Here is a 72,089-nt window from a genome sequence, read left to right on the forward strand (position 1 = left end):
AGTCGGATGACCATTTTATAATTGTTAATAGTTGGGGGACTCAAAAAATATTAATTTATATTCAAAGGACCGTTTTATAACTTTTAATAGTCGATGAAATAAACAAAATATCATCCTATACTCAAGGACAATTTATATACTTTACCCAAATATTTAATAATAAAATATACAATTTAATTAGAAAAGCACATATAAATAACTAGTGCTTTTTTTTGGTAGAAATAACTAGTGCTTTTTAAAGATGTGGAACTTAATGTGTGTGTTAAATGATCAACTTTAATTAGAAAAGCACATATAAATTACATATGGGTGGTTTGAGTTTGGGCTTCTTGAAGATCAGGAGCTCCCTTCGACGATTGGAGTTAAAAAAATTTTGAATATTTTAGAGTGATTTTATTACTTTTGAGAGATTTTTTCGAGACAATTGTATGACGAATTAAATAAAAAATGAATCTTATAATAAAATCCATAAAATTTAGGATTTATCAGTACTGTTGGTGATTTGATTTTATATTATACATAACTTTATTTATTATAATTGATTAATTAAAAGATTGAAAGGCAAAACTACAACAGGGAGATATGGGGTGTTTTGTCTTTTTACCCATTCAATAGCGTGAGAGTAAAAATATAGATACTATTAAAATTATATCTATATTGTAATGAGAGACAACGTTATAAATATATATAATAATTAATTATTTAATCAGTTAAATAAATGAGTTATGATCTACCAGAAATATGTTAAGTAATATAATAAATGAGTTATGATCTACAAGAAATATATTAATTTGTATTACTCTTATTTTATTAGAGAGTTTTCATGGTGGGAGCAAATATAATTTCTTGAAAGATTACAACCAAGAAAGATCAATATATTTCAATTTATCAATTAATTTAAATACGCTTTCATATCTAGTGTTTTATTATTAATGATTTAAACTTAATTTAAATTTTTTTATTTATTATAATTTGGTTCTTGATGATTTGATTTTATATTACACATGACATTATTACAATCTATTAATTAAAGGGAGGTTAGGGGTGTCTGGTCCTTCTGACCCTTCTTATCAGCCATATATATAGTTTTAAATTGATCCTCATATTTTTTTAAAAAAAGAAATTGATCCTCATAAACTTGTTTTGAATTATTACAGTATATCATAAAAATTTCTCTCCAGTACTGCGTATTCTGATTTGTCTATCTGACCAATCCTGTCGTTTTCCTTTTATATAGGCATCTTTATCATTAATTTCTATTATTAACAAAACTCATTGTTTTGGAGAAAAAAGATCTCACCATGTTGGTAAGTCCAACATGTTTAAGACATCATCATGTGCTATTTTTCCCCTTATATTTATGGGATTTTTTAAATGAAATAATAAAGTGATTTTGTTTAATCTTTTCCTTTAATAAAAATTATATTTTGCTGAGGAGAAAAAGAGATGGGATACTTAGAGGCTTGGATGTCTTTGCAAGTAGTTTAACGGATTTGGATCGAGCAAGTATGATAACATATTTAAAAACTCATTTAATATAGTTCAAATCTCCAGAAAAATTATAATCTCATCTTGTCTTCTCTTAGTAGTTAAATGGATTTGGGATCGGTCAAGTATGATAACATACTGGCTTATTATATGAATGGATCGGATCTGCATAAAAAATAAATTAATCATTGAAATTTATTTAGTAATTTTAATAGTTAAAGAGAATGTTATTTTTTTTAGAGAATTTGAGTAGTTATGTATATATAATGTGTGTATTATCAATAATTTAAAAATAATATAAATAACAATCGTATTGTTATTAATTATTGGGCTCAAATTTTAAAAATCGTAAGAAAGTAATTCTGAAGGAAGCAAATCGAGCATGAAAATTTACGAAGAAACTTGATTTTATTATTAATGGAGACGAACAAGAAGAAGTAGTACTCGAATTTGCTAGATTGGAATATATATAATTTATTTAATAAATTTCAAATCTCGAGAAAAAAATATGACATCGTTCATGTCTCCTCTTTGTAGTTTAATGGATTTGGGATCGGTCATGTATGATAACATATCGACTATTATATTAATGGATCAGATCTGCATAAAAAATAATTAATTGAGTAATATTTTACATGCAATTTTCCATTTGGATTTATCTTCCTCCCAAATTTCAATCTCTAGTCCCGGCATGTAGTCCCATAGTCATGCACAATCACATGTCTGACATTAAGAAACTTTACATTATTGCAGTTTAAACGAAATTATTTTATTTATTAAAAAACTAACATTTAGTAGATATAAAATATTTTTTTACGAGATTCATATAGTACCTATATAAAAATAATAAATAATAAATCCAACTAACACCCTAATAAAAATTATTTTACTAGAGTAACTATTATCTACTTATTTTTCCACTAATCATCGCTCAAACCGAGACTGAAAACAAATCATTCAGTCAAGTCAATTTTTAGGAAGACTTAAATATAAATATATAAAAGGTGTCCAACCTATGTCTCTTATCTCAGTTTAGTACCTAACATTTATTTCATTCTATATTGGTGTCTAATGTTTTATTTTGTTATTTAAAATGGGTTAAACCGTGACGGACCGTTAAATTTGGCCATTATGTGACACGTTTCACATCCTGGTAATTTTAAAAAAATTATTTGAAATTTAAAAATTAAAATTATATGTTTATTTTTTAAAAAGAAAACATAAATTTTGAAATAAACCCAAAACTTTGAAAACTTTCATTTCAACCCCTAAACCCATACCGGCCGGTCGGATCCTTTTTGCCGCATTGACAAAGCTCCACCCAACTTCCCCTCCCCCCGACGACCAAAAACACCTATGAAATCTTGACCGATCGATGGTCGATCGACCATCAGAATTGTGTGAGATCGTGATTTTCATCCTAGGGTCTGCGGGGTCTAAAATGTTGATTCGTCAACAATCGATCACAATTTCATAGGGCTTTTTTCATCGAGTGGAGGGGAGGTCAAGTAGAGTTTCGGCGACAACAAAAGGAGACAATCGACGTGAGTTTAGGTGTTGAAATGAATGTTTTTAAAGTTCAAAATTGGTGTTTTCTTATATATATATATATATATATATATATAATTTTAATATTTTAATTTTAAATAAAACTTTTAAAATTACTAGGTTGTGACACATTTCACTTAACGGGAGAAATTTAGCGTCGTTAATGGCCCCGAACACCTAAATGGATAACATTTATAAAATTAACATCAAACTAGAATAAAATAAATATTAAGCACTAAACTGCAAAAACGGGCAAAGGTTGAACACCTGTATATTAGTCTTTTAGGAATAATAATAAAGAAATAGGTAAATTATGCCAATGGTCACTAATGTTTGGGTAAGTTTTCGTTTTCACCACTGATGTTTGAAAAGTCACAAATCAATCACTAACGTTATCATTTGTTATAAAATTGTCACTCTTCGTTAACAATCGTAGGTGACGAAAAGCTAATGTGGCACGATAATTGTTGATTTGGCACGTTTAACCATTATTTTGACTTGCCCTTCTCTTTCATCTCCATTCTCTCATCTCCATACTTCTTTTAACTCAAAACTTACCATTTTTGTTCGAATTAAGCTTTCATTCCAACCTAAAAAAACTCAATACAAAGGTCCTCTTAAACTTCATTCGACCAATCCTAAGAACAGCCTTACCCATATTAGCAATGTGGAAGTATTTGAACCATGCGACATAGTAAGGCGTATGATGAGATGGAAAGTAAAATCGTAAACCTTTTTTTCTTACCTTGGAAAATCTGTATTTTTTGTTTAAAAGGGCTCTGGGTTGGCGAGAGATGGGCATTTTTGGATAAGATAATATTTTTTTCGGTGGTTAAATTTTCACAGAAAAAAAAAGAAGAGTTTAAGCTATGGCTTACTCTTCAATCCCAGAGCTTCCATTTTTCACTTTAAAACCTTCTCCATCATCTCACTGTAAGTCCTTTCTTTCTTTGTCTTTATATATGTAGTTGTGTATATGTGTATGTGTATATGTGTAAATAATAGTTTGGAAAATGAGAGCTCTACTACCGAGTTTCATATGATTCATTAGAACCTACTAGGAAGAAGGTTTCACTTATTTCTTTGCCGACATATATTTTGTTCGCACTTTTCAAAGTCACGACTCACAATAACATCTTTCATTTCATCATTTGCAGAAGAGCAAAATCAGCCAAAGATGGATCAACTGAAGAAGAAGAAGAATGGGTTGAGTTGAAGAAGAAGAGCCAATTAAAATGTCTAATATGATCAAATAATATTAAAAAATAGCAATTAACGTGTCACATCAATTTTTCATCACCTATAGATTGTTAATGTTAAGTTACCATTTTGTAACCAACGATAATATTAGTAACTAATTTATGACTTTTTAAACAATAGTAATTAAAACGAAGACTTATCCAAAAACAGTATTGAAAAGATAAAACACTAAATCATACCCGAACCACACCAAAACTGTTAAGAGTATACAACCACAACAATCGAATCTTGTCTCCATACATATTTGTGGGAGTTCTAGAGGGGCAGTAATTTAATATAAGACTAAAAAAATGTACGACTTAAAATATTATAAATTAATATAATATTTATAATATTTTAGATTACACGTAATTTAAAATATTAATTTTTTACTTTCTTTTGGATTTAATTTTCTTTTGTAATATTTTAGGTTACAACAAAAAATATTATTTTTTTTATAATATTTTCGGTTGAATTAAAATGTTAAAATTTAATATTTTAAGTTACACGCAACTTAAAATATTATATTATTTATAACATTTTAAGTCACGTCTATCTTTAGCTTTATATTAAGTTGTTAATCATCCATATACTTGAGATATAAAGAACCATATATCTCCGGAAAACCTTTAAATTTACATATAAATTTAAAACGAAACTCCTCAGAGCTTTCAATACCGATAGCAATCTGCATCAAAACTTCTTAGAACTTTTAGAAACTCCTCAAGATAATATTAATGTATTTTTATTTTAAAAATATTTAAATATTAATAAAGGTATAAAATGATAAAAAAAATTCCTACAACATGTATTGTATTTTAAAATGTAAGTATATTAATTTTCTTAATTAAATTAATGTCAAAAGAAAGACGAATTGTAAAAAAAACTCCAAGAATAAAGAATGCTCATGTTGCGTTTACATATTCTTAAACAAGTTTCTCACATACATCTAAACTCAATTTCTATACTATAATAGGAATAAAATTATTCAAAAAATATGTAATCTAAAACTTAACTTTATCCCTTCTCCTATTTGATATGAATTATTATTTTTATTTAAACGATGTCTTTTATTTTAAGGTATGAGATCTAAGTTTAAATTAGGATAAACTACATAATTGGTCACTAATGTTTGAGCTAATTTTCATTTTGCCCACTGAAGTTTCAAAAGTTACAAATGAATCCTAACATTATCGATTGGTTACAAACTAGTCACTCAATGTTAACAGATGTTAATAGACGTGACGGAAAACATAATTGGTGTGTTAACAGTTTTCATGGACTGAGTTGATTAGTAGGACCGTTGCATTGGAGAACTATTGGAATCCATTAATGGGGCAAATTATTATAAATACACTTTAAGCTATTATATTTATTATTTTTTTATAACAATTAAAATATCTAAAATACCTAAAACCATATCCCAACCCCCAATTCCCTCTCAGCCCCTTTTACTTTCTTGACTCAACTGTGCAACTCAATTTCCCGATAATATGCAAACCGAAAACCTTCCCTTGCCTCGATCGTTCGTATGCCGGTGAGAGCAACCGAAAAGCATAACTTGGAAGCTCGTCGTCGTTAACGAAAGGCTGCTTCTTGTAAACAAAACTGGACCACTCGATATCGGTGAATTTTTCATCTATGGTGTAGTGGGTGGGAGCCATGGAACCGGAAATTAAAGAACTAATTCTCTGATCATTTTTTTTTTAGTGTGAATCAATTGAACTCAAAGCATATTCTGATTTTTTATCAATGCCAAATGGGATTCTTAGTTGTTGAGTTACGTACAATTAATTGTTATTTGCTTTACATCATGGAGAACTCGTCTCCATTTCCCTTGAATTCTCCTCTCCTCTCTGGGTTTCTCTTTTATATGCTGTTTTGGTATTTCACAACTTGATAGTGTTGTTGAAAGTGTTTTGGTATTTCTAACTTTTGAAACTTCGATAGGAAAAACAAAAATTAGCTCAAACATTAGTAACCGATTGTGTAGTTTACCCTTTAAATTATTTGTACGGTTAAACTTCTTTAATTTATAAAGATGTTAAATAGATTGAATCATATAAGTATATCTCTAAGGAATTATCTAACAAACAAAGAGAAATAATCATTGGAGGTTTTCTTTAATTATCGATAAACTAAGAAGAGATTAAGTTATTAAGACATCCTAGATAACTATGACAATCTATTAAAAAAGGGTTTAAATATTCATATGTTCAAACATTGATCAAATCATAAATTAAACTTCACGATTTACATTACTTAGATATTTATTCATCATCGAATTTCTTCTTACTAACAATTATAGATTCGAACTTACTTATTATTATTATAAAATTTATTTTTAAGTAGAAATTATTTTAATGACTTTTTTAATGACTTTTAACAACTTATCATTGATGATTTTCTGAAACTATATTATTTCAGATTGAGACATTAAATATTTCACCTTTTTCTTAGCTTTCACATTGCATTTCTTTATTATATCTCGAACACTGCATACTCATGGATAGTTGTCGTTTTTCTTTGCATATTTATGAAAGATCAAAAGATGTTTATATAATAAGAACATGAAGTCAATACGTGTAAAGAAATTTTAGAAAGGAAATTTCTCACAACCGGATTGGTTTTTATTTGCATCTCACATAATTTTATTAGGGAACGAGTACAACAGCCAGATCGTACGCAGGGAAGAAGTGGCAAGCTTCGGTGGTTCCTCGCTCAACCCCAAGTTGACGAAACGCGAAATAATTACGATTCCATTTAGTGGTATCCATGTGGCAAACCAAAACCGCATCCACCAAATCCCCATTTTCTCCTCTCAGCCTCACCTTGAACATCCTGTTCGTAGTGTCTATCAGTATATGGCAGTAGAACACCGGATAAGGATACGGCAAATTATGGCACGGCAGTGATTTTGCTGACGTTTTCTCTTTCAGTTCAACAACCGTGTAGTTTTGGATGAGTGGCCTTGAAGTTGGACCTGCTGATGTTCTGAGGATTTCAAACCGGACGTCTGGTCCGAAATAGTCGGCGACGAAGTCTACGAGGGAATCAACGGAAGTGATACATGATTTGTACTCTCCCGGTCGTTCGGTCTCGCAGCCGGTGAGTGTTTTCTCCATTCCTAAGGCTTGTGGGGAACCGGGGGGGATGGAGAAGAACCGGAGGAGGAAAGGAAGTGCCCTCAATGAGAATGGAAGGGAAGTGGGAGTTTTTCTGGGCAATGTGCGGGAAGGGTCTGCTTCTTTTAAGTGGGGAAAATGGACTGGGATCGTTCTCCCAACTTGAACATCTTTCATCAAGAAGAAGGCCTTAAAGCCAGGGTCCTTCCCCACATCCTCCCTACTCATGCCCATGCCCATCCCCATCATCCCCATGCCCATTCCCATACTCATGCCGGAGTTTGACGGTGCGGGTTCGCTGGCATCTTCTCTTTGTCCATCCATGGTGGGGAGTCGCAGGACATTGCCATGACTCCCTGCTACATTTCCCGGAGCAAGCTGCCAAAAAGTCAAATTAATTCAGTAACTATAAGTAAAATTGACCAAAGATTAGAAAGTTGTTAACCGATACTTCAATGAAGCATGAACAGAAAATTAAGCACCGAATTACACATCAAAATGAAGATAAACATATCAAAGTAAAACATCATGAATGTACGATCTTAGTATACTTACTTAAAAACATTTCTAACACAAACAAATCAGTTCAATTCAAACGCAGTCAATCAATAATGAATGCACAACCAAATGGATCTGGTTGCAAGAATCTGGGTTATCTTTCATGTTTCTTAATATTTTGTTAAAGGAGACAGCGAAAATGAATCAAAGATAAAGAGTTTATTTGGCGATTAATTACCTTGATCAAAAGCACGAGGACAAGGCTGCAAGAAACGAAATCGTTCCCCATTCTTTTTTCTACTCTATCCTAGCTTCACTTCTGTTATTCGTTTATAAAGACTAAAAAGAATGATGTCTTCGGGTCGTCCCAATATTGAAAACCAATAGGGTAAATTTTCCAAATAGTCATTAAACTATGGAGTCTGTTCTATTTTGACCATTACACCAAAACTTTTTTCAATTAGACCACTAAACTATTTTTTTAATAGTATGGGATGATTACAAGACTAGTATCTGTTCAAAATCTTTCTTAATCATTGACCACGCACACACCCTGCAGACGCAACTGTTCGAACCCAAGATATCAAGGGAGAATAATACTTCCTTTAATCACTAAGACCGCTTAATGGGTTCAGACCACTGAACTGTTAAAATGATATCAATCAAGCTATTAACCATTAACAATTAAGGAAAATTATGACATGACGGTTAAATAAATTTGTACAATTACACTTTTGATCTTCACTACTTACACATTCTATTAATATAGTTTAATTTTAGTTTAATTTAATAAATTTAATTCTTCAACCTGTAGCACACTTCAGCATTTGAATGAAAGAATTTTCTCTTAATTTTCATTTATTTAATTGAAAAATTTAAATTCAACTAGATGATAAAATGAGTCTTTTCTGGTTGGTAAAAATAAATGAAATAAGAAATGAGAGAAGTAGGAGAGGGGAGTCAAACTTAGATACTAGGGTGACGGGCTGAAGTATTAACCGCCAAAACAAAACCATCAATTGTCAGTTTTGAGAACATGTTTCACCTTATTCATGAAAATTAAAGAAAGTTAAAATAAAATGTAAAGATCAGATCTAAGTTTAACCAAAAAGTCAACTCTAATACTTTGTTTAAAATAACAACATATTATATGTATAGATAAATTATAATTAATAACTATTAATATTAAGGTTCAAAAAATTAACTATTATATTATATTAATTATACATAATAAACTATTAATATAACTAATAACTTTTATCTTTTAAAAAATATTATTTAATATTTAAAACATATTTATTAATAATGTTTAATAATGATTGTAAAGTTAGCTAAGCAAGGATGATTGGAGCTTCAATCATGGTATTCATACATTTTATACTTGTTTTGATGCTTTTCTTATGTCAGTATTTGATTGTGTATTTCATTTGGTGATGTGTGATTAGTAAAAGGAGGAGAGTCCTCTAATGCTAGAAGTAAAGAGAATATTAGTGGAAGCTAAACAATGAGTTTTGATTAGTGTTTTGTGCTTAAGTATGATACTTTGAACTATGAAATACTTATTAAATTTAAAAAATATGATGTCTTGTTTGTTAGTATCATACATGTTGTGTGTGTTTCAGTGCTAAGCAAAATTATTGATTAATTTGTTGAATGTGTTGTAAAACATGCTCAAAGATTATGCTAAATGACTCAATATTACCCCATAAGCTTTAGGAAATTTGAAGTTTAAGTTATGGTGGTGGTGGAAGTACATGGTGGGTAATATGAAATTAGAGGTTGTGTTGGTGTTGTGGAGATTGGTTTTTCAGATAAATCATCTATAAAGAAGAAGGTTGAAATGGAAGAGGAGTCTAACAAAAAGATAACTGTAGATATGTCCTTGATCAAAGCGCAAAAAAAAGTGTTGTGAAGAATCGTTGTGTAAGCACCAATTTTTTACCATATTAAAATAAATAAAAAATAATAAGAAAAAAGGGACATAAATCCCACAAAATCCGGGCATCTCATGCCTGGTTACTGTTCCTCACACCCATCCCTCTGCTTCAACACTCCACCTCACTTCTGCCAACACGCAACCTGCAGGAAACAAAGGAAAAAATTATCATCATTAGATTTTCTCTGTAAAAACGAGTATAAAACTTGAATGAAAGAACAATGTAATCTCTCGGGTTTTTTTTAGAGACCCATCAGCAATAAACACTCAATTTCAAGGTTAACCTCCCTTTTAGTTCGAATAAGTAGTTTTAATTAATTGATTAATTAATTTTCTTGCTGACATCGAATATCAACGAAAAAACCCTTTTAGTTTTTGAAAAAAACAAAGAAAACGTTTTTAGAATTTTGAAAAACAAATCGAAGATAAACCCCCAGTTGCTAAGTACGAACCAAAAAAGGGAATCTTTCTCAGTTTTCAGACAACATCAACCAGCAACCCAACATTTTTACAGTAAAATAAAAAAAAAAGGAATAGATCGAGGTTACCTGGGTCATCAGAAACGACGCTGGAGCCTGGGTAGCCGAAGGGTTTTTGGCCGATCTCGAGGATGTTTTTCGCCGATTTTAATCCTAAACATGGACCTAAGGGGTTCGATCTACGTTTGGCGGGTTTTTTGGACTATTTTGGGAATTTTGGCCACCGTGTACAGTGGCCGGAGCAGTGGCAAGACGACGGCCAAATACGGAGAAGGTGGCTGACAGTGGGCCGACCGGGAAGAGAGGGGAGAGCTTCTCCATGTTTTTTTATGTTTTGCGTAAAAGTGAAAAAAAAGGGAATTGTGGTATATATAGAGAAAGGTTGGGGGGAATTCACACTGAGGTCCCCTAACGTTCGACGCATTTTTGCAAAGTAATCCTGTGTAGGACCTTTTTCATAATTTTTTCACTTCTATTTGCTGTGTATTTTTTGGGTATATTTATGTTTTAATCCCCTATATTTTAGCATGTTTTTGTAGTTTTGTCCCTTCACAGACCAAAATTGATATTTTCCCTTTTATTTACCTATTTTTATTTATTTTGGTGCAATTTCTTTTTAGTCCTTGTAAGTTAGCTATGTTTTTGCATTTTAGTCATGTGTAGTAACCTTTTAATTTTTTAAATTTTTTGTGGACCGGTTTTATAATTTTTCCTTTTTTATTTTAACAACTTTTTAGGCTTAAATAAATGGTTTAATTTCTTTTTAGTCCCTTTAATTTCATGCGTGTTTTACATTTTAATCCTTAAATCTATTTTTTTTATTTTATTTTGAATTAGCATTTAAATTTTAATTTATTTTAATTTAACTACTTTTTATTTTTTATTTAGCTACTAACTTCTATTTTCTTGTATTTTAGTCATTGTTATTTTATATTTATGCAATTGGGTACTTATTTTATATTTAGTTTATTTTATATTTTACTATTTTTTTACTATTTTTTTAAATTATTTTAATTAAGTTTATTTTTAATTGTTTTGTTTCATAATTTAAATTCTAGATTTAGTTTTAAATTATATTAATATTCGAATCAAACTTAGAAACTAGGATTTCACACTAGTTTTAATTAGGGAGAAATTCGACTCACATTTTCGCAATAGATGCCCAATTACTCGAATAGATTGCTCGACTTTTAAAATTTATTAATAATTAATATTTTCTAAAAAACTTTAAGTTTAATAATTTAGGAAAATTAGGGAGTTAATTAGCCCCAAACTTTAGAAATTATCAATTTAGGTCCTTAAGCTTTTAAATCTTTTAGAACTCCAAATCTAGATCTTTGACATTTAGTCCCCGAACTTCGATTAGACCTTTAATATTGACATAATTAAATAGGTTAAATAGAGCCTCCACTTAATCTTTTAATTTAGGGAATAATTCGAGTTGGCCATCGCCTAAATGCTAGAGAGATCATCTCGATTATTCGATTTGATAATCGGTTTAAAAATAAAATAGTATTAGAACCAACATATTTAGGTTTGATCCTTTAGGTCCTTTAACTTTCATAATTTGATACTTTAAGTTCGAAATAACCTTAATTTACTTTTAGTTTAATTAGGAAGAATAAAATTTTGTTTGATCGCATTTTATTTTTAACTCTAAGGCACTGTTCACTTATTAAGGAAATTAATAGTATATCTCCCGCAATCATGTTCTAGGGGTGAATACTGGCAATTCCCGAAATAAGTCGACATCCTTTCAAAAAACCGCATAATGATTTTAAAATTAAGGCAATGTGCGATTATTAGGCACAATAGTTGATCTCTCGCATTTACGTTTGGGAGCGAATGCTATTGATCTCAATAAACGAATACCCTTTTCAACTTTGCATCCGTAATGATTTTCAAATTAAATAAAGATTGAACTCAAAATTTCTGATTTTAAATATAGGGTAATCAACTAGGTACCAATTTTTGGCCGCTTGTGGGGGTGCTAATCCTTCCCCCACTAACTCCTGAACCTGATTTCTGGATTTTCGTAGACCTCAAAACTTGGTATTTTGATAAAAATAAAATGTTTTATTAAAATCACCCAGTTTTTATGGTGTCTAAATCGCACATTCAATGATTGGTGGCGACTCCTCACATTTCAAAACCTTTTCAAAAGAAAAAACCCCTGAGTCGGTATCAGTCTTTCTTGAATTGGGCGAAAAATGGTGTCAACAGCTTGACGACTCTGCCGGGGACGTTTTGTTTTTAAAACAACTTGAGAGTCGAGCCACGAGTTGGTTACCCTATATTTAGGATTTTGAGAAATTATGAGTTCGATCTTGTTTTAATTTATAGTTCATTATGTTATTTCAAAAGAAAAAAGATTTTCTCTCTGATTAATGCTTACACTTCTATGAATTTTTAGGACTGTTGTATATCATAGCTCTAAACCCGAACTCCAACCCAGTTTACCTAAGTAGAGAGAAACATCACACCTCATGAGGAGCATTGGGCTTCCTTGAGTGAGTCTGATAAAGTATATCTGGAAAGCACCCTAAGTTGCTAATTCATATATTAGATCCAAGGTACGCTTTTAATGGTGTCATCCCCTGAGCTGAACCCGATTCGCAAGTCTGTAATGGGCCAGAATCGGTGTCAACCTTACTAGGTTGTAAAATTGCTCGGGAACCTTTGCTAGAACCAACCACATGTAAGGAATATAGTAAACCTACCCTGTTAGAGCCATGTGGATAGCCTAAGAGAATTAGAACGCAGGCGGTTAAGACTATTAATTTCCTTTGTATGCTTTATTTTTCATTCTCAACTTTGAGTCATATTTAATTATTTTTGCTAAGATTGCATTTCTTTGACTAAACATTTCAACTGACTTGATTCTTTTGTTTCTAAAATATTGATTTCATTTTGTCTGGTCTTGTTGAATTTTTGCATAAACATGACATATCATTCAAAGGTATTGATCCCTTAAATAACTGATCATTTAGAAGGTTCTTGAAAACCAATGCCACAACAATGTCTTTTGCTGAGATCGGTAGAATTTTGAAGATGCTCTACGTAGATTGAGTAGCGTCAAGGGAGAGTCTACCTACTGAGAGGTCAGACGTATGCATGTTGAGGTAACAAGTTAGACTCAAGACGGTTCGACGCTGAAACCAACAATTGTATATCACGAACCACCTCGAAAGATTTTTGAAAGTAGGAGACGAAGTAGAAACTTTGAAGATGGTGAAGTACCCAGATGCTCGCAGGAACTAGACAACTTACAGATGGACCAGATCTTCATTTCCCTAGTGTACCAAGACATTGTCAAATTTTTCAAGAATTGTTCAAAGAATTGTTATTTTGGGATCAATGTCTTTTGCATACATTCATTTTGCATGACATTTGAATTCCTTAATGCATTTCCAAATCATTTGGCCAAGCATTGTCACTCTTCGTTCTAGCCAAACCAACACCTCTATTTATATCCTTTTGTAAGAAAATAATTATGATTTTGTGAAATGAAACAAGGCATGTCGAATCACCATGTATCTATTCGGCCAAACCCCTTAATTTCCTATAAACATCCTAAGGCATTTGCTTTGTTAACAACAATCCTTGTTTAATATAATTCTTTTGTGAGTTTTACTCCTTTATCTTAGTCCTTTGTGACTCTATCGACTTATCAAGTAGTCCTTACTTGTGGCGTCAACCCCTATTCTTTTCATTGATACTTATGGTTCGTAGATTGCTATCTAGTGGGTCCAAGTCCTTGTTTACCACCCATTTTGAAAGCATATAAATTCTGGTATATACTCTTTAGTATAGGTTCTTCTTTGAGCATTTCTTCAAGATACTATTACCAAAGTCCATCATCATTCCATTTCTTTCTCAAGCCATAAACACGCCCATCTCATTCAAACCCAACCTTCACTTTGATCTAATCAGACATCCATTCTTCCCTACATCAACCTACCAAGCCTGTATCTTTGTGTCCATTCACTTAATGCGCAAGTTATTTGCTTCCTTCCTATATCGACAATCAGGTAGCCACGTTATTATTGCATTAGAATTAGCCTTTAAAAATCTTTGGTGTGGAAGCAATAAAAGATGAGAATTAGTCACAAGATTTATAGTGGTTCAAATTTCTCAACCAAAGTCTAGATTCACTACCTTAGCTCCACACTAAGTATTTCAATAAATTCATTAATTTGTTATTTCTTTTTCTAGGACAAAGAGTGACCTTTACAACTCTAGTTTTCTTAGGCTCAACTAAAACTTCTCCCTTTTTACAAAGGATATTTTTATGAACAATAATACCTTACAAGATAGGTATTTAGAAAGATTTAAGCTCACAATAATAAAAACAAAAGATTTCAATTAAGATCTATACACTTAATAACAAGAGAAAAATGAAGAAAATAGGAATGAAAACTCTTTTCTCTTGATCTCTAAGCTTGGATAGATGTAGTCACCTTCTTCAAGTGTTCTTGGGGTGTTTTTATATGTTGGAATAAGCTTGTGGTCGTTTTTAAACGTTGGAGATATTTTGGAGCCATTGGAAGCCTTTAATCCCTCCAAATTTACCATTTCTGCACAATAGTTTCGAAATCATTAGAGGGGGTTTTCGAAACCCTCTGAAAAATATGACCGTTGAAACAGGGGGTTTAGAAACTAGGCATGAGGTTTAAAAACCAAGGGTTTAGAAACTAGTCAGGAGGTTCGAAACCATATACATAGGAGTTTCGAAACCAGTCAAGGGGGTTTTGAAACCATGCTAAAATTTTTAAAACTTTAAGCATTCTACGTCAGAAGTTTTGAAACCTTAGTGGGAGGTTTTGAAACCTTAGTGGGAGGTTTCGAAACCATGCTCCAAATTTTATAAAATTTGTCATGTTTTGAGTTTCAAAATATTTTTAAGCATAAAAATGGATTAAGTATTTGAAAAAGTTTGGCAAAGTTAGAAAACATTTCAAATATATTTTTAAAATAAATTTAGAATTTGAATTATTTTTGAATCATTTGAACAAATTCAATTAAGTCCAAAAACATTTTCCCCTTATTTGTTATATCAAACTATAGGTTCAACAATGTTCTCTTTCAGTAGATGCTTTGTTAGCTGAAAACTATTTTTCTATGCTATTGTTTGTTGACGTTTTTGGTTCTGGCAGCCTCTAAATCATCAGGAGAAGCAAGAATCAAGTGGTTTGAATGTTTCATGGAAGAAGTGAGGCAAGTTATTTAGTATCTGAAGATGCAAAAATCATGATCATTGTGACTGAAGTCATCTTGTGCGGGGTTTTTAATTTCAAATGGGTGTATAAATAATTAAGTTTGTTAGCCTCTGGATGTTGCTTGAAAGTAATGCAATCTTTGAAATCAATGGGTGTTCATACTCTTAAGATGGAATTCACCTTGCTTTCAAGTCTTCGGCTCTGATTTCACCTCTGTTATAGTAGAAAAACATGAATTCTGGGCAGATTTTGGATCTATAAAGGCCTTTTATAATCTGAGTTTTTGTTGCTTGAATTGGATTTAGTCAAGTGACATTCGTTCTCGAAGGTGGTGGTTTTTTATGATTCGCTCGTTTGATTTACAAGATCATGAGGGTTGGTTTTGTTTATATTCCATGTGAAGTTAATGTCTTGGGGGATCACCTTGACCAAGCCGATTCATAAAGCTTTTATTTTAAAGCCGTGGTGTTTATTGTTCAATGGGGTTGGAAAGAAGTAGGAGCTTCTTTGGTGGTGGATCATCATGTTGGAAAGGTGAATATGCATAAGTTTATTGTCGAAACGATTTTTAAAGAGCGGGGGCGAGATTTTGAAAACCACGTTATTTTTAATTATTATTAATTTTAGTTAAAAACAATACGATTTTAGAAAATCTCTCGTTTCAAAAAATTGGAAATTCCTTTACGTAAAAATATAATGTTCGAGGAGTCGCCACAATCTTTGATTAGGGTGTGATTGGGCACCAAAAACATTTTGTCATTTTAAATAAAAATTAATTTTAATTAAAACGACAAGTAGAGGTATGCGTTATCAAAATCTGAGTTCAGGAGTCGGTTACGCGTGGGGAAGGATTAGCACCCCCACAGCGCCCTAAATCGGTACCTAGTCGATTAATTAATGTCTTTGCAACGAATTTCACAAGTTCGAGTGTAATTTGATTAATGATCCCTTTAAACAACAAAAATGCAAATTTGTAACATTGAAAAGCAACAAAATATGTTAATTTAAAATTATCAAGTCATAGGAAAGATAAGGATATTCGATTATTTAACAATATCGAGACCAGATATTTAGGTGAGTTCTAACGATCTTTTCTCAAATAATTTAAATAGTCGAATATTTCTTTTTCTTTCATTCCTAAATTTTAAAGTGATAGATCCAAATTTAATTAGGCGTTACTGACGGGATACAATTTTAATTTAAAATTGCCAAAATAACTCTCTAGTAAGTTAGGAGAAGTCATTCCAACAGTTTCAAATTAAAAGAATATTACCCTTAATCCGATTATGTGATTAGGTTAAGTCATGCAAATGAGGTTAACATGCTTAAAAAATTACAACGAAACAAATATGTACTAACAACATGCTCGAAATAATATATACATGCATACACTCGAAATAAATCTAAATTAAGCCTACAAACACATAAAATATTAAATCAGGGGATAAAACATAAAGAAAGTAAACAACAGGCTCTTTTTCATAAAATCTTCATTTCCAGGGATTGCAAGCATAATACAACCGAAGTGATACATAGGATTAAAATGAAAGTTACTCCAAACTGCACATCCAATGCAAAAACAACACTAAAATAAATCTAACATAACATCAAACTAAAATGAAACTCGCCAAACTTAAAAGCCAAATACATAAAGTAGTGAAAAATTTAAAACAACACAACCCGTACTGAAATATAATAAACATAAAACCCGAGAACCAAATTCGAAGTTTACACAACATCGAAGCGAGGATTAAAACGAAACATGCAAACATTAGAGGTTAAATGTCTAAAATAACAACAACTAAATAACATAATATTTGGGACTAAAATTAAATACCCGTAAAACATGGAAACAAAATCAGAAATATAAAAACATTGATTTTAGGACTAAGTTAAAAATGCACATAAAATATGGGAGTGAAATTAGGAAGACAAAGACATTGATTTAAGGACTAAAACGTAGCATGCAAAACAATGAAAGTCAAAGTCTAAGAAAACAACAACTAAGTATATTACCACTCAGGACTAAAATGCAACATGCAGAACATGAGGGTCAAATGTTTAAAATAGAAAAAAGTAAATATACTAACACTTGGGACTGAAATTAACCTTGCGTAAAATATAAAGACCAAATTGGAACATAAAAAAACGAATTTAGGACTAAAATGAGTTACAAGTAAAACCTAAATGACTCGGAAAATGAATAAATCAAACACCCAAAATGGATGCCCTAAACTACTTAAACTACGTCGTTTTGATAATCCAATATATATAATATTTTGGGTGAAAATTGAACCCTAGCCCTATTTTCCCTTTTCAGCCACAATGCTCTCTTCTCTCCCTATCTCCTCCATCTCGACAGCTCCGCTCGAGAGCTCCAAAGCTCGCACTACGCCGGCCACCGCACACCGATATCTAAAACCCACCTCATGGTAAGACCAAGACCTAAAACAACCTAGACCATCTTCTTTAACTCCTCTCTACTTCCTCTCAGTTAAAACCCAAGCAACCTAAACCCCTAGCCAACAACAGCGCCACTTCTCTCCTTGAGCCACCATCTCCGCCATGGTAACCCTAAACCCCAAAGAAAAACGAACCAAACAGCCCTAAACCCAAACCTCCATAAGACCGACTCCAAGACAATCTTAAGCCTCCTTTTCTAAACCCTAAATCATAAAAAATAAAAGAGGACTTAGGGACTACCTTCGACGATGAGAGGCTCCGCTTTTGCTCCGGTGACAGTGGCGATGGTTCATCCAAACGGGGTAAGGTTTCTCTATTTTTATTCTTTCTTTCATTTTCTGCCTGGGTTATTTAATGTTGATTTTCTGGTTGTTGTTGATTTTGGCTCGAACTCCCCCTTCGAATAATAATTGGAGAACAATGTAAAAAAAGATTTTTCGAATCCTTCGTTTCTACCGCTTTGTATTCATTGCATTTTCTTCATATCCACGAAGGATTTGTTACATTGCTTGTCCATACAGAAAAAAGAATAGGAATCCTCCCCTGTTACAATTTGTTTGAACCCCCTGCTGTTCGTGAACCCCCTATTCGTGTTGCTTTCTCCTTTTTTTATGGCTGATGAAAATTGTTGGTTTTCTTTTTTCCCGTTGTAATTGTTGCCTCTTTTTTATTCGAACCCCTCTTGTGGTCTCTTTTCGCTTGATCATGTTCTTGAAGTGTTTTTATGTCTTTTTGTTTATGCGTGTATTTTCCTTTCCAAGGTACCAGAGCATGGGTCTTCTCCTGGAATCATACTTGCAGGGCACGGGAAGCAGTGGGAGACATGGGCACGGGAGACAGCTTTGGCTCGAGCTTCTGGGGTGGTGTGCTCGTGAAGCAGGGGCACGAGTTTCTGCTCGATCATCGTGCTTCACGTGGTGGCAGAAGTCTGCATATATGGTGACCGAATGATTCTCTACAAAAGGGTCGGGTTGTGACTGGGTCAAACATGGGCCTTGGGTTTAGATTGTTGAACGGGTTGGGTGATTCAATTTTGTAATTGATTTGGGTTTAGTTTTGGTTTGTAAATGGACTCTAGATATTTAATTTGGATTTTGGAATGAACTTCAATTTCGATTTATATCTCGAATTCAAATATGTACGATTTCGATCCAATTAAACACCTAAAGTTCCTCAATTTTTATATTAACCCAAATGCAAGCTTTCATTCATCACTCATCAATATCCCCACTTCATCCGAACTAATTCTTCATCGAGCACCAACACCTTCAAATTATTTTTCGGTCCTCTTCGAATGGATTTAAATGTCCCGGACAAAATTAGGGTATTACAGCTGCCCCTCTTTGCTCGTTGTTATGAACACAAGAACATGGAAAAGACAAAAATAATGACCTAATTTTGTCTGATTAAAACGTCATTTCCCTTTCTTCAGTCTTCTTCTTGACCTTCACTTCCCTCTCACTTGTACAAACCCTTTTATTGGATTATTCCACTTCTTCATATTTGAGAATCTTCGATTTTCTCCCACATCTGATGATCTGATGGTTTGCTCCAACACTATTCTGAAAAGGGCTAAAAATGGCTCGGATGCCTTATTATCTTGGTGAAAAAAAATCATGCCCGAAGGTCTTATGGATGACCCGAAGGATTTATCATCTTGCTCGAGAGACTCACAAATGACCCGAAGAATTTAATCGTCATGCTCGAAAGACTTACTGATAGATTTGCTCCATTACTCTCTTGTGAAGGCTTAAAAATTACCCGAAGGATTTAAGCATCATGCTCGAAAGACTTACTGATGGCCCGAAGGACTTATAAATTGTAAAATTTTGAAAATCACATTCTTCGTTTTCAAAAATTCCATCTTCTTAAAACATCATTTTTCATTTTCAAATTCTTGTGAAAACATCCTACCCGAAGGTTTTATGGATGGCCCGAAGGACTTATCATCTTGCTCTAAAGGCTTACAGATGACCCGAAGGATTTAAGCATCATGCTCAAAAGACTTACTGATGGCCCGAAGAACTTATAAATTGTGAAATTTTGAAAATCACATTCTTCGTTTTCAAAAATTCCATCTTCTTGAAACGTCATTTTCTCATTTTCAAATTCATTTGAAAACATCCTACCCGAAGGTTTTATGGATGGCCCGAAGGACTTATCATCTTGCTCTAAAGGCTTACAGACGACCCGAAAGATTTAAGCATCATGCTCGAAAGACTTACTGATGGCCCGAAGGACTTATAAATTGTGAAATTTTGAAAATCGCATTCTTCGTTTTCAAAAATTCCATATTCTTGAAACGTCATTTTCTCATTTTCAAATTCATTTGAAAACATCCTACCCGAAGGTTTTATGGATGGCCCGAAGGACTTATCATCTTGTTCTAAAGGCTTACACACGACCTAAGGATTTAAGCATCATGCTCGAAAGACTTACTGATGGCCCGAAGGACTTATAAATTGTGAAATTTTGAAAATCGTATTCTTCGTTTTCAAAAATTCCATCTTCTTGAAACGTCATTTTCTCATTTTCAAATTCATTTGAAAACATCCTACTCGAAGGTTTTATGGATGGCCCGAAGAACTTATCATCTTACTCTAAAGGCTTACAGACGACCCGAAGGATTTAAGCATTATGCTCGAAAGATTACTGATGGCCCGAAGGACTTATAAATTGTGAAATTTTGAAAATCGCATTCTTCGTTTTCAAAAATTTCATCTTCTTAAAACATCATTTTTTTCATTTTCAAATTCATGTGAAAACATCCTACCCGAAGGTTTTATGGATGGCCCGAAGGACTTATCATCTTGCTCTAAAGGCTTACAGATGACCTGAAGGATTTAAGCATCATGCTCGAAAGACTTACTGATGACCCGAAGGATTTAAGCATCATGCTCGAAAGACTTACTGATGGGTTTGCTTTACTATTCTTCTATGAAGGCTTAAGGTGGTGCTTCACTACTCTTCGGTGAAGGTTTAAGATGGTTTGCTTCACTCCTCTTTGGTGAAGGCTTAAGATTGATTTGCTTCAACCTTATTGGTGAAGGCTTAAGATTGATTTGCTTCATTCCTTTTCAGTGAAGGCTTAAGATTGACTTTGCTCTAATCTCATGTGTGCAAGTCTCTCTTTATACACAAAAATCTTCATTTTCCTTCTACATCTGATGGTCTTCACTTCAAAGCGATGTTTCTTCTATGGATTAGACCTCTATGTTCTTCAGGGTATGCCTCTTTAAATGTAACTCCTTGCATTTGAGGCTTGAAATCTTCATTTCAACTTGGGAATTTAACATCCTGCATCTTCTCTTTTCAATGGAAGACTTGCCAAAATTATGTGTTTATGCATGAAACATGAATACAATTAAATGTATCAGTGTAATGCATTTTCTTTTATGCAAATGATGTTCTCATGAATGCATAAATGTTGATTCATTCTTTGTTTGACTTCAAGGTGGCGAACTCAGTCTTCTTCTACTTGATCATTCCTTTTTAGGGTTTGCTCAGATATCCATGTAGCAACTCATAATTTTCAACTTGCATTTTGGAAAAGCCCTTTGATCTTCTTTGATCTTCTTGTTGGCTTTGTCTCCTATCTTTATTTCGGAGAAATTGCTTTTATCTCTCAACTTCTTGCTGTGGTCAGAAATATGGTTGTGTTGCCTCATCTTCGGAGACTGTGCACATGACTATGTCAAACTCTGTAAAGATCACAGGGATAGCAGCATCTATTCTGATTTGACTCTTACAACATATTGCAAGGAGGATTTATCCCAATTTTTCATGTCACCAAATCATTTCTCAACACTGATTCATCACCATACTCACTGGGTCGTAAAACATTTGACCACACATTCATCTTTTTCTACGACTTCTGGCCATATCTTTCAACCAGAGAAGCTCTTTGCGTAGCACTCAGAGTTTTCGCATGGTATTACAAGGATACCAAAACTCAGTAGAAATTAAAGTGGGATACCGGCTCGTCCACATTAATGGATATGAAATCACAAGAGTAAAGTAACTGATGATAGACCAAACGATCATATACAATAAACTTCATTATCACTGTTTCATCATTTTAACTCTTCATACCTTTCTATCTCATTGGAACTATTTGTCCAATTCAATGATCATTCTGCAAGTCTTCATAGGCTTCCAAATATGCCCCACATTAATACTTCTAGTTGAAATAGGCCTTCACTAGTACCACAATGTTATCTCATATTGGTACATGCCTTCAAAATGCCCCAACATCTCAGATTGTAAGGCTCACTCTCAATGTCTTCTTGGTCCGAATCTTGTCATCCCAACACGATGTGGGTTCAGTCATGTCCCAACATTATCTTATACTGGTACGAGCCTTCGAAATGCCCCATCACCTCAAATCGTAAGGCTCGTTCTTCATGCCTCTTTTGTCTGAATCATGTCATCTCAACATGATGTGGGTTCCGTCATGCCCTAACATATCACAACTTGAATGTTCTCATTCTGGTGTCACTACACAGTAGTGTTATCAAATAATTTGAGGGCTTTTCTTCATGCTACTTAAGAAGTGATCAACCCTTCTAACACAATGCCTTGCATTTCCATTCGGGCTGAGATATGTGCCCCTTTCAAATATGGCAAGCATCTACTTCTTGATGGGTTATTGACAATGTCATCTGGAAATGCTAAAAGCTCTTATTCTTCATCCATTCTGATCTCTTTAGACTATCTACTTCAAGATTACGGAATGCTTCACGTTCCATCATTGCTTATTCTTATTCTCAAATAGAGGCACAATGAGCCTCACCAGCTTCAAGGACCTTTCACATTTGAACTGTTCTGTTTGAAAATATTTTTCTTCTTTCTCTTATTTCAAAGATCAAAGAATGAAAGAATTTTATTAAATATTACCCCTTAATTCAGGTTCGCAATCAAATCAAATCATAGACATGAGTTCATAGAATATCAAAAGAATTAATAGCTCTTTAATGTTTTCAGGGTTATAGTTCTTTGACAAGTGTTAAAATTGAGGGGTTGGCTCCAGGTTGGCTTCCTATCTTCTAAGGTTTCGACCGCCAAAATGTCATTTCCTTCTTGGTCATTGTGAATACCGCAACATGCCCTTCGTTTTGGCTTTGTATTTTAATCGGATGTGGACAAAATGACGCAACTAGTATAATCCATTGCTAGACTTTCCAGAACACTTCCATTTCAGTTCTCTGAAATCTTCCATTTGTTCAAGCTTCGTAGACTCCTCTAACCAAGGTAGTGCAGAAATATCGATCTAAAAATGAAATTTCTGAGTGCTCATGTGAAATTGACTATGACAGGTGTTTCTCAACTCCCTTAGTCCATCTTTACCGCAACTCCTTATTTAGATAAACTTGATTTAATTTACCATTGTCTGGCTAGCTGAAATCAGCTTTATTGTAATTTTCCTTTATCGGGCTAGCTGAAGGGTTCATCTCATCACAAAGTCTTTGACTTGACAATCACAGTGGAGCATACACTGAATTGCCAGGTACCCGATTAAGGTCATGGTTTGAATATAATCTATTCATAAAGCCAGGGCTTTCGAGTTTCCTCTATAACCAATTGCCTTAGTGGAATAGCTCAGCTTTATTATGCACCCATATATTATATATATATATATATATTGTTGGGTATGCAGATTCAATTTCTTAAGCTTGTCAAGAAGAACATGTCATAGTCTAAGTGTTGTTGAAAGTCAAAAAATCTCATCGTTAGAGTTCAATTTCCAAGCAACTGACCTAAACTAGATTCACCTACTCGACTATTCCATCCATAAAGACCATAATCATCATTGAACTTTCATCAACAAAAGTGTGGTCTGTTTAGTTTTGTAACATCATACACAAAAGATGCCCCATGTTGTATGCTCCTATGCATACCTGAATACCAAGCCTATGGTTCATTCCTTTATGATAGGAGAATGCTATATCGGTCCCTATAATAAAAAGGTACGGTGTTCGATTGTAACTTCTGGGGATAAGGTCAAGGTCCTTGTTTTATCAGGTTTCAACCTTGTCACTTTGTCAAAGACCTACAACTCATCATTATTAAAGAGCTCTTAACTCAGTTGATATTCAAAGAATTTCAAGTCATAAATCCGATTCAATGCTCACCATCCTTAAAGTAACATGAATTCATTTAAATATCATTATAAAAAACTGACGAAAAAGTCCAAAAAACATGTTCAAACAAGATGTTGCAAATGAAAAAAGTTTCATGATGAACAAAATGATTTTTGCACAGTCAGGTGCCCCACTATTCTTCTGATGCAGTGATGCTTGATTCGATCGGGTGCTACACATTGTGCTCTGGTGCCCCACTCGAGCTTGTCATCCATTGTTTAACCAATACTTGTGTCAATGTCCCATTTTCCATAAGCATCTCTATCTCCTTCAACAACGGCCTACAATTTCCCGTGGAATGCCCCAATGCCCCCAAGTGAAAATCATAGACACCATCTGGATTATAGCTGTAAGCAGAAGGGTTTGGTTGCACTTTCACTGGCCTCGCTGTGAGGTATTGACCTTTAACCAAATGGGGATATAAATCCGAGATAAAAGTTTAGAACACTTTCAAAGTACTTTTCGATCGTGGGACCTTCTTTGGACGACTTAAGTAAACAACTGTCGCTTTTCTCTTACAGCTGTGAGAGCTATGGACGTGACATTCATTCACCTCATCAGTTCTTCGCTCTTCATTTCTTGAGCTTTTGGAAGTGACTTTCAAGTTTCCCTTATTGATTGCATCCTCAATTAACTCTCTAGCTAGCATAAGGTCCTTAAAGCCTTTCGTCGAGTTTCCCAGTATTAACTCAAAGAAAGGAACTGGGAGAGAATCGAGAAACATGTATGATATTTCTTCTTCTAGCTAAGGAGGCTGAACTTGTGCTACCATTCCTCTCCATTTAGGGCATATTTTTTAAAGCTCTCAGTAGCCTTCATCCTCATCTTCTGAAGGTGATGACATTTTGGGGCTAAGCCTTTAACGTATTGATATTGCCCTAGAAACGCATCAGCTAGGTTGATCCATGTCTTGATCTGCTCTTTATTCAAACGGGTATACCATACCACAGCTGGCCCAGCAAGACTATCATGGAAATAATGAACCAATAGATTATCATCATCTAAGTACCTTTCTATCTTTCTGCAAAACATCTTCAGATGAATTAGGGGGCAACCGGTGCCATCATATTTTTCAAAGTTAGGCACCCTAAATTCATGTGGGATAACCAAATCAGGGACCAAACTGAGTTCTCTAGCTTCTAACTCCTTGTTAGTGGCATTAACAATCTTTATATCTTTAATGGCTTCATTCAACCACTTGAACTCGTTCTCAAACTGCCCATAATTGACGAGGCTCTTCCCTTGGTTTGAGTTAGATGCTCCGGGGCAAAGTATCACTCTTGATGCACTACTCTGATGAGACTGGTGTCCTTTATCAGTGATTTCCTTTCTACCAACAGCCTTGGTTTCCAGCACCTGGATCATTTGATTCGATGTGCCTTGCAGAGACCCCGATGCTTGATTCCTCGTATCTTGTTGTAACCCGACCAACTGATCTTGTAATTTCTCATTAGATTGTTCCATTGCTTCTATTTGTTTGTTCATGATGATGAGGAAGTGGTATGAATGAATGATCTGGTTATTACTGTCACATAACCTCTCATAAGTTATTTTCATGTTTTCATAATTAATGCATGTAAAAATGATTAAATAAAAACATGCAATACAAATGCAAATGCTAAATGCAAATACAAAAGGTGTCATTTTAGAGTGACCACCTTAAAACAACTTTCATTGAACACAAAGGTTTTGGTAAATCAAACAAACTTTTACAGATAATGGACAGCTTTCGCTCCTAGCTTTTCTATCTCCTTCAAAAGCCAATTTAACTTCCACTCATACTCGGGGGTCGATTTGTCTATCTATTTCAATTCTCTTACAAAGCCAGCTAAATCAACCCATTTGTGAGCCACATTGCTTGCTTGGGTCATAACCACTTTCATGACATTGTCCCTCTTCTCTATCTTGAGTGCCGATTCTCGGAACTACAAACACTGCTGTTGATTTTTCCTTGTAAGAAAGTCATTGTGGTTATGAAACTCTTACATAAGATTACTACAATCATCCACCATCTTCATCAACTTCTTGTTCTTGGCTTTAGTGGCTTCTAGCTCAGCTTCACTCTCCTGCTTGTGGTGTTGATGTGAGATTTCCATGTTAGCTATGGCCAAATTCAACGTCTGATTTTCGGCTTGATATCTACCCAAATCATTGATAGTTGTATCGCGCCTTTTCTCTGTAATCTGTAATTCATAAGAAAACTTATTCGCTCGGCCTTCATGCACCTAGTAATTCTTTCTCCACTACTCAATATCATTCTTCAATTTAGCGACCCCTGCTATCCACTCCTCTAGGACATTTCTTATGCCGACAAATTTAAAGGCATGGCTGATCCTTTGAAAACTATCACGCATAACGTTCATCTCTCTGCTCAATCTATTATTCTCGCTCCTTAAATGAAGAATCTGGGCTTCATATCTTGGTAAACTATCTTCTTCTTGGATGTCCTCACTGATACCTTTACCTTTGAACACTTTTGGCTCCACCTTAATTAGATAATCAGTCACCAAACCCAGTCGACCTTTCATTTCGAATTCTAAAACTTCATGATTCAAAAGATGTTGGACTCGATGTTTGAAGACAGTGCAATTCTTAATGGAATGTCCTTGAACCCCGGCATGATATTCACAACGAACATTAACGTCATACCATTTTGGATACGGAGGTTGCAAAGGCTTCACATAATGCGAAGCTACTTCTCGGGCTTCTAACAGTGCATCATACAACTCCTTATATGATATAGGGATAGAATCAAAATGAGAGTCACCTCTCGACTTGGGTTGGACTGGAATTTTAAGTTTTACTCCCCCTGATGTCTAGAGTGGACTATCAAATACCACCGATTTCTGACTACATGGCTTCTTTTCATCCTTCTGAATTTTTGTAGTTACCACTATTTCTCTGGCGTTTCCAAACAGCTCGTTGATACGAACAATGATTGTGTGTGGCCTCTCATACTGGTTAGAATCAGCAGGTTCTAAAGTAGTCTCTTGCATATTTGACACCTCAAGGTTGCTTCTGTCGAACTCTGTTATAGAAGTCTCTCTTCTTTTGGACAAAGCATCTATCATATCCATTATCATGTACATCTGCTCTTTTATCTCTCTTATCTCCTTTTGCTCTTTCTCAACCACGCGATCTTCGGGTGCATATCTTTCCACTATTCTCGAAGCTTTCTTAGGATGTCATTTCTCATCTGTGTTATAGTCTGCTTGATCATGAAACCCCTTGTCCATCATTAAAACCTTTTACTATGCTGACAACTCACAAATCGACACCTTTTGATAATGTCATGATCATGCAATGCAGACAATGAGAAAAACCACATAAAAAACAAGTTAGTACAAATAAGATAACAAAATGACAAAAGGAAACAATAGCAAAATATGTAAATCAATAGGATAATAAAATTGCGAGTACAAATGCAAATGTAAATGCAGATGCACGAGGTGTTATTTCCAAAAGTGACCACTTATAGAACGACCGTTCACTTAGACAACAAGAATTCAGTAAGTACACCATGTAGTCAAAATACAAATGTGTTTCTTCATCTCTTCATTCCCTTTGAGTCATACTCTTCATGGGATCTGGTATTGCACCTCCAAAATCATCGGCGTATTCTATCACCTTTTATGAAGTCGGATGTCCTTATATTGAATCTTGAAATCTTCATTCTTACCTCCAATGCGAAGTGGTCTTCATGTCTTTATAAAGGGTCTTCATGTCTTTATGAACGGTCTTCTCGTCTTTGGTATGACTATATATATCCTTTGAGTCAACATCTTAGCCTTTGCTACTTTAAAGGAATTCTCCGATCAGCATTTTCAGATTCTTCATTCATCGGGTGTCATTCTTCATGTATCGTTTGAACATCTCTGGATCTCCCGGTTTTGACTACATGGTGGAGAATTTCTTGCCTCAATATGGTCAGCCTTCTTGTTAGTCAATCACTTGCGAATTAACACCCCTCGATGACATGAGGATGCAAATGCAATAAAATCACAATAAAATAGACATAAAACAAAAACGGGTTAGTGCACATAAGATAAACAACAAGATAATGGGCACCGTAAACATCAAATAAAACCTACCCTCACATGCTGGCTACCCAATCATGCTTTAATATATCATACCCATCAATGATATCTACCCATATGCTTTGTTGTTCACAAAAATTCCTAATCGCATGGTATCTAATTCATATGCTTTGTATGAAAATATAAAACCTAACTGCATGCTTTTCTAGTTCTCATACTTATTGCAAAAATAAATTTGAGGGAACGATTAGAATGAGTTTCCCCTTTGTGTATGTGGACATAGATTCAGCACAAGATGGGCGGAGTTTCGGTATCACTAAAAGGGTCCTCGAATTATCCTTTGCTGGTGCCCCCTTGAGATTGCTAGACCTCGATCCTCACCCATTATAGGCTTAAAACGGATCAAGTTCAATTCGAGAGGATACATTTCCCTATGTCCATGCGAGGAAACTCAATGTTTCACTCGTAAACATAAGGCATGTACCCCAGAGGTTACTTGCTAAAGCCCATGCGAAGAAAAATAATTTTTCTCACGTAAGCGTAGCGTTCACCCCTACCTAACGAAACAAAGCATAATTAGAAGGCTCTAAATATCAAAAGGTTATAGCGACAGTAAGGGGAAACCCATAATCCTTTGCCTCGATCCAAGACAATCAATAAACTAAAATGAAGGTCAGAAAACTGAAACATGCAAATCACACGTTAGTACAACTATTTACTCGTTGACCAAATTAAAAATTAAAATGCAAACAAGAAATTTAAAACAAACAAGGGATCAAAAACCAAATTAAAACGAACTTATAACTTTCGTTTGCAAAGACAATTAATTAGTCGACTATCGGCCTGACTCTCTAAAAAAAGTCCCCAGCGGAGTCGCCAAGCTGTCGAAACAATTTTTAAAGAGTGGGGGGCGAGATTTTGAAAACCATGTTATTTTTAATTATGATTAATTTTAGTTAAAAACAATGCGATTTTAAAAAACCTCTCGTTTTAAAAAATTGGAAATTCCTTTACGTAAAAATATAAGGTTCGAGGAGTCGCCACCAATCTTTGATTAGGGTGTGATTGGGCACCCAAAAACATTTTGTCATTTTAAATAAAAATTAATTTTAATTAAAACGACAAGTAGAGGTATACGTTATCAAAATCTGAGTTCGGGAGTCGGTTACGCGTGGGGAAGGATTAGCACCCGCACAGCGCCCTAAATCGGTACCTAGTCGATTAATTAATGTGTTTGCAACAAATTTTACAAGTTCAAGTTTAATTTGATTAATGATCCCTTTAAACAACAAAAATGCAAATTTGTAACATTGAAAAGCAACAAAATATGTTAATTTAAAATTACCAAGTCATAGGAAAGATAAAGGATATTTGATTATTTAACAATATCGAGACCAGATCTTTAGGTGAGTTCTAACGATCTTTTCTCAAATAATTTAAATAGTCGAATATTTCTTTTTCTTTCATTCCCAAATTTTAAAGTGATAGATCCAAATTTAATTATACGTTACTGACAGGATACAATTTTAATTTAAAATTGCCAAAACAACTCTCTAGTAAGTTAAGAGAAGCCATTCCGACAGTTTCAAATTAAAAGAATATTACCCTTAATCTGATTATGTGATTAGGTTAAGTCATGCAAATGAGGTTAACATGCTTAAAAAAATTACAACGAAACAAATATGTACTAACAACATGCTCGAAATAATATATACATGCATACACTCGAAATAAATCTAAATTAAGCCTACAAACACATAAAATATTAAATCAGGGGATAAAACATAAAGAAAGTAAAAAACAGGCTCTTTTTCATAAAATCTTCATTTCCAAGGATTGCAAGCATAATACAACCGAAGTGATACATAGGATTAAAATGAAAGTTACTCCAAACTACACATCCAATGTAAAAGCAACACTAAAATAAATCTAACATAACATCAAAATAAAATAAATCTAACATAACATCAAACTAAAATGAAACTCGCCAAACTTAAAAGCCAAATACATAAAGTAGTGAAAAATTTAAAACAACACAGTCCGTACTGAAATCTAATAAACATAAAACCCGAGAACCAAATTCGAAGTTTACACAACATCGAAGCGAGGATTAAAACGAAACATGCAAACATTAGAGGTTAAATGTCTAAAATAACAAAAACTAAATAACATAATATTTGGGACTAAAATTAAATACCCGTAAAACATGGAAACAAAATCAGAAATACAAAACATTAATTTTAGGACTAAGTTAAAATGCACATAAAATATGGGAGTGAAATTAGGAAGACAAAGACATTGATTTAAGGACTAAAACGTATCATGCAAAACAATGAAAGTCAAAAGTCTAAGAAAACAACAACTAAGTATATTACCACTCAGGACTAAAATGCAACATGCAGAACACGAGGGTCAAATGTTTAAAACAGAAAAGAGTAAATATACTAACACTTGGGACTGAAATTAACCTTGCGTAAAATATAAAGACCAAATTAGAACATAAAAAAATGAATTTATGACTAAAATGAGTTACAAGTAAAACCTAAATGACTCAGAAAATGAATAAACCAAACGCCCAAAACGGATGCCCTAAACTGCTTAAACTACGTCGTTTTGATAATCCAATATATATAATATTTTGGGTGAAAATTGAACCCTAGCCCTATTTTCCCCTTTCAGCTGCAATGCTCTCTTCTCTCCCTATCTCCTCTATCTCGATAGCTCCGCTCGAGAGCTCCAAAGCTCGCCCTACGCCGACCACCGCACACCGATGGCTAAAACCCACCTTATGGTAAGACCAAGACCTAAAACAACCTAGACCATCTTCTTTAACTCCTCTTTACTTTCTCTCGCTTAAAACCCAAGCAACCTAAACCCCTAGCCAACAACAACGCCGCTTCTCTCCTTGAGCCACCATCTTCGCCATGGCAACCCTAAACCCCAAAGAAAAACAAACCAAACGGCCCTAAACCCAAACCTCCATAAAACCCAACTCCAAGATAACCTCAAGCCCCCTTTTCTAAACCCTAAATTATAGAAAATAAAAGAGGACTTAGGGACTACCTTCGACGACGAGAGGCTCCGCTTTTACCCCGGTGAAAGTGGCGATGGTTCATCCAAACGGGGTAAGGTTTCTCTATTTTTATTCTTTCTTTCATTTTCTGCCTGGGTTATTTAATGTTTATTTTCTGGTTGTTGTTGATTTTAGCTCGAACTCCCGCTTTGAATAATAATAGGAGAACAATGTAAAAAAAAAAGAATTTTCGAATGCTTAGTTTATACCGCTTTGTATTCATTGCATTTTCTTCATATCCAGGAAGGATTTGTTACATTGCATGATCATACAGAAAAAAGAATAGGAATCCTCCCCTGTTACAATTTTTTTGAACCCCCTGCTGTTCGTGAACCCCTTATTCGTGTTGCTTTCTCCTTTTTTTTATGGCCGATGAAAACTTGTTGGTTTTCTTTTTTCCCGTTGTAATTGTTGCCTCCTTTTTATTCGAACCCCTCTTGTGGTCTCTTTTCGCTTGATCACGTTCTTGAAGTGTTTTTCTGTTTTTTTGTTGATGCGTGTATTTTCCTTTCCAAGGTGCCAGAGCATGGGTCTTCTCTTGGAATCATACCTGCAGGGCACGGGAAGCAGTGGGAGACATGGGCACGGGCGACAGCGTTAGCTCGAGCTTCTGGGGTGGTGTGCTCGTGGAGCAGGGGGACGAGTTGCTGCTCGATCATCGTACTTCACGTGGTGGGCAGAAGTCTGCATATATGGTGACCGAATGATTCTCTACAAAAGGGTTGGGTTGTGACTGGGTCAAACCTGGGCCTTGGGTTTAGATTGTTGAACGGGCTGGGTGATTCAATTTTGTAATTGATTTGGGTTTAGTTTTGGTTTGTAAATGGACTCTAGATATTTAATTTGGATTTTGGAATGAACTTCAATTTCGATTTATATCTCGAATTCCAATAGGTACGATTTCGATCCAATTAAACACCTAAAGTTCCTCAATTTTTATATTAACCAAAATGCAAGCTTTCATTCATCACTCATCAATATCCCCACTTCATCCGAACTAATTCTTCATCGAGCACCAACACCTTCAAATTATTTTCCGGTCCTCTTCGAATGGATTTAAATGGCCCGGACAAAATTAGGGTATTACATTTATCTTGCTAAATCATAATTTAAAAGTCATGAATTATTCAAAGTTTGGTGATTTTGGTAATCTTATAGGTTGTTTTGGAATTTTTTAGTAGTTATGCTTTTGTTGGATTAGTTTTGTGTGACATTCTATCAAGTTTGTGGCTTCTATGTCTTGTTGAAGTTGTTTAGTTACTTGTTCGATTGTGTTGTACTGTTTTCCTCCACCTAGGATTAGAGATGTTTTTAATGAGGCTCACAACTCTGTTTAAGCTCTCTTGTGATTAAATGAATAAAATCAATTTGCTGAGAAAAAAAAAGCTTTAGGAATCATGTAGGTCTTTAAAAGTGTATAAAAGGGTTTTAGATGCCACCGGTTCGAGTGTTAGGAGTGTCAGGTGTGTGAGTGTTCAATGTCAAATGATTGAGAGTTATCATTGAATATATATTACCTTGTATTTATCTCAGATTAATAAAAAAAATTCTCTAAAGGTAAAATGACATGAATGCCTTGTACGAATTAGTCCATGATAAATCATATAAGGGTAATAAGATAGTAAAAGACTAATAAGCCTTGCATAATGTTTTAAAATAAAATGAACTATGATTTTGAATAAGCCACGTATATACTTGTGAGGAAAGGCGTGTGTATTGTTTTGGATGAATTACAGATGTGATTACGTAGTTAAGCTACATTTTGTGGCCTTAAGGACAATTGTCGATATGTGTAGACTATGACCATTTATGTATATTTGTAATCGCATATAGTGATAGCTTATTCGGATATATGTAATTGCTTAGTGAGATCAGAAACTAACTATTTTTATATTGTATTGATTTTAATTATTTTCCCTAATTGCTTAATAAGATCGGACAATCATTACTTATATTTTATATTTGGTAGGATAATACTTAAAGGATTAAAATTAAAGTTAAAATTTAATGACACAATTAAAGTAATTAAAAATCTAATAACATAAACAATTCATCGTCTAAAATTCAATAGTTTATAGTATAGTTTACCCTTAAATAATTTTAGGTCAGGTTTATGGTAATAGCATTCCACTGCTTCATGAACATGCATGGCCATGAAAATGAAACTTCCATGAAATCACCGCAACTACTCTGCATCTCAATTCCCATTGTAAATCAAATCAAATCAAATCTTGTCTTTTTCTTACTTTGGGATACGGAATAATATTAAATAAATATAAATAATTGTGAAAGATAAATAGAAGAATAGATCCAAAGAAGTACATATTTTTAATTGAAGTGCACTGCAAGCAATCAGCATCAAATGAACAGTGTATGGATAGCTTTTTAAAATGCTAAAAGATTATTGATTTTGAATGCAAAGATTGTGAGTGATATGGATTTAATTTATTATTTTTGTTTCTATAATATTTTCATATCTATTTAGTCGGTTAAATTATATAATTATATCATAAATCTTAATTTAAAATTTAAAATTTAAAATCTTAATTTAAAATTTAAAATCTTAAATTGGATATCTTTTAACCTAAACTTTAATTCATAACCCTTAAATCTTAATTTAAAATCTTAAATAATAATAAATATTTTAAATATTAATATAATTGAGTAATTTTAATGACTAGATTAATATAAAAATATCGTAAAAACGAAAAATGATAAATTAAATCTATTAAAAAAATAAAAATACTCTAGAATTTGATAAATTAAATCTACTACAAGTGCAAAAATAATCTTTTAAGTCGAAAGAAAACTAATTAATTTGAGTTGGTTGATACTTAGGTGTTGTTTGTTTCTACTGTGTAAGGTCTGCAAAGCTCTTATGTCTGCGCCGTGCAGACCACCCGCAGACATTGGACTTCGCAGACCGTTTGTTTTTTAGAAGACAAAAGATCTTCTAACGTCTGCGCGTGGTCTGCGCAGCGCAGACGTGGCCTTACATCTTCAAAGGTCTTCAAAGAAACAAAAACTAGATTATGGATGCTGGATCGACTGCTTTAACGAAACAAAAACCATTCTGTTCAGCTATTCACTCCTAATATTCAACCCATTGTCTGCGCCGCTCGTCCTCCTAAAAAAACACTTCTCTGCGCCGCTTCTCCTCCTAAAAAAACCCTTCTCTGTGCCGCTTCTCCTTTCGTTGTTCCCCACTCGATTGCTGTTCCCCCTCGCTGCAGACCTCGATCGTTATTCCCCCTTGCTGTAGAGCTTGTGTTCTTGATTCGATCGATGTTCCCCCCTCGTCACCGGCCATCTACCACAGGTATGATTTGTTGTGTATCCTGATTTGTGTATGTTGATGTTTGTTTTTGCTGCTTTGAGACCCTCCTGAGACTCTCCTGTTAACAAATAAGTGTTTCTTTGTTGTTTGTTTTTGCTGCTGCAAGACCATCGATTTTTGTTTGAATATATCTAGCTTTTTTCTACATGCTTCTTCATTGTGCATTTGACTTTTGCAGACAACTAGGATATTATAAAAGTTTAAACTAGGCTATTATATATATGCTGATTTATATATATATGTATGTATATATTGTATTTGTTGTTTATATATATATGTATATTATGAATTTGCTGTTTGTATGTTATGAATTTGTTGTTTGTATGTTATGAATTTGCTGTTTGATGTTATGTATTTGCTGTGTATGATGATTTGTGTGTGTATAGACATGGGATAGAAGAAACAATGGTCCAATGAGCATTTAAAATGCTTATTGGAAACTTGTATCGAAGAAATAAACAATGTTGAAAGGAAATGATTGAGTTTGCATAAGGAGTCATGGATTAAATTAGGAAGAGTTCTTAAGGAAAGGTTTGGTATGGAGTTGAGTCAAAAACAAATGAAAAATACCTACGACAATCTAAAAGCAAAATACATAGGATTGGTGTATCTGAGAAACAAAACCGGCAACCTATACAACCCTCAAACCAACACTTTCACCTTAACGAATGAGGAATGGGAAGAATTTAGGAAGGTATGTTTTATATATATTTTCAAACATTTAGGTATGAAGTTCTTAAGTATTCTTATACTAGTTTTTATTACTTTGGATTTAGGGACATCCAAAGGTTGTTTCGTTGAAGACAACCCCTTTGCCTTTTCTAGAACTTTGTGCAACACTATTTGATGGCAATAGTGCCACTGGTAATTGCAAGTGGACCTCAACCCAAACAACATCAGGGGTTGGATCATCTTCTTGTCATCATGTTCAACCATTGTTGCTTACAAACAGCTCTTTTATTGACTCTAAAGATGATGATGGCACTTCCCATGAGCCTCCTTCTGAGCCAGCTCCCAATACCTCAGTTGATCCACCTCCTGAGTCGTCCCCTACTTTTGATAGGCCTAGCAAAAGGGCTAAAACCTCAAAATCCTCGAGTGATAAGACAATTGTCACTTTTGATGATATAGCAGTGGATATGCAAAAAGCTTTACAGCATATTGTTAAAAACAAGGATGGGCCAACAAGTGTTGAATGCTACGAGAAGTTGACCTTTGTAACTTGGACCCAATAGATCCTCTATTCTTAGCAGCTTTTCACATTTTTGGATTGTCCATGCCTATGAGAGATGCATGGATGACGTTGCCGGCTGTTCCTGAGGTATTAAAGGGGTGGATCAAGATGACTGCTACAAGTTTAGGATTATTAAAGTAAGGAAACATTGTTTGGTCTTTTTGATTATGTAAGAAATATTATATGGTTTATGGTCTATGTTAGAAATATTATATGGTTTGTCGATGTTTAAAACATTATATGGTTTGTGGTTTATGTTAAAAATATTATATGGTTTTTCGATGTTCAAAACATTATATGGTTTGTGGTCCATGTTAGAAATATTATATGGTTTGTATTAAAGTTATATTTATCTTGTTTATTTTATTAACAAGTGTTGACATTTTAACATGTTCATTATGGATTACGATACAAAATTACTACTCATAATTCTTATGTATTTTTATCTCTGCTTTTGTTGTAAGGGAGGTACGAAACGAATGCGAGACAATGATTCTGCAATATCTGGAAATCAATACACGTTAGAGTAATCGCAAGGTAATCCTAGACAATGCGTTGAAGTACTACGCATGTCTCGTGAATCATTTGTCCGACTATGCACATTTTTAGAGTAAATTACTCGTTAAAAGATAGTAAACACGTATCGGTTGAGGAAAAAATGGCTATGTTTTTTATGATGATCGGTCATAATCAACGATATGTGATTATCAAGCGTAGATTTCAACACTCAAAGCAAACAATTCATAAATTTTTTTATGAAGTGTTGGATAAAATGATGCTTTTTGCAAAATATATGATAGTACCAATCTCTTTTAATCCGAATCCAAACATTCCTGGACATAATAAGAGACTACGACGGGTTTTTAAAGGAGCGATTGGTGCACTTGATGGAACTCTGATACATGATGTTGTCCCTGCTAATAAACAAGATTTATATAGAGGAAGGGGAAAAGAGGATTGTTATCAAAATGTATTGGCAATTTGTGACTTCAACATGATTTTTACGTTTATTGTGGTCGGTTGGGAAGGGGTAGCACATGATGCTAGAATATTATCAAAAGCATTAGCAGATCCAGATGCACCATTCCCATTTCCACCACCTGGTACGTTTATAGTTTTTTTAAATATTTTCATCATAGTTTAAATAATAACTGATTATTTATATATTTACAGACAAATATTATCTTTGTGATGCCGCGTATGCACACATTCGAGGATTTATGGCTCCATATCATAATGTGAGGTATTGGCTTGGAGATTTCCATCACAGGCGTGCATTGACTAATAAAGAAAAATTTAATCATGCACATGCAAATCTTCGAAACGTCATTGAGCGTGCTTTCGGTGTCTTGAAAGCACGATTCCCGATATTAAAGAGGATGACACCATTTTCGTTGCTTACTCAAAGAAACATTACCATTTCATGTTTCGTAATTCATAATTTTATAAGAAAAGAGGGTTTGAGCGATGAGTTCTTTAATGAATATGATCAACCCAATATGACATTTCAAAATATACCAATGTGCGTGTTGTTGATGATGAAGACGAGCCTAAAGGACATGGTTCTATAGCGGATCGAGAATATATGACTCAGCTACGAGATGAAATTGATGAGCAATTAATGCAAAATATGGATTGAATTATTGTAGTTGTATGGATTATTTAAATTTCAGTATTGTAAAACTAAAATTATTTAAATTTCAGTATTGTAAAACTCTTTTCAGTTTAAAAAATCAGTTTATTTATATTTCAGTTTATTTTAACAGTCTGCAGACGTTAAAAAACAAACAGTCTTCTTCTTGCAGACTGCAGACTTTTGGTCCACCTCTTCTACTACAGATGCTTGCAGATGTGGTCCGCAGACTGCAGACCTTTTACCTCTGCAAAAACAAACAGCACCTTACTCTCTTTTCTATGTACAACTTTCTTCCATTTTATGTCTGTAATTAGCTTGGACCTTTTTCCCATATAGAGTATATTCAAATAAATTTTATTCTAGTCATTAAATTGGATGAAAAGTAGTATATATTAATATAAAAGTAGATCAATAATATGAAGTGGAGGGCCATTAAAAAAGTAGACAAATGATATGTGACTATAGGCACTATTTTATGAGTTTTTTATTATTAAAAATTATAAAATTATTTATTTAATTATATAAATTTTTTATTATTAAAAGTTACAAAATCGTCACTTAATTGTTTATATATTTCAAAATTTCATTTTTTGTTTAAAAATTTTGACTGTCTCAGCTGAATGTTAATATGTTAATCGGAATGTAATAAAATTTTTATCTCAAAATGGTGTAAACTTTATTTTATTGATGGACTTTTCATTTACATTATGTAAAGCAATAGTGATACTAGTAGACATCATTAAAATATAATTTTTTTCATATCTAAATCAACAACTTAACGTCCAAATTAGACAGTCATCAAAATTTTAAAGGAAAATAATTAGTTTAGAACATATGAATAGTCAGATGACTACTGTATAACTTTGAATAATTGAGAGACTCAACAAAATAATATCTTGTAATTAATGAATTATTTTATAATTTTTAATAATTAAAGAACTCAATACAACAACGTCATATATCCGAGGATCATCTATATACTCTATCCTTAATATTTATTCTTGTCATTAACTTAGGTAATTTATATATAATATAAAAGTAGATCTATATTATGTGCCTAAGAGCCAATTATTACAAAGATCAAGAGCCATTATCAGATCAAGATAAGATCAAAATTTTAATTTGATTTTTGTTGATTTCAATTTTTCTAAGAAAAGCAAATTAAAGAAAGCAAAGAGGAAAGAGGAAAGAGAAAAAGAATGTTCTAGTACTAATCACGTTGTAAATGACAATTGAAGACAATCAAACGATGATAGAGAAAAATATCATTCATACGAAAAAGGTAAAAAAATAAATAATTTCATAAATGGAATTACCAAAAACGTAATGTCTGAGATCATTTTCAGTCCTTATCTCTATTTTAGTGTATTTCTATATCTACTTTAGAGAATAAATAATAATTCATCTCCAGCTTTATCTCTACATTACCACTAATTCCACTTTATTCATAATATTTAACTATTATAATATTAATTTTATAAATATAAAAAAATCAGAAAAATACATAAAATCTGAAAAATTACAAAAAAATTAATATGATTATTTATCTAATTTAAAGGTATTTTTTATATCTTATAATTTAATATATTTTAATTATTAAAAAAAGAAAAATATAGCGCAAGTTACAGTGCAGCGAAGTGCAGCGAAGTGGTACGGCACTGTAGCAATTCTCCACAGTAGAGCAAAATGTAGCGCAGGGTTGAAGATGCTACAATGTAGAAAAATGCTACAGTAAAATAGCATTGGAGATGATCTTAATCCCAGATAATATTAATATCTTTAAATATTATTTGTAAAATATATCAAATAATAATCTATTAATTATTACATAAATTTCGATTTCATTTTATTCTCCTCCCAGATCCCAATCTCTTAGCCCCACATGCAATTTTCAATTCTCATATTCAACTTGCACAATCACATGTCTGACATTACGGAACTTTACATTATTGTGGAAAAAAATAATAAAAGGAATTAACAAAGTTGTCTTAATTATCACAATAATTATTATGATTACGTAAGTCTAATCAAAATGATTATCATATTAATTATTAATAAGAGAGAATTCTAGAATGATGTAACTAATTTTATAAAGTGAAATTTATAAAAGGACATTAAACCATATCAAAATGATTATTTTAGACACCAAATCTTTTAAAATTATATAATAAGCATTAAATTTTAGATTTTATTATAAAATGGATACAACACATTTATCTATTATTAAAGATATGACGTGACATGTTAAATTAGTAAAAAATATCTTATTTGATCCTTTAATTATAACTAAAATTTCATTTTACTATTAATTTTAATTAAAATAATTTGATTATGTTCCTTAGATTGAAAACAAAATGGATATAAATAAATTTAAAAAACAATTAGTTTCATATTATAAATATTGAATTTATTCCATATAAATTACTTGACACATTATTAAAATTTAAGAGTCGTTTTGATTATTTTTATTTAAATTTGGATGTATTTTTCTTATTAATTCGGTACTATAATTTTCTGGATGTATTTTTTAAAATTGTGTTTTTACTTCTTAAACAAGAGTCAAATGCTTGAATCATATTGTTTAATTAAAAATATTATATTGTTTGATAATTAAGTTTTTAATAAATTTATAATTGTACACATACAATCACGGTTAATAAATAATTAGTTATAAAATAATTTGATGAATGAATAAATTTCAAAAATTATAAATTTAACAAATTGTTTTCATATTTTAAAATAAATTCTAAATTTAAAATTTCTTTTTTGAACTTATTACTTGAAAATATTGAAAAAAAATTATAATAAAATTTTAGTTATAATTGAGGGGCCAAATATGATATTTCCTATTAATTTAGCATGTCATATCACTCCCTTAACAATATTTCACGATCACTACATATTTTTAAATAAAACCCAAAGTTTAATGTCTATTTTATAACTTTTAAAAGTCCAATGATAAATTAAATAATTTTAATAAAATTTATTGATCATTTATGAATTTTACCTTATTTTTACATTTATTATACATAGTGGTGCATATCATTAGTAGCGTACATCGATGTGCATCACTGACTCTAGGCTCATCCATTAATAAGATTATAGAATCACATCACTTATAAACTTTATTATTTTAAAAAGTGAAATTAATAACTATATTTAAAAATATTATTTAATTATAACATAATTAGTAATATTTATTTTATATTTAGAGATAAGTTTTAGATTTTAATAATATATCAATCATTTTGATAATTAATTTTATATTTTGAGAAAAGAGGTCGATATTTAGCGCCTGTCACACTAGTCATTAGAATTCACGAGAGATGTAAATTAAATTTTCTTTCTTACCATTAATTATATCTCGTGTTGATAAAATATATAATTTTAAGAGAAAATTTTGATCATATATAAAATAAAGGAAATAATAAAATTATTTCTTAAAAAGTAATTGATAAATTTATCAGATTTATTTTGATAAGTGTAAAAAATAAGATACATAAAGATAAAAAAGAAAATAAAAATATTATTACTTATTAATTTTTTAATATAACATTTTGAATGAGAGAATTTTAAAATTTAATAAGAATAAATTTAAAGGGACGAATGGAACAATTATTGACACATTTTCTTAACAATATTATTAACACATTTTTATATGTTAAAAGTTTCGACGACTTTGGATAAAAGGACTGTTATCGATGATATAATTAACAAACTATTATATTGATCAGATTTTTTTCATTGTATATTAATTATTAAATGTATCATTTTAGGATTTTTTTTATTTTGAAGTATTAGAGTTATTTGTTTAAAAAATTGAATAGTTAGCGGGAAAAATATTAGAGTGAATTTTATGAAAAACTAAGTTAAAAAGAAGAAAAATGAGTTAAATGTGAATGTTTTAGAATTGATTTTATCGTGAATGATGATTGATGATGGACAATGATTGATCGTTAATAACGATCATAAATTTCGCTCTTCAAAATTAAAATGTTTTAAAATTTAATGACAAAATTGATAAAAAAACAAAAATAGCGGGAAAGAAAATGATTTTTCATCATATAGTTAATTGGATAACGAACCCAATGTAATAACCGACGTTAAAACTAAAATTCAATAGTACATTCTAATCAAGTTAAAATTCAAAAGTAAAATGGATAAAAAAAATCTTAACTTTAATAATATTTGAAGTAATTTATCGTATATTTAATTAAAACGTAACAATATGAGATTATTTTCTAAAAATATTAAGTTCAAGAAATTATGTCTACGAAAATATATATATGTTATAAATTATTAATTAATAAATATTTTGAATAGATACTACCAGCTATAATCAAACAATTCAAAGAAAAACTAATTGATGAACTACTTTATTAATATCCATATCAAAATACATGTTGAAAATAATCCTTTTAACCCTAAGCAATTATATAAAAAAATCAGATTAGAGAAATTATACATATAATATAGATTAAATTGTTATCTATATATATACATATATAGGATCCTGTAAAGCTCAGATTTAGGATCGTTAGATGAGTGAAAAAAATGATTGAGATTATCAATAAAAAAATAAGAAGATATTCACTAAAAAAACAAATAGTCAATCTCAATCATCTATTTTCATTCATCCAAATGTCTTAAATAAAAGATTTTTACATTGCTTAAGTGGATATTAACTTTCTCTTCCTCCCTATGTGTGTGTGAATTACACTCATGGTCATTAAAACTTATATAAGTTTTTATTTTAATTTATAAACTTTCAAAAGTTATATTATAGTCATCAATATTATTGGAATAACAAAGATTTATTCTAACTTTATCACGATGAAATACGATATGAGAAAATATTAGTATTAAATTACGACCGAAATACAATGTAATGATTGTATCATAACGTTTTTCAAAGTTATTACGACATCGCAAAATGCATCGCCTCGTAACGTCCAAAACAACAGTGACAACCATCAATTTAGTACTACTAAGGAACCACAACCATGTCATACGCCGGGAAGAAGTGGCAGATCTCAGACTCCCCCGGCATAAGCCCCAGAAGGCGGAATCCGATATGACCGGTGCTCCACGAAGATGTATCCATGTGACAAAGGAACACCGCATTCAACTCATCACCGTTCTCACCGACGAGGGAAACCATGAATACTTTGTTCACAGTGCCCCATTGGAAATGACAATAGTAAACTGCATACGGATAGGGTTCATTGTGGCATGCTATGAGCTTTCCAGTTGAAATCTCTTTGAATTCGACAACAGTATAGTTCTGAAGAACAGGAGTCGATTTTGATATCAAAGATGATCGTACAACTCCGACTTGTGAATCTGGTCCGAAGATACTTTCTGCAAAATCAACCAGCGATTCTAAAGATGTAACGCAGCCTTGTGCCTCTCCTTTTGGAGCTTCCATCTCACAGATCTTCAGTGTTTGTTTCATTGCCAAGGCTTGGTGAGAATCCAGTGAGAAGGAGAAGAATCGGAGCAGCTCCGGTAGGTGCTCCGACGATAAAGGGATGTGGTGGGTTTTTTGGTCAGGGAGGAACTGATAAGTGGTTGGGTTTTCTATGCAGGGGAAATAGATGGGCATCGTCTTCCCGACCACAATATCCTTTATGGTGGCGAACACTTTGGCCGCTGGGTTTAGGATATCATCTTTGTCCATGCCCATGGCCATGTGCATGCCCATATGGGATGATGGATGACCATCTTCTTTTTGCCGGGGGAGTAGAAGAACACCATCATCATCATCCATATGAGACGCTGCTACATTTCCAGTAGCAAGCTGGCAAAGGCCCAAAAAGCTTAATTAATAGCATGAATCTGGGTGAAAAAAAATGAAAAATGGAGTTTAGTGGAAGAATAATTACCGAAACGAAAAGCAGGAGGAGGAAGCTGCAAGAAACAAACTCATTTCTCATTCTTTCTTCAACTTTTTCCTCCTGAATTCACCTTTGTTTTTCATTTATAAAGACGAAGATTGCTGTTTGGGTCAAGTATATAAATAGTCCCCGAACATTTACGGAACTTACACTTTGGTCATCCAACTTTTGAAACTTGCAATATAGGCATCGAACTTTTAGTTTGTTTTTCATTTTTGTCCCTGTCATTACCTCCCGTCAATTTTTGCTGATGTTCCATGTTTCAAAAGTTATCAAGCATTGATCTTGGGTATTGGATGAAAACAAACTAAAAGTTCGATGATTGTATTGCAAGTTTCAAAAGTTGGGTAGCCAAAATACAAGAGCCCTAAATGTTCCGGGACTATTTATATGTTTTAACCTTTCTGTTTTTGAATTGTCTGAATAATAATAATAATAATAATAATAATAATAAAAATAATGATGATGATAATAATAATAATAATAATAATAATAATAATAATAATAATAATAATAATAATACGGGTAAACTAGACCATATACCATTAAATTATGGTTGGTGTATCATTTATCTCATTAAACTTTTAATTACTCTAATTAGAACACTAAATTTGATTATGACTTCAATGTATAACTGGGCCATTAAATTTTAACGCATAATGACGTGGACGAGTCTTTATATCATTGTGGTCATGTGGATAATAATAATAATAATACGGGTAAGCTAGACCAATACCTATATACCATTATTATGGTTAGATTCAATAAGAGTTCGTGATATGCATGCCCCTAGAGTGTAAATGTACTTGGTTATCTGGAATGCCAATAATAACTTATTTCTTTGAACTCTGTAAGCTATGGTCGATGACCCAACACACAGTCAAGAAGGTCACAATGAGAGTCATGCCTCACTCACTGGATATACTGGCGATGAGTATGTTTCAGACTCCGAAGAGATGGATATACTAGAGGACCCCGAGATAAACGAGGCTACCATCTTCAGGGACCTCATAGTTGCTATTAGACATATCATCTGAGCTATCTCGAGAGCACCCGCTGAACCTACCTCACCCGTAGCACCTCAGAAGTCACTAGTAGAGCGGCTCTAACGTTACAAGAATACAAATTTCTTTGGCACTAGAGACGATGATCTCATAGTTACTGACCAGTGGTTCTATGAGATTACTCGCACCCTTAGACAGTTGCATATTACCCTAGAGGGTAAGCTTGAGTGCATCACCGCGTTGCTAAAAGGTGATGCCATCGACTGGTGGGAGACTGCCAAGCTAGCTTTAAAGATTGCGAGACCGACATGGGAGTGCTTCTTAGAGAAGTTGAGGCAGAAATATATTGGGTAGATACATACTGACGAGCCGAGAGACCAGTTTACCAACTTGGCTCAGGGGGATCGATCTGTGATGGAGTGCGAGCATGACTTTCTTCAACTAAGACACTACACACTCCAGTTGGTGGCGACTGAAGACCTTCACTGTAGAAGGTTCAGAGAGGGACTCCATATTGACATCCTCACATATTTAGCTATTGATCCTGATGAGCATCGTTTTACTCGTCAAATAAATTACTATTCTCAAAATAAATAAAAATAAGTAGTAAAGTGGAGAAAAGGATCAATCTACGAGGATTTAGGAATTCTTGATGTAAAATTTGTGTCGATATCAAACCAGACAGTTGTAACAATAATATGTAAAAAGGGGTGGCGTGAATGACATGAATAAATAAAAAAAGATAAGTAGAAAATTTAAAAATTGAAATTGAGATAAAGGAAACGTAAATTAAGATCAAAAGTATAATGAGAAAATAGCCTCAAGCTAACTTTGTTTCAATTCTGTTGATCATCGAAACGGATTTTTCCCACGGGATTCATGTCGGTTACAATCTACAAGGCCCAACTCATTGTAACTTGCCTTTCTCTTTAATAACCGATCTTCTCAAGTCACTCTTTGAAAGTTGATACTTGAGTGAACTAACCACAACTATTGTCGTTAAAACAAACATATTAAGTTTTGGAAAAACCCGACTTGGATCATGTTGTCTCATCGAGAATCAGATCCGATCTCGATTTTCCTTAGTGGACTACCGCTAAGTGTGTTCACAGGAGGTCGGATATATCACAGGTTGATCCCTCCTCCAAACTATAAATTAAAATAACATCCAGACCAATGAGCTCTTTTTTATTTGAAAGCATTTTAATTTTGAAAGTAAGGTCGATTGCGAAACTAATAAAATAGAAAATCGATAATGTAACCTGAAGGGTCTTAACTGCTTTTCAATTCTCACATGTGGAATTGATTCATCGCTAGCTCTTGGCTAATAAAAAAGTTAGCTAAGCTTGGTACAAACCATACTTAGCATGTTTTATGAAAACAGTAAAGGCGTAAAGTAAAGAAAGCGAAAAATAAAGAAAAAAGAAAACCTTGATTAAAGCAAGAACAAAGTAACAAAGGAAAATTCAAGATATCCAAAGCCTTACCCTAATGAGGGTATTTATAGGCTTCTAAACCCTAAAATAACATGGAATTTAAAATAAAGATATTCAAAAGTTTTTATTTCAAACTTAGAAACTATATTCCTAAGATATCTCCTCAGATCGTGCTGACTAGGCGGCTTCCAAAATCTTCCTTGCACTGACTGGACCTTCTAGAATCTATCACGTCATACCTGCTTCATACCTAGCGTCGTTCCTATGTCTCTAGCCACGATCAGAAAATAAAAAAAAGTTGCAGAATGCGTCATTTTGCTTCCAATTCTGGAAAACATATCACTGCATGAAAATAAACATAACACAGCCCAAATCAATAGTAATATATTCATAAAATGGGAGAATTAACAAGTAAAAAGTATCAATTTAAAATGCTAATCAAATTCCCCTTCACTTGTCTCATGCTTTCCCTCAAGCATGTCAAGTTAGTAAAACTTAATTTACTTTCCTTCATTCTTTTTAATACCAAAGCAAATTATAGATGGTAAGTCGACAATAACTATTTGAATCAAAACACCAATCAATCGAATAAACACAAGTAAGATAAAGTCAAACAATATTGAAACTTCCAATCATTCTTCAATCATTATTTGCCCTAACTCAATTCCTCACATAAATTCACTCAATCCACTCAAATGTGTTTCGGGTACAATTACGCTCAAAGTCAGAACTAAACAATAATTTCTATATGCTTGTAACAAAATCAAATCTCAACTACTTAACAGAAATAAAATGCAAATATCATTGGTTATTTAAAAAGGGTGTAATGTGGCTTAGGTGGAGGTAGGAAAAAGGCTAAAAATAAGGTTCATAATTGAGACAAAGTATGCTTCAAATAATTTAACCAAGTCTACAAGCAAAGAAAGATAAATGAAACATCAACAAGATAAATAAAACAACCAAATATTTACATCAAATACATCAAACAACCATATGTTTTTCGATTTTTTTCTTCTTTTTTTCCTTTTTCCTTTTTTAAATGCTACTATTTTTTTAAACAAAGTTACACATGCAAGCTTCAATTCTTTGTCTCGACAAGAGTGAGAAAGAGTGGAAAATAAAAAGATGCGAGTTTAAGATTGAGGTGAAGACAAAGATATTGATAAAGGCTCAAAACGGTTCACTAATGGAGAAGAAAAGGGTAAGCTTTTTTTCTTGGGTAAAAATGGGGTGAATCCTAATGCCCAAATCACATCAAAGAACAAAATTTCTTTGTGTAGTCTCAAAATGCATCATAACACAAGTTCTAGTTTTTCAAAATTTAGTTCGACACACTCAAATAAGAAAAAGAGCATAAAAATTAAGAAACATGCTCATCAAGGATCAAAATCTCACCAAAGTGTGTTCATGCATTGAGTTAGGAAAATTTCAATCAATAAAATTAAGGAATTTCAAAATAAAGTCAAATTAAATTCCTACTCATATAATTCAACTATCAAGAGTGTTTATATTCAAAATAATTACACGTAGTTTAACAAACATAACATGCTAAAAATAATCAACGGACGAAAAATTTCAACCAAGTTCAACCAATCATATAATCAAACAATTTCACAAGACAAGTAATATAAAATTCAATGAAATCTTTATCCCCATTTCCTTAAGTCGTATTGTACCAATATGGAAACAAAATGGAAAGTGCAAGAGAAAGGGTAAAGGATACTCCCCATGGTCATTGGCGATCACAACCACGGTCACGGTTGCGGCTTAAGAGGAGGTATGACAAAATCTCGATAATGTTCACCTTGATGGAGTGGAGACAATCATTGACATCGTGAATAGGTTCGACTGTACCGATTATGTTGGGGATTTTTAGATGCCGCTGGTGGGCTGCCAGGGGTGACGGAAAGGTGTTGGCACTCGATTCATGAAAAGGGGAAGAAGGTTGCTCATTGTGAAATTAATGTGACAATCCCATATCAGGCGCGCTCGGAAAGAACTCGGCAGAGAATTCCTTTGTATAGCCAAAGGAAAGATGATACATTAGTAAAGGTTTAATGGAAACAGGTTTAGAGTTTACCTCGAGGTTATGGTATGCCTCTACGGAGTGCATCAAAAAAGAAATAAAGGTCAAGTGCCACGATCAAGAGGAAGAATAAGATTCCACAGTGGGAATTGAATAGAATGAAGGAGACGGTGAACATGGAGAAGATGGTTGGTAGACATTACTCGATTCGACGACGTCAGAGTGTCTCGATCGATGATTGATGGGGTCAATTTTGAGTCGCTCGAAATCTCAAAAAATGTCACCGGAGAGGCGAATTGGCTTCAGCCTCCGAGCACTGTGGGTGGAATATTCGGATCATTGTTTCCTTGGTTTCTTGTTTGAACCACCTTGAAGAGTAAAGGGTGAAGTGATTAAGGTAGAGCAATGGTAAAGCAAATTGCAGCGGCGGTGTTAGCGACCGGCGGTGGTTATGGGAGAGCTTTGCAGTGACTTGGGAAAAATATACAAAGAGATAGTTGGGGACAATAAAATAAGGGATTTAGTATTTTAATTGATGTGGGGTAGGGAAAATAGGGATTTGGGGAAAATAATATTTAAAAGAAATAGATAGATTAAAGAAAGATGTTGGGGGAAAGGTAGGATGTGTTTGGTGGGGCCCAAAAGAATTCAAAGGGGAAAAGGGTTGGCCAGTCAACTTGCTTGGAAAAGGGGAGGAATTTTTGAAATTGGGGGAAATGGGGTAAAGATGGGACATAATAAGGAAATCCAGTGTGGGGTACTAACGTGTATCGTTTAATGAAACGGTGCACTCCACTGCTCCCTTTTATATTTTGAGTAGCTGTTGCTTTGGAAGTCCGCAAAATGGCTTGATTCGACTGAAAACACTATTTTTTACTCCGATTAAGCCTGAATAATTCATTGGTTCAGCTGGAAAAAAATAAAATAAAAATTATCGTAAGTAAAATTAATTAATAAAATCAAATAATAAAAATAAAAATTCAACAAAATCAAAGAAACGAAATTGAAAATGGGTTGCCTCCCATAAAGTGTTTTGTTTAACGTCGTTAAGCTTGATGACTTGATTTAGATTTTCAGCTCTTCTAAAATGAATTCTTCAATAAACCTAATCGACATATTCTCGTAAAATGATTTAAGACTTTGGTCGTTGACTTTAAACCGAGCACCTGAGTTATCTTCAATTTCTACCGTGCCATGAGGAAAAACGTCAGTTACTGTCAAGGGTTCGAGATGCTTCGACTTGAGTTTCCCTGCAAAAAATTTAAACTTAGAGTTAAACAAAATAACTTTTTGACCAATAGAAAAAGATTTAAATGAAATTCTTCTGTCGTGAAATTCCTTTGTTCTTTCTTTAAAGATCAGTACATTCTCGTAACCATTTCGACGAATTTCCTCAAGCTCTTAGATATGCAATTTGCGTGACTCACTTACCATATCCATTTTCTTATTACACTGTTTGACTGCCCAATACACCTTTTGTTCTAATTTGATAGGCAAATGGCATGGCTTTCCGAAGATGAGGCGGTATGGTGACATCCCGATGGGACCTTTGTAAGTTGTGCGGTATGCTCATAAAGCGTCGACTAGCTTCAAGCTTTAATCCTTATGGTTTGGCTAGATAATTTTTTCAAGGATCTTCTTGATTTTTTGGTTTGACATTTCTGCTTGTCCATTCATTTGCGGGTGATAGGCTGTGGTAATCCATTGATTCATGCCATAATATTTCATTAACACTTTGATGATTAGGTTAACGAAATGTGTTCACATATCGTATATGATTGCCCTATGAGCGTCGAACCTAGAAAAGATAAAATCACAAAGAAAATTAGTAGTCATTTTAGTATCATTGTTCCGGGTAGCCTTTGCCTCTACCCATTTAAAGACATAGTCCACTGCAAGAATGATATATAAGTTCCCAAAAGATGAGTTGAAAGGACCCATGTAGTCGAGTCCCCAATCATAAAAAATTGCCTCTGTGAATAGGATTAAGAGGTATTTCGCTCCTTAGACTCAAATTTCCCACATGCTGGAATCATTCACATGCATTATAAAAGGCATAAGTATAACGAAATAAATTAGGCCAAAAAATCCGCACTCAAGAATTTTGTGCGCAGTTCGCATATGTCCGAAGTGACCTCCACATGAGTAAGAATGAAAAAACGAAAGAATCGATTGTACCTCACTTTTGGCGACACATTGCCTAACTATTTGATCTGAGCAATGCTTCCATATATACGGGTCATCCTAAATATAAAACCAGGATTCTCGTTTAATTCTCTTAATTTCATATTTCAGTAAGTCAATTGGCAACTTACCCGTGGCCAAGAAATTCACCATATTGACGAACAAAGAAAGTGAAACCTATGCCACCATCAAAATTTCATTCAGGAATTGTTCTCAGATGGGTGGTTTAATTTCTGATATCGATAATCAGCTCAGGTGATAAACAACTAAGTTCTCACTCCTTTTTTTGTCTTTAATTTCGAGATCAAATTCCTAGAGCAAGAGAATCCAACGGATTAATCTTGGTTTCGCTTATTTCTTGCTCATCAAGTACTTTAGCGTTGTATGATCAAAGAAAACATAAATTTTAGTGCTGAGTAAACAAGATTAAAATTTTTATAATGCAAAAATAACAACAAATAATTGTTTTTTCGTAGTCGAGTAATTACGCTGACCTTAATATAGAGTTCTTGATACGTAAAAAATGAAATAGGGTTCTTTTCTAATTCTTTACCGAGGATAGCTCTAATGATCAAATTCGAAGCATCACACATGATTTCAAAAGGTAAATCCTAATTCAGATGTTGAACAATTGGTGTGGAGATGAGTTTCTCTTTAAGGATATAAAATGATTCTTTACAATCTTGATCGAATTCTAATGCCATATCTTTCTGCAATAATCTACATGACGCTTATGGCACTTTGGAGAGGTCCTTAATGAACATTCGATAGGAACTTGCATGGCCAAGAAAAAAAGGAACTCCCTCACCGAAGTGGGGTATGCAAGTGAGCGAATTACATTAGTTTTTGCTTTGTCTACCACAATTCCCTTAGACAAAACAAAATTCCCAAGAATCAAACCTTTACTTACCATGAAATGACATTTTTTATCATTAAGAACTAATTTAAATTCAATGCAATGTTTTAGTACATAAGTAAGAGTAGAAAGGCATTGGTTAAAATAGTTACCATAGGTCGTGAAGTCATCCATAAATACTTCAATACATTTCTTGATTTGATAAAAAAAATGCTCATCATGCACATTTGGAATGTTGTAGGCGTGTTGAAAAGTCCAAAAGGCATCATACAGTAAGTGAATGTTATGAATGGGTAAGTCAATGTCGTCTTTTCCTAGTCTTCGGGTGCCACCAAAACCTGAAAAATCCTAAAAAATCATCAAGGCAACAGTAGTGAGATTTCCCTCCTAATCTCTAAACCATTTGATCAATAAAGGGTAATGGGAAGTGATCTTTTCGGGTTAAGGAATTCAGTTTTCTGTAATCTATACAAACTCTCTATCCATTCTACACTCTTATTGGAACTATTTCGCCTTCTGAATTCTCAACCTCTGTAACTGCGGTCTTCTTTGGAACAACGTGAACCATTTCGTCAAACACAAAGGGCTAGATTTGTTAAAGCAAGGTATATAAGGGCTTAGAGATTTTAGAGAAGTCCTTGATAAATCTTCTATAAAAGCCAGCATGTCTAAGAAAACTCCTTATGCCCTTGACAGAGGTATGTGATGACAATTTTTCAATAACTTCAGTTTTTGCTTTGTCTACCTCAATGCCCTTGTGAGATATCTTGTGCCTCAATAGAATTCCCTTAGTCACCATGAAATGACATTCCTCATAGTTTAAAACCAGATCTTCCTTCTCACATCTCTTGAGAACTTTTTCCATATTTACAAGGCATCGCTCGAAGTCGTCTCTAGAAATGGAGAAATCATCCATGAATATATCAAGGAAGTCATCAACCATATCAGAAAAGATTCCTTGCATGCAACACTAAAAAGTTGTTGGGGCATTACAAAGTCCAAAAGGTATCCTTCTAAAGGCAAAATGTCATAGGGACAAGTGAATGTAGTCTTCTCCTGGTCCTCTGGTGCGATGTCAATTTGATTATACCCAGAATATCCTTCTAAGAAATATTAGAATGATTTGCTTGACAATCAATCCAACATTTGATCTATGAATGGTAGAGGAAAATGATCATTCTTTCTAGCTTTGTTGAGCTTACGATAATCCATACAGATCCTCCATCCAATGACAGTACGTTTGGGTAATAGCTCATTATCATCATTGGTAACCACAGTCGTGCCACTTTTTTTTGGCATACAATGGATAGGGCTTACCCATGAGCAATCAGATATAGGGTAAATCACTTTAGCATCAAAACATTTAAGTATTTTTTCATTACCACTTTCTTTATAATGAGGTTGAGTCTACTTTGTGGTTCTATTGAATTGTCATGGCATTCTTCTAGCATGATCTTTTGCATGAAAATCGTGCGGTTAATCCCCTTTAAATTAGCCATAGTTCAACCAAGTGCTTTCTTATGTTGTGACAAAACACTTAACAAACTTTGATCTTGGTTACTAGTAAGGTTAGAGGAAATAACAACATGTAAAGTATTACACTACCCAAATAAACAAATTTAAGATGCCTTGGCAAATGATTAAGCTCTATGGTAGACGCATGCACTAATGATAACTTAGGTGGAATAAATTCATCAAAATCAAGGGGTTTAAAGTTCATATATGATATAGCTAGTAGTAAACTAGATTTTTCCACCCCGACTGACAATTTGTCATGGTCTTTTAAGATTTCATCATCAATCAAACATTCCTTATCTGCTAGCTGAATGAAAGTGTTATGGTAAAATTGTTCAGTTTCTTCTTCAATCAATGAATTCATTTCAAAATACCTTGGCATTCTTCAGGTTCATCAACATACTTAAGAGTACGAAAAACATTGATAGCCACACACTGGTCATCTACTATCATGTTAAGTTCACCATTTTCGCAATCAATCAGGATACGACCTTGGCATCAACTCATAGCATCTCCTATACCAAGCTTTAAGAATATAGATTTTGACATTAAGTTCACACTTCAACCAAGGTCACATACTACCTTTCGAATGAAATTATCTCCTATAGAACAAGGAATTATAAAACTGCATGGATCATTTTGTTTTGGTGGCAACTCACTCAATGCGGAGCAATACTTTTTTACAATGGAAAATTTCTCTTACTTCTCAATTTTCCTTTTCTTGGTGCAAATTTCCTTAAGAAATTTGGCATAAGTCGGCATTTGTTGAATACCTTCTAAGAAAAATACATTAATATGAAGCTGATCAAGAATGTCCACGAACTTTTTGAACTGAACTTCATCATTGTGCTTCTTCAGTCTTTGCAGAAATGGTGGTGGGGTCTAACTTACTTATCTGCGGGAGTCGAAATTGCTTTTGCCTTGGCATTGGAATTTAGTGCTTCGATAGGCTCACTAGTAGAACCCTTATCTTTTTCCCTCGGCAATGATATCATCATGTAATTCAAGTTCAACTTGTTTAGACGTGGGGGTAAAATCATCATGTTGTTTCCCCCCAACCTTGACTTGTTGGTTAATCTTTTTTCCACTCTGAAGAGTTAATACGTTACACTGTTCTTTTCTAAGAGATTTTGTGACTTCAGTGTCACTTAGAAAATTTCATTACTGACGCTCTTGCAATACCACAACAATCTGACCAACTTGACCTTCCAAAGCTCTCAAAGATGAGCTATGGCTTTGAAGTAAGGCGCCTTGACTATGAAGCAAAGCTCCTTGATTTTTAATTGAATTGGAAAGGTCTTGCAAACATTGTCTTCGTGGTAGATATGAAATCTTGAATTGTGGCTTCCAAAGAACTAATGTTTGCTGAAGATGAGGCTCCCTTGTTAGTATTGTGCCATGGCATAGTATTTTGGTAGCCTTGAAATTTTTTGTAATTCTGCTGACGAGTAGGTTGACTAGCATTACGGGTTCCTTGATTACCCCATGAGAAGTTAGGGTGTTGACGATGTCCTGCATTTTAAGTGTTAGAATAGGGATTCTTATTATTGCCTCGATTAAAATTACCTACAAAGTGTTTAACCAAAGCAAAGAACTACTTAATTTAATTATAGTTAGTGATGGTATGTACTAATGAAAATGTCAAGGTAATATGTATTGGTGGGGATGGAATGATGGTGTGATGTGACAGTAAATGGAGATGTCATGGAAAAATAAAGTGTATATAGTGAAATTAAATAAAAAATGTAAAGGCAAGACAAATTATAAATATTTGAATTGAATAAGATGACTTGATAATCCTCACACAACAAGCTACTATAGGAATGAATGATAGGAATCACTTAGGAAACTTAAGTCTAACTTCTCAAGATGATTTCACTTCTATGTTTTACTTGCCCGACAGATTTTACTAAAGGTGCCCTATGCTATCTCTAGTCAAGGCACTTGACAAGTTGCGAATGCCATCGTAATACATCTTGGCGTTAGTAGGTGCATAGATCTCATCAGTTCAACATAATATGTCACGGCAATACCACTCAGTATTCGCACTAACATCTACCCTCTCGACCGAGCACTAATTCTTTTAGTCGATTGAAATTCTAGCCTTATGTTTAAAGATGGATTATGCTTAGTTATTGTCTAAAACCCATTGCTTATGTTGATCCTCTTTAGTTTCTCTCGAACACTGAAGATGAACTACTTAGTTTCTCTCTAACACTAAGTATTTTCCTAAGGAATGAATATTCTCATAGCTCCTACAACCTTAAGACATTAAGCACCATAAACAAAACAAATAAAATCATAGAAAAAGAGCAATCATCCATTAAAGAAAGAACTTAAAGATCCATAGTGAACTCCTACCAAATAAAGCTAGTTCATGGTGGGGTTCAAATAATTCATAAAATTCATTCGTCCCTTGCAACCCAAATCAAATAAAAAATAACAACATAGGGGAAGGAGGAAAAAGCCTTCGACGTGCACTATCGGAGCTCTCCTCAACTACCACAAACTGCCTTAGCTCGCTAGCTCCTCTCGGACGCCTAACTCGTCACCCCTTAGATCTCGTTAATAGAGGAACACCACTAAAAAATAGAGGAAAGAGAACTATGGAGAAGATGAAGATTTTGAAAGCTGGAGTAACCTCTTCTCCTCTCTCTTGTGAGGTGTCTTTTAATAATAAAAATATCTAAGGTTCTTCTTGGGATTTTTGCACTTAAAATACCCATCATACCCTTAGAGTCATTTCTTGTGCATGAGGTCTATCTTCACAGGTGGCAGTGGTCCATAGCAGGAGGTTACAACCATCAGACACGTGCCTTACCAACTATTTTTTTTCTAAAAAATATATTTTTATCCTTTTCTACGCCAGAAATGCAAGGCATTTAATCTAATTTAGTAACGTGTGATGCCACGACATTCTTTCCCAGCTTGCCCTTTTGCTTGTTATCTCCTGCACATCACTAAAAACCATACCTTCTTCCACGTACAACATCTTAACAAAATAAAATAACACAACCACCACAAATGCAACTATATGCAACTAAATACATCTAAAATTACCTAAATGATCCCTTAGACAAACAATAACTTAAGTGAAAAGGCCTTAAAAGTAGCCTTTTAACGGAGTTATCATGGGGTAAGGGAGTGAGCGAATAACATCGGTCTTGGCTTTATCGACCGTAATATCGTTAGAAGAAACAATGTGTCCTAGAATCAACCCTTTATCAACCATAAAATGTCAATTTTTGTAGTTTAAAACAAGGTTTAATTCTAGGAACCACTCTAAAACATTAGATAAATTAAATAGGCATTCAGAAAAGGTATTACCATAAACCGAGAAGTCGTCCATGAATACATCTATACCTTTCTCGACATAATCACAAAAATGTTGAGCATGCATCGTTGAAATGTGGAAGGCACATTCATAATTCAAAGAGTATTATTTGGTAAGAAAACATTCCAAAAGGGCATGTAAATGTTATATTTTCTTGATCTTCGGGTGCCACTTAAATTTGGAAGAAACCTGAATATCCATCAAGACAGTAATAGTGGGTTTTACCAGCTAGCCTTTCTGTCAATTGATATGTAAATGGTAAAGGAAAATGATATTTGTGAGTTAAAGAGTTCAACTTCCTAAAATTAATGCAAACTCGTAATCCATTTTGCACTCTAGTCGGAACTAACTCACCTTCCGAATATTTTATTACCATAACGTCGGTCTTCTTAGGAACAACATGTATTGGACCTACCCAACTACTATATGAGATCGGATATATAATGTATGCATCAAGAAGCTTTTGAATTTCTTTTTTTACCACTTCCATCATCGGCAAATTTAGTCAATGTTATCCTTCTTATGTCGGTTTTGCTCATTCTTCGATCTTGATCTTGTGCATACAAGTTGAGGTACTTAATCCTTTAATATCGGTAATTATCCATCCAATAGATTCTTTGTGCGTATGCAACACCATCACAAAATCCTCTTCCTCTTATTTGCTTAGTTTGTTCGACGCAATCAGCGGTAGAGTAACGTTGTCACCCAAAAAAGTTTATTTTAAATGATTCGGTAACTTCTTTAATTTGATCCGAGGAGCCTGCAAAATAGAAGATAGAAGTTTAGATTTTGAATGTGTAGTAATTTCATCAGAATTAATTGAAGTAACCAAAAAAGTTTGTTCAAACTCCTTGAATTCACCATCAAAATTGTCCAATTCCCTCCAAATTTTATCAACAAAATTAGTCTCTATAAATTCATCAACTGTAGGCTCAATCACATCAAAAAAAATTACTTTGAATATTATCAGGATACTGTATCGTATTATAAACATTCATCATAATGATCTCGCCTTCAAATTGTATTGTAAGGATGTCACTTCTTACATCGATTTTTGTATTGGTAGTGCTAAGGAAAGTCCAGCCAAGAAGAATCTCAGATGAAGTATTTGAGCGGTAGTTTTCCATGTCAATGACATAGAAATCAGCCAGAAAGATTAATTCATTTACATTTACTAAGACATTATCCAGAAGTCATTATGGGTAAATAATTAAGCGATCTGCCAATTAAATGGTAACTCTGTGTCCTTCAAGGATTCGGCTGAAAGGGGGTTATAAACAAACAAATGCATCAAGTTTATTGAGGCTCCCAAATCGCACATCGCACGCTTTATGCTCACTTTCTCAATTTTGCAAGGTATGGCGAACATGCCTTGGTCCTTGAACTTTGGTGGAAGCCGTCGTTGGAAAAAGGAGAAAACATGCTCTCCAAGATTTACTTTCTCGTGCCCGATAAGCCTTATTTTAGTAGTGCAAAGTTCTTTAAGAAATCGAGCATACCTTGTGGCCTTCTAGATTACTTCTAAAAGTAGGATGTTGATATCAACTTTCCGGAATACGTCTAGGATATCTTTCTCCTCGGCTTTCTTATCTTTGTTTATAAATCTCGAGGGGAAAGAAGGCAGTACGGTATATAGAGATGGCACAGATTTGGATATTGGGTTCTTTTTCTTTATTTGAATTGTGGCGTCATCTCCCTTTTCCTAGAAGTTGGCGTCACTTGCTTCATCATCTTCATGGGATTTCACGTCAACTGTTTTACCGTTATTCTAGGATTTGGCGTCAATCTCTTCTTGGGTTGGTTGTTCAATAATTGTTATGCTTCTGAGAGTTATGACCCTCACATTCTTCAGTGGGTTCGCTTCGGTTTGTGAGGGAAGTTTGTCGTGTGATTCTAAGCGACCCATGGTTTGTGCCAATTCACTGATTTTCTTGTCAATTTCTTGTAAATGTGACTCCGTGTGATTCTTAAATTTCTCTTGGGATTGTGCTAATCAATAAATGAGGGTATCGAGTGAAGCCTTTGGCACCTGGTACAACCACACGAATGTGGCCTCTGTTGATAGGCTTAATTCGACCTTTGGTTTTATACATAGCTAAAAATTGGATGATATCGGCAACCCGGATTGTAGGTGTTGCTATGGGGGTTATAGGGCCTTTTGGGAGGTTCTAGAAAATTCCCCACGGCATTCACTTGTGCACTTGTTTCTTATTGTAGTGTCGGGCATTAATCGGTTGGTTGGTCTGGCATCATACATATCCCACATACTCCAGCTGATCTGTTTTTTCCTGCAACAAGGGAGTTAACGATATTAGTTAATTTGTCGATTTTATTTTCAAGTGAAATGGTGCTTACCTTGTGAACTCATCAGCTAGGTTCACTAGTGGCTCTAAACTATTGAGAGTTGGCTGTCATCGTTGAAATTAATTCCCTCGCTTGGTTTGGGGTCATATTGATGAGAGCTCTTCCGCTAGCAGCATCGATCATTTTCATTTTCATGGGAAGCAAACCTTAGTAGAAATATTATAGAAACATCTACTCGGTCAATCCATGTTGCGGACAGCTCACGCATAGCTTCTTGAATTGCTCATAGTATTCGTAAAGCGATTCCTCAAGCTTTTTTTTAATTCCATGGTTGTTTCGCCTTAGTTCGCTTGCCTTCACTGTTGGGAAAAACCTGTCAAGAAAAATACGATTTAAAATAGCCCAAGTATTTATCGAATATGGAGGAAAATAAAATAACCATTCTTTTACAATGCTAGATAAAGAAAATGGAAATGTTCGTAATTTAATTTGGTCTTCGGATACTCTTTGAGGCTTCATGCTTGAACAGACCAAATGAAATTCTGTCAAATGTTTATTTCGCTAGAAAGCCCATTGAAGGTAAGAAGTAGATGTATCAGTCCTGTCTTGAGTTGAAATGGCATTTCTCCTTGAGGAAAGGTGATGCAGAGTGATTGTTGTACCGCAGGAGCTACGGTTAGTTCTTCGATGGTTTGGTCATCCATTGGCATGTCGTGCGTTGGATTGATGATGGGTGTGGAAGTCAATTCGTCTATTTCTGGATTTTGCATGGAATCCGTTGATTCTTTATTTGTGGTGTCAATTAAGTCTTTGGAATTTGCTTTCTCTTGTCGTTTTTTTCTTTTCTCCCAAAGTGTATGACCATGAATTCGTCTGGCTTGCGCTTCGATTTCTGAATCAAATTCTTCTAATGTGCCTGGATTTTGCCTATCATAAATAAAAAACAATAAAATTAAATCAATAACTTGTCGTAGTCCTTAGCAACGACGACAATATGACAATACATCATTTTTATGTCAAATAATATTTAGACTTAATCTATAGGGACTAGGAGTTTGACGAATTCCTCGCTTTTGATCTTGCTTCATGGATGGTTTGTAAAGGAAAATAAAAGGGGGATTTTAGTGTTGGAATAAAAGTAAAATAAAGAAAGTAAACTAAGTTAATTTAAGTGAAAATTCAATTGGTAAAAATCAGCCTTTGGCAAAAGTTTTGCCTCAATTTAAATCGATCCTTGAGTAGGATTTTACCTTATGGCTCTCATCGGTTATAGTCTACAAGGCCCAACCCCTGTAACTTGTTTTTCTCTCAAATGAATCAATCTTTTAAAATCAATTTTTAGATCTCAACCCTTTGTGAAATAATAGCGACAATCGCTTACCAACTCAACACCTTAAAATTTTGAAAAACCCGACTCGAATTGTACCATCTCAATCGAGAATCTAACCCGATTTCAGTTTCCCTTAGTGGACCGCCGCTAAGTGTGTTTACAGGAAGATGAATGTGCCACAGGCTGATCCTTCCTCCCAACTGTTAATTGAAACCGAAATTCAATTATAACGTGTACTTTTTAAATGGTCGATTATCGATCCTTGATTTTCAAAAATTGAAAATGTAACCCTGAAAGTATGATGTGCTTTTCGAAAGTCACAACTTAGAATCGAGTCATTTCATTAGCCTTTGGCTATAGAAAACTTACCTAAGCATGATTGAATTCATGCTTAGCATTTTAAAAGAAAAGAAAGTACATTTGAAAAGAAAATAAAACGGAAAAAGAAAACCTTTATAAGAACTAAAGAAAGAAAGTAAAAGAGTTTAAGAGTAAATAATTCAATATCACAATGATGATTTGAGTCTTTCCCCAATAGGGTATTTATAGTCCTCAAAAAACCCTAAGAAAGCAAATTCAAAATTAAAAAGATAATTCCTAAAAATAAAAAAATAAAAATAAATCCTAATTTGAATTTGAAAAATGCGACTGAGTCTCATTCTTCACACAATATGCTGATTGGACCTTCTAGAGGCTGCTGATTAGATGCCATGTCAGCAAATTCATGCCCCAAGTCATGCCCACTAATCCATCCATGACTCCAAAAAATCAAAAATTGCACAATTTCATCAGTTTTAGCATAATTTATGGAATTTAACATCCTGCATAAAAAATGAACAAAAAGGGCTTAGATAGTAACTTAAAATAGCTATTCAAGGAGTAATTGATCATTAAATAATGCATAATTCAAGTACTAATCAATGACTTATCGGAACAAACTTTCCTACAAGATTTCTACGAAAGATTATTTCCCATGGAGATGAAAATGATCGATGCGGCAAGATTTTTACTAATCAATGACCCCTAATGCGGCTAGGGATTGATTTTGACTATCGCCTCTAACACTCAACATTTTCATCCTTCTAATGAACCCACTCAATGGGTTCATGAGATAAGTACACCTTTTATCAAAGATAAGTACACATTCTATCAAAGATAAGATTGATAAACTCACTATTGTTGTTTAATCTTTTTGTTGTAGGAAAATTGGCACGGCTCGCTTATGTGGAATTTGTACGATGCTAGATCATACAATGGATTGTTGTCCGATGCTTCTGGAGGATAATATGACACATGTAAATAATGTAGGATATTTTCTAGGACCTCCCCAAAATCGTTATAACCTTCATTCAAATACATACAATGTCAGTTGGAGGGACCATCTGAATCTTAGATATGGTTCATATCCTAGATACAATCAACCTTATCAACTGTGACCACCTTTGCCTCAATAATATCAACTGTAAAATTCATTTTTGGAGCCAATAGTGGAAAGACTTGCACTTTCTCAAGAGAAATTCCAACAAAAGACTGAAGCAGATTTTCAAGAAATGGGAAAAAATGAGTCAACTTACATTAGTTGTGAGTCGTTTGAAATATCAAGGAAAACTTCTATCTCAAATGAAACCATATCTAAGACAAAGTGGATGCGCTATCACCCTTAGTAGCTGAGTTGTCATTGAATATGGATCCCAATAAGATACACAAATCCCAAGAAAGAAAATAAAAAACCAAAACTACTAGTAGAACCACTTGTTCCAACGCATATGTCGTACCTCCCCCATTCCCAGGAAAGCTCGTCAAACGTGACAATGAAACTGAAGAAAAAAGAGATTCTTGATGTTTTTCGAAAGGTCGAATCAATATTCCACTCCTTGATGTAATCAAAAATGTTCCAAGGTATACGATATTTCTAAAAATCTATGTACTAACAATTGGAAGTTTACTACGAATGAAAAGGTAAATTTAAGTGAAAATATTTCTGCTGTTATTCAACGAAAAATCCCGGCTAAATATAATGACCAAGGTATGTTTACAATTCCCTGCAAAATTGGTAAGGTTGGTATTAAAAGGGCCATGTGGGATTTAGGAGCTTCAGTTAACGTTATGCCTTTATCTATTTTAAGTTGCTTAGCATAAGTCCTTTGAAAAAGACAAGGGTAATGATTTAGCTTCCTGATAGGTCGATGGTATATCCAGAAGGTTGGAAAATGTTCTCATAAAATTAAATGAATTAGTATTTTCAGCCGACCTCTATGCCATCGATATGGAGGATGATAGATCAAATAGTTATTCTGAAATTCTGCTTGGAAGATTGTTGATTAATATAATTCTTTTAACGAATTATGCATGGACATGAATGATGAAGTTGATGTGTCAATGGAGTTAGAAAAATATTTCTAACATTGATTTAGATTTGTACATAAAACCTTCAAAGACTAAACTTTTACTTTTGATTTTGCAAACACTAGAAATTGACTTGAAACGCTATTGAACCCGTTGAAGAACACATTTTTAGGCAAAACATATTCATTATCAGTTATTATTTCAAATAAATTAGAAAAGGTTAAAAAACATGCCTACGAGAATCATAGAATTTCTCATAAGGAAACTCTTAGTTGGAAAAAATCGAATGAAGTTGATGAAATATTTCTTGTAGAACCTATAATTTAAACAAGATCGTCGAGCCAACAACATTAAACAAAAGTGCTCTAATGGGAGGAAACTCATTTATAGACACCTATTTTTGTTTGGGGAACATTTCAATTTTTATTGTATAGAATATTATATTATATATATAGTTTTTTATTAATATTATGGTTTTGAAAATATATATGTTTATATAGTATATTATAAAATATAGTATATATGTTAAAATAGTATATATATATATATATGTTACATATTTTTGTTTTAATTATTTATTTATTGCTAATATTATCATTTTTATTGCAGATCCCTATTTAAGGTTCAGGAAAGGTCCACAAGAAAACAGTCCAGGTCCAACGACAGCCCAAAAGTGAAAGGCCTAGCAATTGAGCCGGCGTGACCCATCGACCAAATTGTTAAGCCCAACAAAGGCCCAAGTTCTATGAAGACTAGGGCGCCCATGAACACAAACCCTTAGATCAGGACGAATCGACAGTTGAAAGTAGGGAGCAGCTAGGGTTTCACAACCTACCATAGAGGAATTCCATACGTCAAAATTAACATCCCAAGAGATTCTAGAAAGTCTCCAAAAACCACCGTGAACTTCTCTCATTCGTTCGTACGAGTCCATAATGTCCTAGATCAACAAATCAATCATTTTTCTCAAATTTCATCAACAAACAAACGACACATTAGCGGATAGAGACAAAGAAATTAAATTGAAATGGAATTTTTTTTCTTTTTTTGTTAGATTTTTTTGTATTCAATTGTAAACTGGTATAAAACCCCAAATATGGTTTGTTTTAGAGGATGGAAAATCAGTAGAAGGGAAGCAATTTCAGATATATATTTTTCAGTTCTTTATACTTTTTTATGTTCTTTTAATAATGAAGAACAAGAAAGATAAAGAAAGGAGTACAGTAGTTTAGGGAGTAAAATTCCTCGTCTGAATGAAGTCATCGGAGGGAGCAATGGTCGAAACATTAAAATCCATAGGGTCTCGGTTCAGTCGTTTTCGGTTTAAGACTAGAGATTAGGGATTGAAGCCTTAGATTTCAGGGTTTCAAGCGGAGCACCAGCGATGAACGTCGGTTCAGGTCTCTAGAAATCAAGAAGCCAAGAAGTTGGGGGTTATTTTTAGGCTTCAAGTAGTCTTGTTTTCTGGATTTTAACCTCAAATCAAGGCTCTAGATAAGAGAAGTGAGGTTTTAGGTTATCTTGGGATGGTTTTGGTTTGCTTTGCTGCCGTGAACGGTGGTGACGGTGAGAGGTTTGGGGTTTTGACGATTCTGGTAAGTGAGGAAGAAGAAAAAGAAAAGTTGAGTGGAAAAAAAAGGAAGAAGGCAATCGTATACCTTAGCTTTATGATTATATTAGCTTGGGGTATTTATAATTAGGTATTTATAGTTAGTTTTAGGGTCTAATATGCATAGGTCCTTGTACTTTTGTCATATATTTACATTTCGATCCTGAATCCTTTTTTTTATATAGATTTGATGCTTTATTCGTATTTATTGCAATTTAGTCACTGTTTATGCAATTTATGTTTTATTTCAATTTGAGTCCCTATTAATTTTATTTTCACTTATTTAGTCCCCGAATTAATCTTGTTATTAATAAACACTAAAATCTTTTATTTTTTACTTGGTTAATTCATTAAATCTTTAAATTCGTGTATTATTATTAATTGATTTTTAATTTAGTTTAATTCTCAATTTGTACATATTTAAGCCCTTTTAATTTTTCCAATTTTAAAATTTATGCTATTAATTTTCTATGCTTTTCAATTTAGTAGCTTAATTTGTTGTGTGTACTTTTGTATAATTACTTTAACTTTTGCCTTGTTTTGTATTTTCTTTAATTTAGTTCCTAATGAGTTTTTAAAATTTTAGGTTTATTCTTAGATTTAGATTCGTTACGCATTAGTCCCTAACTTCTTAATTAGCTATTCATTTGACATAATTAATTAGGATTGATAATTAGAGCCTCCACTTTAGATTAGATTCACATTTTAGTCCTTTAATTTAGCAGAATCTTGATTTGGCTCTCGCACTAATGCCTGGGGTGCATTTCAAGTATTCTATTAATTGATTGATTATATGAAATTAATATTAGAGCATATATTTTTAGGTTTAGTCCCTTAAGTTCTTTAAATTCCATAATTTGAAACTCTAAGTTAGAAAAATGCCTTAATTAATACATTTAGTGTAACTATGTTTAATAAAAAAAATGTTTGATTGCATTTATTTTAAAATTAAGGCATCTTAATTTATTAGAAGATTGAGAGTGTATCTCCCTCCATTGCTTGGGGATGACCATTATTAGTCCCCGAAGTAAATGGACATCATTTTCAAAACTCCGCATCATGATTTTAAAATTAAGGCAATGTTAATTTATTGGGGTCAATAATGAAACTTTCGCTTATGCTTGGGGTTGGTCGTTATTGGTCTTGGTAAATCAACATAATTTTTAAATTTTTTCATACACGGTGGATTTTAAATTAAGTAAAATTTTGAACTCAAAAATTCCAATTTTAAAATATAAGGTAATTAACTAGGTACCAACTTTGGGCGCTGTGGGGGGTGCTAATCCTTCCCCACGCGTAACAGACTCTTGAACCTGATTTCTAATTTCGCATACCAAAACTGGATATTTTTTATAAAATAAAAATGTTTTTTTAAAAATCACATGATTTTAATTGTTCCAATCGCACGTTAAAAAACAATAGGTGGTGAATCTTGATTTTCAATAACCATTTTCAAACTACATTGATAACCAGTTTTACACCCAAAAGTCGGTTACAACACCATTTTAATATTTTTTGTTTATTTTATTGGTTATTTATTTTCTTTATATTTTTAGGTATAATCAAGTAGTTCTGATCGAGCTTAGAATTACAAACATGGTGTTGGTTCAAAATTTTATTACAAAAGAGAGAATTTTAATGTTGGTACATCATATGACAACTTCTTTTTCGAACAACCCACCGACACTAGAGATAGGACAATACTCTTTAAGTGAGGGGTAGAATCGAATCAAGTTTTTCCCTTATTATTGATATGCTTGAATTTTGGTATGCTTTAGTTCGAATATGCTGAATTTTTTGTTGAATATCTTGAGTTTTTTTTAACATCTTTGAATGCCATGAAAGTATTGGATACATTTTTGTTTGGATTAAGATGCACGGAAGTGGATAGTGTGACTAGTGTTTTTATTGAAAATATTATGATGACATCTCATGAGTTTGTTTTTTGAAAGTGCCCTTAACTTGTTGCTAGTTACACCTTTTATTAAGATTTGAGCCTTTAGAGTAATTCCTTATATTCTTGCTCATTTTTCTTGTCTTGAGTGTGTCGAACATAGCATTTATATTCTAGAACTCGTTTGTGAATACATGTTAAAACTATGATGTTTCAAATAATGTAACAACAATCAGTGTAAGCATACATTATTGTATCAAATAATAAAGTGGATGCAAATTAATGTCTCAATTATCGTATCCACAGAGATTAGTATTACTTAGAGAATTGCTATAGCATTAACTAAGTAAAATAAAAAAATTTATATGTGAAGTTATGAACAAAGCAATAAAAATATAAAAGTTAAAATAAATATGCAAATAAAGATATTAAGGGACGAAGGGAATCATAGCAGTGGAAATAAAAGCAGTGGATCAGCTCAAGCTAAAGATTATGGTATTGTTAAACTCAATCATGCAATTAATGATGCCACATCAATACGATCGATGCATCTAGCATTAACTTAGAAGGTTTTCCTCTCTCGATAACTCCACCTAGAAACTCACAGCAATGTTATATCTCTATACCCACTGATGTAAATTTACTAAGGATGCTATGAAAATCAGTCAGCAAGATCTATCTATATTGGAATGTTACTCTCATAATCAATGATGCTGCGACAATGACACTCATCTCTTGATGCAGTGCTCACACAATGCCACTCACATCTCGATGCAGTGGACTGGGCAAATATATATTTCTATACTAAATGCCTTAATAAAACCAAACAAACACCAATCGAATCAATGGAAAAATTAATTAGCATGAAACTCAAAATATATTTAAAAATAATAGCATCTAAGGTTTGACAAATCCCAATCAAATTAAAGAGTATTTCAACTAAACAAAAATAAAACCCCCTATTGGAATTATTTTATCATTGTTGTCATTAATGCTCTTACCGATCACTAGCCACCACCTCTCGATGATGACTTTGCTTTCACGTCCAGCTGCTGCTTTTCTCTAAAATTGCCTAAGCGGCCATGACTAACGATGGATAAAAGAAAAGAATAAAATAAAACCCTAAATAGCTCTATTTAATTAGTGGTTGTCACATCCTTTATATAATAATTAAAAACCCTAAAAAGTAGAATTTCAGCCATGCATTAAATTAAGACTATTTTTCAATTAAGATTTATTTCTACTTTTGAGTCTTTTCCATATTAGGATTATGTCGAACTGTCAACATTTTTTGCCCGTGCGTGGATTGCTACAACAACAACCCAAAAATGACCCAACAATCCTATCTACATCAGCGCACGCAACAATTGTAGTATCAGACAACGTCACAACATCAGGGTAATAATATCACAACAAAATATCATAATTAGTCCAAAACTTACCAGCTCACTACCAGCAATGTATGTAATGCAAAATTAACTAAAAACACTCTAAATATGATTTTAATATGCTAAAGTGAAAATATAAACCTAAGTAAAAATGCCTTAAATAATAACTCTTTTGGAGAGTTATCACAACCCTAAACCTAAGTGTTTACTTGTCCTCAAGCAAAGCATGATAACAACATTCCCTTAGCAATTAGAAAACATAACTCTTACACTTTCCTTGCACTTGTCACCTTAATTTTCTACCATGCACATTTGAATCTCAAGACAATAAGAAATCATCTCAAATCAACTTATGATGCTCTTATATATGTGTTCTCTTAGTCGCGAAGGTTCACCACCATGGGTATTTGTAGAGAATATCATAATTATCAAGGTAATTGATAATGCAAAAGATGTCACAACAATAATTATTTAGCTTAACTAGAGCTTCAGCTTATCACAACTACCTGTAAGTACTTGAGTAGTAAGATGTTGTCAACAACGAACTCCCAACCTTTTAGGTAGAGTTATCCCTTGAAGACTTTCATTCACTCATGCTATTCAAGGCTATCTTTCCAACTCATCACTCACTAAATATATCGAACTTGCCTTAGCAGCAAAGTGTTCTAGAGCTAAAATATTGTTGTGAATAATTTATTTGGCTAATGCCAGTTGGGCACCTCTACAATTCACACAGAACTTAGAGTTTTTTTAGGGGTTCATTTTTTCATTTTGTGTGTGTGTGTGTGTTTCATTTTTTAACATGCAATATAACTAAATATTCACCAAAATACCCACAAGTCAACCAATAAAAACATTCGGTAAAACATTATAGCATTGCAAGAATCATTAAGGTAACCTCAAGTTATCTTTAAATTTTAAGAATCTTGGTATTAAAATGATATCGATAATTTTCTCATCATAGGTAAATGCAAAGTCTCAACAATTGTTTGCTTATCTAAATATAGTGGCAAGTTAAATGTCATAGAAAACTTGAATGAACAATAAAAACATGAACATGACAATTGCACTTAACAATGAACAACACAAATGAACAATACACCCCAAACCTGAGATGTGCATTGCCCTCAATGCATCAGACAAAAATAAAAATATGAACTTAAATACAGAATATAGTGGGGATTGTAATAATCCCATGGTCATTTGGGCATGCTTTGCAACAATGGCAGTCTGGAATTCAAGAAGATTCTGGGCAATACTGATTATTTGGAAATGTAGCTAATGCTGTGAAAGAAAGGCATCAATAACAATATGAAACTAAGGATGATGCGGTGATCAATGTGGGGGCATTACCTAAAAAGGAAAATATAATCTAATGTAATAAAATGACTTATTGAAAGAAAGTAAATAAGCATGATTTCACATAGTGAAGTAGAAGTTTGTGGAAACTTCACCTGGATCCCAGTAAAATGATATCCCTTTTTGCTCATCAATGCTTGTTGTGACATAATCGTGCAGCTTCAGGTCTTTTGCACTTGTGGGATCAAAACATTGTTTGAAGCAAAACTCTTGCTTACTAGAATCAATCATAAAGCACACTTCTTCATTGAAACCATAGAGATGTTGCAACGTCATGGTTTAAATCATCGGAGAATGGCTTTCATTGTAAGAGCCTTGTGAGACCTTCCTTGATGCCTTGGTTACTACAGTGTTTTTCTACACCATGGTAGCATTTACAAGTTTGCTCAGGTGCTTATGTGGTGACTTTGTAGTTGGCATTGAAGGTGTAGAGCTACAGTTGACACCAGGATCAATGTGGAAGCTTTGGTTCCCCTCGTTTCTCTTAGTCTCTTTATGATCTGGCTTGTCTAAGTCTTTTGTAGCCACATCAATATTAAATAGCTCATCAATGCTCCCATATTCATCTAATAGCTTCTGTACTATTTCTTCGACAATGTCAACATCATGGCATTCTTCCTCAACACATTGTAGTGGGTCGAACACATTAAATTTAATTTGTTGGTCATTGAGGCGCAATGTGAGTTATCCCTTTTTGACAACAATCAATGTTTGTCCAATAGCAAGGAATTGTCTTCTTAGTATTATAGGCACATTTTTGTCAGCTTCGCAGTCCAAGACAATGAAGTTCACTGGATAGATAAATTTGTCCACTCGTACTAGCACATTGTCAATCTTTCCTTCAGGATAGATAGTGGATCGGTTAGCAAGTTGAAGTGTAACTGTTGTGGGTTGTTCTTTTCCAATGCCAAGTTTCCTAAAAATAGAGTAAGGCATTAAGTTAGTAATGGAGCCCAAGTCACATAAAGATCTACTTATGTATTAATTGCCAATAGTATAAGGAATAGTAAAACTCCCTGGATCTTTTAATTTTTGGGGCAATTTGCTCATGACAATGGCGCTACACCCTTCAGTGAGTGCAACGGTCTCAAAATTACCAATCCTATGTTTCTTGGAAAGCACCTCTTTCATAAATTTGATGTAGTTAAGTGTTTGCTCTAATACTTCTAGTAATGAAATGTTAACGGTCAATTGTCGTAGTACATCAATGAAGTTTCTAAATTGTCATTCCTCTTTGCTTTTATGGAATCTTTGGGGGAATGGTGGAGGTCTTGGATTCTATTGTACTGGCAATTCTGGTGGTATCACAAGTGGCATTGTTGTCGGCATTATTGGAGGCAATGTCCCAGATTTACTGCTTTGTCCTTCATCATTTGCTGTAGCATCCATGATGGGTGACTCACTTACCTTTTCTCGTTCCTTGTCGTTTGATTGTTGCCTAGGCATCTCATCCTCTTTCTTGTTGTTTTTATCATTGTTCCCAAGTTGAAGTCCACTTCTCGTTGTGATAGCTTTGCAATGCGTTTTTCCATTAGCCTTAGAGACTTCAATATCGCTCACCAATGATCCTTGTGGTCTATTGTTGAGTGCATTAGCTAGTTGTCTAACGTGATTCTGCAATGCTCTCAAAAATATTGTCTGGCTTTGAATCACAGCTTTATTCCTCGAGATGTACTCCTTCAGTAGAGACTCGAGAGATATCAATGTTGAAGTTGAGGCTTGGTGGGAAGATTGCCCTTGAAAACTTTTTTGATTGTTGTATTATTGCTGTGGCATTACTTGATGATATGACTTCTAATATTGCAGCATTGGATGCTGCTGAGTATACTGTTGCTGCGAATAGTGCTGTTGGGTATTCCCAAAATTGGATTGCAATGCTATATTAGGGTTGGAATGATTCTGGAAATTTGGAATGTAGATGCTCCTATATGTGTTTCCATTTCCATTCCTGTTATAATTTCTCACAAAATACATAAACTCAAAGTTTTATGGATATTCCACAAAATAATGGTTAGCACCATAATAAACACAAGAAGTAATTGATGTTTTAATTTCATACATACCTCTAGGTTTCTGCATCTTTTTCATTATTTTAATCATTGTTGCCACCTGTGTAGCCAATGTGTTCAGAGCATTGTTGTCCACTATTGCAGCAACACATCTACCCGACATAATCCTTGTAGTAGGGTATTGGTAGTTTTTGTTGGAAATCTTCTTCAAGATATCATAAGCTACGTTGTAGGACTTGTCCAACAATGCTCCATTGGCAGAAGCATCTACAACCGTCCTTGTTTACATGTTAAGTCCATTGTCGAATATCTCTATTTGCGTCCAATGCTGGTAACCATGCATCGGGTATTTTCGTAGTAGATCTTTAAATCACTCCCAAGCTTCATACAAGTTATCATCCTCCATGGATGTGATGTTATTCTTTAATCTAGAATTCATGTTTGGAGGATTGAATCATCGTAAGAACTTTTAGGCAAGTTCATTCCACAATGATATAGCATCAGGTGGCAGTGAATTAAGACACGCTTTAGCTTTGTCGCGAAGTGAATGTGGGAACAACTTCAACTTTAAGGCCTCCTCGGGTACTCCTTTTTGTATGAATGAATCACACACTTTCATAAATGCTCTCAGGTGTTCTCTAGGATCCTCAGTGTGTATCCCACTGCATTTCCCCATTGATTGCATCATTTGGAACATCATCAACTTCAATTCAAAGTTGGTAGCATTGATGGTCGGTCGAACGACTTCAGTTCAAATGTGGGCACAAAATGTTCTCAAATTGGCTTATTTCTGTCATCAATTAAAAAATATTTTAGTAAAAAAAAATTCTCAAAGTAATGACATTAGTCCCCGGCAACGGTGCCAAAAACTTGATGCTTCGAATAATGTAACAACAATCAATACAAGCATATACTATCGTATCAAGTAATAAAGTGGATTCAAATTAATGCATCGAGTATCGTATCCATAGAGACTAGTATTACTTAGAGAATTGTTATAGCATTAACTAAGTAAAATAGCATAATTTTATATGTGATGCTGCAAACAAAGCAATAAAAATATAAAAGCTAAAATAAATATGCAAATAAAGATATTAAGGGATGAAGGGAAACACATCAGTGGCAATGAAAACAGTGGATCGGCTCAAGTTAAAGATTATGGTATTGTTAAACTCAATCAAGCAATTAACGATGCCACAATAACACGATCGATGCGTCTAGCATTAATTTAGCAGTTTTCCTCTCTCTATGTATCCACCCAAAAACTCACAGCAATGCTATATTTATATACCCACTGATACAAATTTACTAAGGATACTACGACAATCAGTCAACAAGATCTCTCTACACTGAAACATTGCTCTCGTAATCACTAATATTGTGATAGTGACACTCACCTCTCGATGCAGTGCTCACACAATTCTACTCACCTCTCGATTCAATGGACTGGGCAAATAAATATTTCTATACTAAATGTATTAATAAAACCAAGCAAACACCAATCGAATAATGGACAAAATTAATTAACATGAAACTCAAAATATATTTAAAAATAATAACATCCAAGGTTTAACAAATCTCAAACAAATTAAAGAGTATTTCAATTAAACAAAAATAAAAACTCCTATCGGAATTATTTTATTGTTGTTGTCGTTAATGCTCTTGCCGATCACCAGCCACCACCTCTCGATATTGACTTTGCTTTCACGTCCAGCTGCTGTTTTTCCCCAAAATTGCCTAAGCGGCCATGAATAACGGTGGAGAAAAGAAAAGAAAAAAATAAAACCCTAAAAAGTTCTCTTTAATTGGTGGTTATCGCATCCTTTATATAATAATTAAAAACCTTAAAAAGTAGAATTTCAGCCCACATTAAATTAAGACTCCTTTTCCATTAAGATTTCATTCTACTTTTCAGTCATTTCCATAATAGGATTTTGTCCATATGTCAATAGCTTTCTGCCCGTGCGTGGATTGCTACAGCAAAAGCCCAGCAACAACCTAACAATCCTACCTTGTATCAACGCACAACAACAATTGCAGTATCAGACAACATCAGGGTAACAATATCACAACAAAATAGCATAATTAGTCCAAAAATTACCAACTCACTACTAGCAATGCATGCAATACAAAATTAACTAAAAAC

The 72,089-nt window shown here is 33.6% G+C and overlaps 2 protein-coding genes across 2 annotated transcripts; both read right to left on the bottom strand.

The window, feature by feature from the left end:
* Nucleotides 1–6,907: 6,907 nt before the first annotated feature.
* LOC120142635 (BURP domain-containing protein 17-like) lies at nucleotides 6,908–8,203 on the bottom strand. The gene is made up of 2 exons (XM_039157171.1): nucleotides 8,137–8,203; nucleotides 6,908–7,778 (listed from the first exon to the last, which is right to left on the bottom strand). Exons 1-2 carry the CDS (start codon nucleotides 8,185–8,187, stop codon nucleotides 6,930–6,932), a joined length of 900 nt encoding a protein of 299 aa, XP_039013102.1. The 5' UTR covers nucleotides 8,188–8,203; the 3' UTR covers nucleotides 6,908–6,929.
* Nucleotides 8,204–42,331: 34,128 nt separating this feature from the next.
* LOC120142674 (BURP domain-containing protein BNM2A-like) lies at nucleotides 42,332–43,455 on the bottom strand. The gene is made up of 2 exons (XM_039157201.1): nucleotides 43,338–43,455; nucleotides 42,332–43,252 (listed from the first exon to the last, which is right to left on the bottom strand). The coding sequence occupies exons 1-2, from the start codon at nucleotides 43,386–43,388 to the stop codon at nucleotides 42,440–42,442; spliced, it is 864 nt and encodes a 287-aa protein (XP_039013132.1). The 5' UTR covers nucleotides 43,389–43,455; the 3' UTR covers nucleotides 42,332–42,439.
* Nucleotides 43,456–72,089: the final 28,634 nt, after the last annotated feature.

This window comes from Hibiscus syriacus, unplaced genomic scaffold, assembly GCF_006381635.1.
Source record: "Hibiscus syriacus cultivar Baekdansim isolate YM2019G1 unplaced genomic scaffold, ASM638163v2 tig00110831_pilon, whole genome shotgun sequence".
NCBI classification, from domain to species: domain Eukaryota; kingdom Viridiplantae; phylum Streptophyta; class Magnoliopsida; order Malvales; family Malvaceae; genus Hibiscus; species Hibiscus syriacus.

Excerpts from the sequence above, each read along its gene's own strand:
- LOC120142635 (XM_039157171.1), bottom strand. The coding sequence starts at position 8,187 with ATGGGGAACGATTTCGTTTCTTGCAGCCTTGTCCTCGTGCTTTTGATC. Across the intron at positions 7,779-8,136 it reads TCCTCGTGCTTTTGATCAAG|CTTGCTCCGGGAAATGTAGC; the intron begins GTAATTAATCGC and ends ACTTTTTGGCAG.
- LOC120142674 (XM_039157201.1), bottom strand. The coding sequence starts at position 43,388 with ATGAGAAATGAGTTTGTTTCTTGCAGCTTCCTCCTCCTGCTTTTCGTT. Across the intron at positions 43,253-43,337 it reads TCCTCCTGCTTTTCGTTTCG|CTTGCTACTGGAAATGTAGC; the intron begins GTAATTATTCTT and ends GGCCTTTGCCAG.